Below are 50,813 nucleotides of genomic sequence, written 5' to 3'. Positions count from 1 at the left end.
TTATTTTGTTTGATTTCTATTGATAAACTTATATCCCAAAGCAGTGTGGGACTTGTAGTCCATGATTCTAGCCATTGAAATCAGTGCTGCAGGTCCCATAATGCACCAGGATGAGGTTAGCAGAAAAAGTCTCCCTCCTGGAATGGGTAACTTGACAGCTCTGAGACCCTGGGGAAGTAGGGTCATTATTCGAGTGCTTCAAATTGGACCAAGTTAGTGCAGTAAAGACAAAAAATATGTAGGCATTTGCCTGGAACCTAAGCATGATAAGGGGGCCTCTCCCCAAGGTAGAGTTTTGCCTTGGTAGGTCAGCTGCTGGCAGAGTCACTGTTGGCCATTGAGATCCAGAAGTAGCCCGAGCTGGAAGGACCCTGTACAATACAACGCTGGTGCTCCTACCCCACCCACCCCCTACATTGGGGCCAGTTTGGGAGGGCGGTGGAAGGCTGCTGAAGATACTTGGCCCTGGGTACGAGCCTACGCTCTGGAGGAAGGAAAGGGTGTGACCTCGAGCCTCTTTTTCATCAATAGGTTAACGCCTATTACATGCTGGATTCATGCCCTCCATTTATACTACAATTTTCATTTTTTTGCATTTCATAAGCAGTTAAATCTCTAGATTCACTCCTTTCTCAGGGCATGTTTCCTACTAGTCTTGGTAAATCAGAAGGAATGTAGTTTACAAAATATTAAACTATGGCCCAATAGCTTCACTTCCATTTTTTGTGACACTAATGATCTTGTTACATTACAGTGAGGGCAGTATTTGGACAGTCATCATATTTTACACCCCACGCAGGTGGGTTGTAGACTGATCAATATTTAGTACTATAAGTTTATAGGCTCATTACTCATCAGGTTGGACATGTCTTATTAAAGGGAAGAATGTCTTGGTTCTCCAGTTTGACCCATCCTCTGCCTTTGAGCAGCAGGACCATAAGATCTTAATCTAAGTTATGGAAAACAAGCAAAAAAAAAAAAAAAAAAGCCTGTTTTGCAAAAAATGAAACAGGCCCTAGTAAGGCTATCGTCTAATCGCCATTATGTTTCAAATTCTCTGCCTTTCCAAATCGGCGTTTCTTTTTCTACTGTTCCCTCTTTGCTCATCAGTCATATTCGCCACATTGGACCTTTTCCTTGCAGTGGCTTGTTCCCTTTCAAGGGCCTTGCATTTTGGTCTTTGCTCATAGCTTCGGCTCTTCATGTGCATCTCCTTCCTGTCTGACCTCTCCTCCATCCATGTCCTGCATTTCTCCTGCCCTCCCCTCCATTGATCCATGTTCAGCAATTCTGCTCTCTCCTCTGCCCTCCCCTCCATGTCCACTGATTTCTCCTTTGTCCCCTCTCCTTCCATCCATGTCCAGCGACTCTCCTCTGCCCTCCACGTCCAGCGATTTCTCCTCTCTGCTCTCCCCTCCATGTTCAGTGACTCACCCCGCCTCCACCTGCCCTTTTTTAAGCACCCAAGTTCCAGTTCAACCCCAGCCCTCATCTGCCCGCCCTCTTATCCCACAACAGCCCATAGAAGCCATAGAAGCCAGGCTGCAGTTTAAACTGGATTGTGTTATTTTGAAGTTATTACAAGGTTTAATACCTGTGTATTTTTATGATCACTTCCATTTTTCCATTCAGGTAAGAAACTGTAGGTCAAACAGTTCTATTTTCCTTCCATAAGGGGTAACCCCCCCCCCCCCCCCCCCCCCCAAAAAAAAAAAAACAGGTTGAGCTTTCTCTGGATTTCCAAGTGGCAAGATATTTGGAAAGATCTTTATTTTATCTATCAGATCTCCTGCTCAGATTTAAGGCCCTGTTTACTAAGCAGCGTTGTAGGCATGCTAAAGTTTTTAATGCACGTTAACCATGTACACGTCTACAATATCCCTACAGGCCCCTACACGGTTAATGCGCACACTAGGTGTAGGCGTGCTAAAAACACTAAAGCACCTTAGTAAACAGGGCCCTGAGAGTTTAGGAAAAAAAATGTTAAACATTTCAAAAACTTTTATTATAAAGTAATGGATAGTTGTTGGTTTTGTATAATTTCAAACCCTGATATGGTTAAGCATAGGTCCGACACCCTTTTTCTTTTCCCCATTTAAAACGAATTGTTCAGGTTGTTAATCAGCTGGTAAGTTCTTTAAACTTTCACTCCACTCAAGCTTAGCAGTCCTCTTTTTTCTCTCTCTCTCTCTCTCTTTTCCATTCCTCAGAGCTTCTTTTAGCAGCTGGTTTCATTTTGCTATCACAGCCCAAAAGCGTGGGGGGGTTATTTGGTAAGCTTTATTGAGTTACAGCACGGTATCTGTGTTACTTCACTCGTAGTCTCTTAATTTACAGTTATTATCAGCACTGCTGGCTTCACATTTAATTCAAATTCAATAAGCATTCACTAATGTATAGGACAGCTGCCTATCTTCACGTCTCAGCTTTTCAATCACCCATCTATTGTAAAATGGCTATTTTAAAATAGCCATTTTACATATTGCAGTTCAATAAAACATTTTTCCACTTTATCCATGGAAGCATATACCAATCAAACTCTCTACGCCCATGCTGTTTAAAAAGTGTTCACATTTCCCTGTTTGTTTGTGTCTGCCTTTATTGTAAAACCAATTATAATTGTGATATATTCAATTATTTTTTCCCAAAATAGATGGTGTTTATCTGTCTTTAAGCAGTACAAGGAATTTATAAGTCCAGATATCACCTTACTTTTTATTATCCATTGGGTGTTTGATGTGTTTTTTTTTTTATTAATCAATCATGTTAATTGCAGATTCCTGTTTTTATTGGTATGGTTTTAACTAACATTTTTATTAAATGTCTTTTACTAAGAATTCTTTAGCAGTGATGTATTCATTATTTCTTATTCACACAGTTCTAACAAATTTCATTCATGTATTTTTGCATTCATTTTTACATCTTCATGTTGCTACAGAAGTAGAGACTCCTGAGGCAGGTACAATGAACGCCGAAACGCAGGACTGTGTCGAGTCTTGATATTTTTATAAATCCCTAAGAATGGTATCTGTGACATTTTTTTGGGTGGCACTTCATTGGTTATCCCCCCCCCCCCTTTTCGTGTTTTTTTCCCCTCATTTAGTTTTGCAAAGGGGTTACTTTGGCTTTTTTGTTGTTATAAGAATGATGTTATTACTACTAGAGAAAATAGCATGTTCTATATTCTTAAAAATTCAGCAGCCTGGGTCCCGTTCTATATTACTACCATTATAGCAGCAAGTGCTGGCTAGACAACCACATTCTACTTTATAATCAGTGTGAGAGTGCGAGTGTAGTTGTGTGTGTGTGTGTGTGGGGGGGGGGGGGGGGGGGGGGGTTAGCCATCCCCTTGCATATTGATTAGGAAAAGGCACTACAAGAGGATTTACTAGAAAGGCTAAGTGATACTGCATACAGACAGCCTTTTCACCTTCAGTTCCCTCAGCCAGATCTACTACAAGTGTCATTCACTATGTGAAAATGTGCCAACAGAATATCAACAAGAATACCTTTATTTTGCATAATAGTGGCAGTCTCAGAAGAGGTGCATGTCAGAAACAGCATGGAAATAATCACCTTTTCATCCCTATAGTGAACTGAGGTTATATTGCAAAGATAAATTGATAGATGAGGGAATGCTCACGCTGAAGTTGCTTATAGAATACCCTTATATAAAGAAAGTTCCTTAATAAAACATTTTTTGGAATTTCTCTACTTTAAACTTTTTTTTTTTTTTTTTTTAATATAAATATATAAAGCTCTGTTAGGAAAAGCAAATGCCAAAAGGAGGAAAGGTAGAGAAGCACATCCAAGTTTGCAGATGAATCTCTGCAGGTAAGATGGTTAGAGATGTTGTACAAGGCTGGCAGTGCACAGTTACGAAGGCATTGAGAATGAAAGAACACACTTGCTACGCCGAAAAGAAAAACAGGAAGCAGGGAAGAGGGAGGTCATCTGTCCTATTACATGTGTACAATGATATATATCCAGGAATGACAACAGTAGGATTAAATATTTTGATTTTACCAAAGATAAACACGCAAAGAATACTGCTGGGACCAACTGCCATATATTCTCAAAAGACAGTCTAAGAGAGAGACTAGATTTAAACAAATCCTTCTATAGACCCAAGAAGGGTTTTTCGTTTTAGATAAAATGTTAGAAGTGCAACCGCATTTTTTTTTAATCCAAATTTTACCAAGCATCAAACATGTTGGGCTGCCAGTATCTCCTGATCAGGACCAGTGCTGGCCAAGAAATGGAGATATCCCCCTCCAAAAAGTCACAGCATTCTTCAGGGGAAGAGAAGAGGGAAGCTCCGATGTTCTTGCCTGCCACCCTTTAATTTGATGCTTCGATAAAAAAGACTGGCCTTCTGGTTCAATCTTCGGAGTTCTTTTGGATGATTCATTGTACTACTCTGTTCTTTCCTCTATCTTTCACTGATGACCTACCCGCTTGCTCATCCCCATAAGATGCTATAGCAACACTTTTTTTGCACCTCCCAGCCTAGCCCCTGGTTGGCTGCTTGCCTGCCCCTCCCAATCTAGCCAAGGGTAAGATAAATGATTTCACTTTCGTCAGAGGTTGGCAGTGCCTTTCAAAAAAGGTTTATGGCATTTTCACCACCTTCCTCTTATGTTTAAATAGGAGCTGGAATTAGTATGTTCATAATACCCTGGAATCCACCTGTATTCTGAACATCCTCAGCCACAGTGATTTTCTCTGCACAAGTCCTCTGTCTTTGGTTTATTACAATATCTCTGTTAATACTTGCAAGGATAATCTGAAACCATTTGTTGACTGTGGGCTGGAGGACAGTAAGGATGAAATAGCAGTGGACAGGAGGCAGGCCCGAGGAACAAGTGAAAGCAGATGACAGCTGGGAGACAGCCTTAGCAACACTGCACAGACAGGGTCAACTGGGCAGACTGCCCAAAGTTAAATGGTCATCTTCCAACATCTACTATATTATGCTAGTCACCCATTTATATTACTTTATAACAAAGTGTCATTATATCCAGTATGGAATATAAAGAGACTATCATTCATAATATCTCTTAGAGGGGATTTCCAATCCCCTCTCTCTCTCAAGAAGGTGAACAGACTGACATCCATTGCGGTTTGGCATATATACAAACTTTTAAAAACAAACCTTCCAGTATAAGAAGTACAGCAAAGGATACCAAATGTTAAAGCATGAAGTTTTAGACTGACTGTAGGAGCAAAGGAAATCCAGAAATCTGAGTGAGCTACTCGGTGTTCCATGCTAGCTCCTTGGAAATAATCCACACAAGATCTTAACAGTTACTTTGCTTTGGTAAAAAAAAGTGCTAGACCCGCATAAACAGATACGACTGTGAAGAAATGATATCTTGACAAAAGGGCTTGTACTGCATGTTTATTTATATCCAAAGGCAAAAGAAAAAATTACCACACAATATACAACACATACAGCTGTACAGGTAAGGTGGAGCGCTTCATTAAGCAGGGTCTCTAGGAGGCAGCCTTATTCGGAATGCTTGTCTTCTGAAACTGGCTCGTACTCAGCAAGCTGAAGAGTTTAAGAATACAGAGAACTTGTTAATTAAAAAAAAAATTAAAACCACAACAAAAGAAAAGAACAAAAAAAAAATAAGCAACACTTATAAAGCAAGTTCATAGTGGAATGAAAGCCAATTTCACTGTATTGGAATGGCTAGAAAAAGGAATCCATTTTTGGTCCACATTCTGAAAGCAAGACAGCTAAGACGACAAAAGGTGGGTGGGTCAATACTTCAGATGGTCCAAGGATATGATGGGGTTTGGTTTTGGTTCCAGATATATGCACAGTTGCAAGCATGAACCAGAAAGTATGTGCCAGTTCTATGTGGATCAAAAACCATAAGCAAGTTGTGGCCCACTAAAAGAGCTTGTCCAACAAACTCCTGCTCTTACTAGTTACCAATCCATTACTATTGGTAACTTCTAAACTGCTCAAAAAAAGCTGCCATGACTGAAAAGTGTCCTACACAGCAAAAGACAGGACAGAAGCTTAGCCGGTGGTGGGAGGCAGGGCTGGTGGTTGGGAGGCGGGGATAGTGCTGGGTAGACTTATACGGTCTGTGCCAGAGCCGGTGGTTGGGAGGCGGGTAGTGCTGGGCAGACTTATACAGTCTGTGCCCTGAAAAACAAAGGTACAAATCAAGGTAAGGTATACACAAAAAATGGCACATGTGAGTTTATCTTGTTGGGCAGACTGGGTGGACCGTGCGGGTCTTTTTCTGCCGTCATCTACTATGTTACTATGACAATCACAGATACACATGGCAAAGGCAGGTGGACACTTGAGTCTCCAGCTAGGGCTACGGTTATTTTTAACTGTACACTGCCTTGTTGTTTAAACATACATGCTGGGGCTCAGGGCAGAAATTTGGGAGGAGGCCCCAAAACCCACCAGCCAGATGTATGTCTTCCAACTTCAGGCAAGCTTGAGGTTCCATACAGCATAGAAGACAACTGCCCTGGTTGCACCCAACTAATGCCACTCTGCCTCCAACCCCATGAATAACATTAAGAAAATACAGCAGACAAGTGTACTTCTTTTAACATGCCTGCAGCTACTTTTGGATGTGTTATATAAAACAATAGCTGTGCACAGTTACCTTTGCCTTAAGTTCTCGGTTTTCTTCCAATGTAAGTTCATATTTCTGTTTGAGTTCTGCCAGCTCCAGCCGAAGAACCTCCACATCTGGCGTCTCTGGACCAGAAGCTCCCAAATGATGTTTCAGGAAGCTAACAGCTAAAGTTAAGAATCCGTGATCTGAAAAGCTATGGTTTGTTTCAGTGCTTTGCACTATCATCTCTCTTGACCAAAGTCACCAAAAGATGGACTAAAGCAAAAGCTTTAAAAAAAAAAAAAAATACCCACATCTTTCAGTGACATGACTACAATGAAAGTCTCCAAACACTAAGATTAAACAAGAACACAATTCTCACTCTTCACCTTAAAACAGTGTCAAATCGTATTTCTCCAAAGAATCTTGAGAACTAGGTTCAAAGACTTCTCTGAATTACAACTACTACTTTTGTGTAAATACTCTCTACACGCTGAACACAGAACAAAACCCGCAGATGAGCAGACGATAAAGGCTAGCAGGTCAAACACAGAATCAGCCTCTCTTTTAAATGCTGGTTGTGATGTTTGAAACACAAACCTGAATATTCAGTGCCAGCCGATATAGACACTGAATCTGGGTATGGAAACCACCACCACCGCTGCTATCCAAATAGCAACTTGGAAAAACTTAGGACTGCATACTGGCTGCCTTTAGGTATTCAGACAGTGGTGCTGAATAATCGCTATCTGGAAAATGCGTTTGTTCTCTCTAGGATCACCCCAGAAAATCTGGATAGGAAAAGAGCTGCCTACAATGATTTTGAGAGCTGCTGCTGCTGAAAAATCACCCATTGGTCCCACTGAGCAGCACCTGCTACTTGGATATTAGGTCCTAGAAACTTATTATATATATATATATATATATATTTTTTTTTTTTTAAGGCGCTTCTTTTCTCATTAGATAAGTAAATGAACCAGATCTGTCCTAAGATACTAAAACCCCTTCTATAACTGTGTGTAAACATAACATGACATGTGAGCCATCGAGCTATATAGCATCACACATCTAGGTGTTAGGAAGGGGGGGCACTACACTGCAATAAAAAAAGTGGATAGTAGTGGAAAAAAAAAAAAAACACACACACACAGTTTTATTACCCATACAGGGTAATGGAAAGAAAAGGATACTCCAGCGCATTGTTTGGTTTTTCTGGCTCTTCATACAGGGCTACCAACACTGCAAATAAAAAGTCACACATTAAAAGTCCACTGCGGATCAGTTCTAATACTCACATTCTCAGGCATTAGTTTTCAGTGCTATAGATAACAAAAAAGGCAAAAGGAACAAGTTTGCTGCGTTGGCAGTCACTGAGCCACACAGTATCCTCTGGTGTAGGGACAGTGGAAGACATGAGAAAAAAATGGTAGTGTCCACTCCTGCTTTAATGGGAACCGCTGAAAGTTGGTCCACACCAACGACTGTATTTACTGCAATACAGCTTCCACTGACTTACAGGCAAGAGTGTGGCTTGAGCTCTATAGTTTTAATGCAGGTAGGAAAAAAATAAAGTTATAAGCGCCCATATTTCCAACTATTTACCAATAGTGTCTTTAAAATACACAAAAGAATTTGATCAAAAGCTATACATGGTGAGAGATTACAGGCTTCATTTACAGTAATATTAGGAACAATCCATAGGTATCCTCCTTTAATTATCACCATCAAATTTTTCATCACCACAGCGCTGCCCTAAGCAGATGCACTGGACTTGCCAGTTAGTACATTACATACATGTGACTATGTATTGATGGCTGGACCTCATTTTGTGCAAACTGAAAACACAAGTTAAATGTAATAAAATGAAATGGGGGGGGGGGGGAGGGGGGAGTTCTTAAGGTGGCACAGTCCTACTTTGGCCCCTTAACAAATCTGATGCGGCAAGAGCAGGGCTTGCTGTTCCTGGGGTTTGCACTTTCCCTCCCTTGTTCTGCCATCTCTGGTTTCTATTTTTAAAAAAAAGCCCCACCACTGAACCTCTATAAGCCACAGCAGCACTGAAGAGTAGTCCTATGCTTCACTGGATTTCTATGGAAACCAAAGACATGCAACCAGCATGAGCACAAAGGGGAGAGGGGAATCAGAAGGGCGCTACATCATTCAGTGGCCAACTGCGCAAGTGCATGGGTGCTGGAATATCAATGCACCCTTCATGATGTTCTGCCAGACCTCTTGTCACCAATTTACGGTAAAGGCACAATAATAAAAGTGCATAAGTGAGCACCCCCCCCCCCCCCCCCATTACTATACGACAAAGTTTTGTATTCATAGAGTCATTTTTTGATGTGTGCTGGTCTCTTTTGTCGAGTAACCTTGGATATATCTCACTTGAAATACATTTTTTTTTTTTTTAAATAAGGAAACAGAATTTTAATCCTTTTTAAAGCATACTTTTCTCCTTTCCCATTTTCTTGGGGGGAGATTAAGTTAATAAATCAGACTCAAAGATCATTTTCACAGCTTTTACATTTTTGAAGTGTTAGGATCATTCTCAGTAGCAGTTTATGAAAAAAAAAAGTCATGCCCAGATTTGCATACATGAAATGTTCTGGCCTGAGAGCTCATCGGGGGACAACACACCAAAGCTCCATCAACAGGTAAGGATGGTGGGCATTAACTGGGTAAATGAACCAGGCAGAGGGAGGACATAAAATTGGGTTAAAATCCCTAGGAAATTCTGAATTTCTATTTCTGTTCTTTTATATTCCACCCTTCCCCAAAAGGATTCAAAGCAGCTAGTAGCATGGTGGCCATAGGGTCAGTTCGGACCCAGTTGTAAAAAAAAAATAAATATATATATATATATATATATATATATATATATATATATGAAGAGGAGCAGGAGACAGCTCACAATCAAACTTTTTCTCTCTTGTAGCTAATTGGGAAGCAGATTTTTAAGTACATGTTAGCTTCATTTTTCTATAATTTTATTGCCTTTAACTGTGTGCTTCTAATTGGACTGCTGACCACCAGCTTTAAAATAAAAACTCAGAGCAGCATCTCACGTTTTGTGATGTCAGCACTCTGGTCAGGAAAACATAGCCAAATGCCAGTGATATACTGAACATAAGCATCACAATGTAACACAAGAGGAAACAATTTAAAAAAAAGCCTCTTCCACCAGAAAAAGTACAGTTAATGACTAATCATCTCTTTTACCTTTGGTCAGGGTATCAAGCACACCTGCCTTTTCCAAGTATCTTCTGAACTGTTCCCTTTTTGAATCAGCAGCCTGAAGAGACAAAACACACACACACAACATTATTTTGGAATGAAATATACAGATTTCCAAAAAAGGGAGTTTAAAGCAACTAGTTCACAGAATGTAATCAAGAAACCTTGGTCTTTGCAAGGAAACCCTCCCCCCTCATTCACACTAAGTACTAAAGGCATACGTAGATTTTAGGATAAAGTGAAGAATTGAACTTCACCCTCATTAAAATATGAACTAATTGCATATAATTCCTATTCATCGTAGATACCCTAAGATTCAGATCCAGAAAATGTTACTCAGATTAAAAAGCTACAAGCAGAAAATGCTGAGAATCTGGAAAATACTACTAGATTATATAACTTTAGAGTAACAAATTTTCCCAAACTACCTTTGATTTCACCTAGATATGTGTTTGAAAGATACATGAAAGAGATTCTACGGGTGCCAGAGGAATCCATGCCCCAATATTTCGTATTTATTTGCCTTCTATGAAACAAAAGAGACACTTGCACCTCAAGGGCAGCAAGTTTCTAAGCTGACGTTTTGAATATTTCTGAAATACTACAGACCTCTGGAACTGAAAGAGTATCCTTGGCTATATTGGTATTAACTTGGGCGTGACTGGCTACATCATATATTCTTTAAAAAAAAAAAAATAAATAAAAGAGATACAGAACTCCTTTCCTGGGTTCACGGATCATGATTTTTCCTGACCTGTGTAAAGGAGACCCAGAGGAGGAGGAAAATGTTGCCTTTTGTTGAAGCCTGGAGTTCTCTAAATTGGGGCACTCTTTTTCCATAAGTACCCATGTAAATGTATAATTAATTTTCAGTCAAATATGTATTTTTTTAAATAACTTATTTATAAACTAGTAAAAAAGCCCCGTTTCTGATGGAAATGAAACGGGGGCTAGCAATGTTTTCTTCTGTGTGCATGTGGGAGCGTGTGTGTCCCTGCCCTCTGGCCTCTCTCCCCTCCCCCCTCTGAGTCCTTCACTGTTACAGAGCCAGCGATTTGATTTCGTGCTCTGCTGTTTTCCTTCACTGACTGTGTTACAGAGAGGGCGGGGCAGACACTCATAGGGAAACCGGATATCTCGCCCCCTTCACACTTCCGGCTGGAGGCTTCATAGAACGTTGGCGTTGCCTTTTATATATAGAGAGATTTTTGAACAGTGAACAAATAGTTAACTGCTGTTATCAGTAGCAGGCGAGTTATATCCAGTTCATCGAATACAGCTGTAGTTTGATGTCTGTGAAAGATTAATAGTTGCAGTTTCTAAGCTGTTTTTTGCTTAAATTGACTAAGTTACTTTTTGTGCTAGTTTCTTTCACAGTTTTCTTGTAACTCTCCCCTCACAGTGCCATGGACTTTATAGTTTAGGGATGTTTTCTTCATATTTCCCTAAGGCATTTCTTTGTTTCTGTACAAGATTTTTGTCTTGGATGTAATTTGAAAGTTATAATTAAAAAAAAAACCCCACAAACTTAATCTAGGGAAAATAATTTCAAAGGGCTGAAGTAAATATAACTTAGGAGAGGCCTGCTAGTTATGTGAAGGGCAACTAACTGGATGCCCACATGTACACATCTCTCACATTGTGTAAATGTACAGAATACCTTTACTTTTACTGGTAAGTGTACATTTACACATAAGTGGCAGCAACAACTCAGTGTTATTCTGTAAGAGCATGCATAAGTGTCATAGCGTGTAGATACAAAGGGGAATTTACTTAGGCGGAATGTGGGAGGGGCACTGGTGGTGCTGCCACATATACACACCTTACAGATTACCGCAAGTCACATGCATTCTTGCCACATTTAGGCACAGCAGCCATAGGTCAGCATAACTGCAAGCACATACATGTAAGGACCGCCCACACTGGGTTCCACTAGTGTTCTAACACAGAATCTAGGTACCCAGATACCGTTATAGGGTAGGCTCCCACCACCTAAATGGCAGTGCCCAGTTGTAGAACTGCCCCAATGATGACCCTATTGTAACCCTTTTCACCTGAGTATAGAAAATCCTACAAAGTAGCAACAGCTGGAGCAGATTAAGAGTGAATGTGATCCAGCAGATTCTAGCAAGGCTCTCATACAACTGAAAACCGCTGGTCCAGTTTAACTTGAAGTAACACTAGTACTCCAAACTGAAAGTCAGAAGATTTTCACCACATAGCATGGAATTAACATAACCTGAAACCCATTTGCTTGCACTATGGAGTAAAGAGTTCCTACAGAAGACATGGCCCCACCCTTTATCAGGGAAAAATAAGTCTGGTTACTATGTTTATGAACATAGAGAAAAAAAATAACGATAACACCTTTTATTGGGCTAATATAGATAAATAACTTCAGAAGTTAATAAGTCACAAGAAAATGAGCAAGAGATATTTTATCAGGACAGTTATATGCTGGTTTTTCTTCAGACCCAAATATGCAGATTGTTACTCTCAACTTTTAAGATACAGATGCAGAGTTTGAATCTGAAGCAGTCCCCCTCTTGGCCTCTTCACCCAGTAAGAAACTATACAAGCGGAGGTTTAAAGCCCTGTCTTACAATCCCACCAAAATGGGGGGGGGGGGGGGGGGCATCATGCTCACTACCAGAGTGTAGGCCCAGCTTCTGGAGAACAAACATTTCTTTTCCTAAATGGCACACTTCAAATACAGTTGTTTGAATTCATTATTGTAAACAGATTATCTTGAAGGGTGTAAGAACAACATATTTAATTTGGACTGTAGCCAGAATTATGAATAGAGGAAAGGCAAATCAAATCATATGCCTTAGTTACAACATTTTTTAGTGAGCATGTTTTATTAAAGATGTGCATAGAACAGCCGGGACTTGAAGCCCCTACAAAAAAAAAAAAAAAAAGCATTTCTCAGCCTTATATTTCAAAATCATATTTCCATTCATTCAACTCAAACAATACCACATATTTTATTTATTTTTGAGAAGGAAGAGTGCCAATGGTCCTATTTCAAACTAAGATGGGGAAACTTATATCACACCTCAGCAGGGCTGCTGGACAGGATTTTTCCTTCTAAGTTACACCTGCTGAACAACGAACGACACACTTTCCAATCATCAAGAAAAGATTAACTACAGTTTTTCTTGCTTTTGGAACACAGGAGTTTGCAACATTAATGTTTCTGGATCCATTTCTACAGAGGCACAAAAAGAAAGAAAACCCACGACTGTTTAGTTTTAGCCTAGTGGTTAATGCAGTGGACGTTGATCCTGGGGAACTGAGTTCAATTCCCACTGCTGCTGCTCTTTGTGACTCTGGGCAAGTCACTTAACCCTCCATTGCCCCTGGTACAAAATAAGTACCTGAATATATGTAAACCGCTTTGAACCTAGTTGCAAAAAAACTCAGAAAGGTGGTAAGGTGGTATATCAAGTCCCATTTCCCTTTCCCTTATGACATCACAATATCAGAAGTGAGCCAAGTATCGGGCAATCAAGCCATTGTGACATCACTGATGAGGTTGGCTTTTATTGGTGGAATGAGTGTAGGAGTAGCCTAGTGGTCAGTGCAGTGGACTTTCATCCTGGGGAACTGAGTTGGATTCCCACTGCAGCTCCTTGTGACTCTGGGCAAGTCACTTAACCCTCCATTGCCCCTGGTACAAAATAAGTACCTGAATATATGTAAACCGCTTTGAACCTAGTTGCAAAAAACCTCAGAAAGGCGGTATGTCAAGTCCCAGTTCCCTTTTCCCCTCCTCTTTCCCTTATGACATCACAATATCAGAAGTGAGCCAAGTATCAGGCAATCAAGCCATTGTGACATCACTGATGAGGTTGGCTCTTATTGGTGGAATGAGTGGAGGAGTAGCCTAGTGGTTAGTGCAGTAGACTTTGATCCTGGGGAACTGGGTTCAATTCCCATTGCAGCTCCTTGTGACTCTGGGCAAGTCACTTAACCCTCCATTGCCCCTGGTACAAAATAATTACCTGAATATATGTAAACCGCTTTGAATGTAGTTGCAAAAACCTCAGAAAGGCAGTATATCAAGTCCCAGTCCCCTCCCCCCTCTAATTAAACACACGTTTCCTGCTCTCTTTCTCTCTAAGTCACCTACAACCTCTCCCCCCAGAAAAGGGCATTATCCCCTGAGCTCTGCCCCCCCCCCCCCCCCGTGACCTCGCGGCTAGGTCACAGCTGCATTATTACATCCGTAACAGACGGGGTCGCTCATGTTCAGGTTACCTAGAAACAAACATGGTAAACAAACGGGGGCAGCAGCGCACATCAAGGTTTTGTGACTTTTAACGTCTAGAAAATAAACTAAAGCTAAACAGAAACTGTCCCCAATTTAGGAGGGGGGAGAAGCACACATCAGATTTAGTCATTTTTTTTTATGTTTAGGAACTTAAAGCTGAACAGCCCCTGGCTCGGCTCTGGGGAGCTTCACAGTGAACAGCCCCTCCCCCCTCCCTTTCCCCGCGTGCAAACGAAGCCAACCGAACACACTCCACTCACGCGAGTATTACCGCATCTTTCAAACGCTGCTCACTCGTTTTGTCCCTCCGCTTCCGCTTTGGGCTAGAAGAAGTAAGGCGGGGGGAGGGAAGAACGCAACCGGGGCCTCCCTGTTGGCCGGGTCGGGGGAGGAGGGACGGGAAGACGCTCCCTCACCTTGTAATGCGCCATTGCTGGGCCCCGCTTCACGGCTCCGCTGCTCCGGCCGACGCTCGCGCTCTCACACCCTCCGCTCCCCGACCTTTTTCTTTCTCTGCGCCTGCGCGCAGTACCGCCGCGGCAGTGTCGCCGGCCAATCACGGGCCCGCCAGTCCCGTCGCCATGGAAACAAACGACAACAAACTACCGCGCGCGCGCGCGCGCGGCGCCGTCGTCGTTGATTTTGGAATTCAAGAGGGTTTGGGGGGGGGGGGGGGGGGGGGGGACAAACGTTGAACACGGAGAATGACCTTTTTGTTAAAGTATAAAAAGGAACAAGATGCTGTGAAACTACAAATAGAAAACAATAATAACCTCCCCACCACCCTCTGCTCTTCCAACCCCAACAATTACTACTACTACTATTTAGCATTTCTATAGCGCTACAAAGCGTACGCAGCGCTGCACAAACATAGAAAAAAGACAGTCCCTGCTCAAAGAGCTTACAATCTAGTAGACAAAAAATAAAGCAAACAAAATCAATTAATGTGTAGAGGAAAGAGGAGAGGAGGGTAGGTGGAGGCGAGTGGTTACAAGTCAAAAGCAATGTTAAAGAGGTGGGCTTTCAATCTAGATTTAAAGATGGTCAAGGATGGGGCAAGACGTAGGGGCTCAGGAAGTCTATTCCAGGTGTAGGGCGCAGCGAGACAGAAGGAGCGAAGTCTGGAGTAGGCAGTAGCGGAGAAGGGAACAGATAAGAAGGATTTATCCAGGGAACGGAGTGCACGGGAAGGGGTGTCAATAACTGACTTCTACTACCCCAACTGGAATCCTAATCCACCCTGTTAAAATGTCCAGGCAGGGGCGTAGCCAGACTTCGGTGGGACGGGGGGTCCAGAGCCCGAGGTGAGGGGGCACATTTTAGGCCCCCCACCATTGCAGACCCCCCCCCCCCCGCCACCACCACCAACCTTGCCCCCCTGCCGACTACCCTCTCGACCCCCCCCCCTACCACCGCCAACCCGCCGTCGCCTACCTTTGCTGGTGGGGGACCCCAACCCCTGCCATCCGAGGTCCTGTTCTTCTTCCACAAGCAGGGGCGTAGCCAGACGGGCGGGAACTTTGTAAGCCTAAGTGCTTTGAAAGTGAGCCCCTATGTGTCTTTCAATTCAGGCTAAAACTTTGTGCTTTGTCCCATTTGTCCCCCAAAGCAAGAGTTGCACCTTCTCCTGGAACCCCCCCCCCCCCCCCCCCCCCGTAAGACTCCCTGGGCCATCTTACAATCCCTAAGGGTGTAGTTGAGGCAGGAATGAACCTCCCCCCCTTACTCTTGCCCATTCCAGCTCTGCTTTCAAAACGGCTGCCATGCCTGGGGCATCGCTCCTCCTGTGCCCTGACTACACCAGTAGACCACCAGGGATTGCAAGGTCGTCCTGGGGAGAGGGGAGCCTACTCTTTGTTTTACAATATGCAGTAGTTATGATCTTGCACACTAGTTTATTTGGTAAATAGAGTGCTCCAAATAAATGCTTAGGTCACACAATCAAACTTAAGGTTTCTGTTTTGGCCGAAACTGAAAAAAGCAGTTTTGGTCGACCTCCACATAAAAGTTTTGCCTAATTTGAAGAGGAGGGGATGAGGATGGTCTGTGAAAAGAACCAGCGTTTGTTCATTTACTCCCCTCATTTTGTAATCTTGCCTGCACAAGTTATAGAATAGTGCTAGTTACATGCAAAACTTAGTGCCAATTAATGCCTAATTTATCAATTATCTTCCAATAATTGACTATAATTGGAGTTAATTGGTGCTAATTGGCAGTAATTTGCAGTTACATGACTGTACACTACAGCAATCCTTTAGCATGTAACTACTATGGGGGTGTGGATGTGGGAGGGGCATAAGTAGGTCAGGGGTGTGTCCAGCATTTACTCACTAGGGTAATAGTATACTGCCAGTTACATGTGACTGCTATGGGGGTGTGGCTATGGGAGGGGCATGGATGGGTCAGGGGCGTGCCCAGCACTTACCTGCTAAGATTCTAGAACACTGTCAGTTATGCCTGACATGACATGGTGTAAGCAGCTGTGCCTAGATGGAAGTGTGTGTAGATACCAACTTATTCTAGTATTCTATAATGGCAATTATGCACTTAGTACCCAGCACCTAACTTTAGGCAACCTGTACTGAATTACTCCTTTAGTGGCAAAATTCAAATAAGGGGCAACAACAACTCTGCTTAAAAACCAACAATATTGGTTGCTGCTGCTGCACTGAATATCAAGGCCCTTGTCTGTATTTTTTTGCCTCTGTTTGAACAGGGAAAGTTCTATGCAGATATAGAATATCTCTCTTGTAGAGCAGGGGTTTCTCAACCCAGTCCTAGGGACACATCAAGCCAGTCAGGTTTTCAGGATACCCGCAATGAATATGCAAAAGATAGATCTGCATACATTGGAGACAGTGCATGCAAATTTATCTCATGCATATTCATTAATCCCTCTATTATAACCTATACTTACACAATCAAATTAATACAATCATATTATACCAAAAAGCATAACTTTATTCAATTTAAACATAAATTCCTACTAATTAGTGGAGATTAAACAAACCACTGGTGCAAGGTATTTAACAACTATGACACTCTACAATTCTTTTCAATTCACATTTCCCATGACTTTGTATAACATACACATAGTCAATTGACTTATCTTATTTCTCATTCCATATGAAAAGATGTTCACGTATCTAATCCATAAGCGAGTGTCAGTTATATGTCCGTTGATAAGAGAAATTATCAATGTCCTCGTAGTGAGTCAGTATCCTCTGAAACCATTGACTCCACTCCCGAACCAGATCTTCTATCAAGTTCTTCTCACAACAGTGTTAGAATCTCACACATATCCACAATTGTCCACAGATCTCAACACAGGCCGTGTTTCATTGCTACTTCTTCAGGAGATCCAGCTACATTCCAGCACTAGGCACAAAAACAGGAACTTCCGTTCTGATAATATGCATCATCATGTTAGATTGAATGCATGTAGAGTGTCATAGTTGTTAAATACCTTGCACCAGTGGTTTGTTTAATCTCCACTAATTAGCAGGAATTTATGTTTAAATTGAATAAAGTTATGCTTTTTGGTATAATATGATTGTATTAATTTGATTGTGTAAGTATAGGTTATAATAGAGGGATTAATTAAAATTAACCGATAATTAAAGGATTGAAGACCTGGATTGTTAGTTTATGCATATTCATTATGGACATCCTTACCTCTCCACCCTCATCTCCCCCTACATTCCTACCCGGCAGTGGCGTAGGAAGGGGGGGGCTGTGGGGCGGTCCGCCCCGGATGCATGCCGCTGGAGGGTGTCGGCGCCTCGCTGGTTCCTTGCTCTCTCTGCCCCGGAACAGGTTCTGTTCCGGGGCAGAGAGAGCAAGGAACCAGCGAGGCGCTGACACCCCCCAGCGGCGTGCACTCGGCGGATTGGCTCTCCCGCCCGCCCCTCACCCCCTTCCAGGTACGTTCTCACGGAGGGGGGGGTTGCGCTACAGAGGGGGGAGGGTGCGTCGCGCTGCACCCAGGGGGGTGCGCAGCGGCGATCCCGCCCCGGGTGTCAGCTGCCCTCGCGATGCCACTGCTACCGGAACCTCCGCTCACTGGACAAATCCCTCCTTTCTGCTCCCTGCTCCACCTCCACTAACTCCAGACTCCGCCCTTTCTGCCTCGCTTCACCCTTTGCCTGGAATAGACTTCCCGAACTGATACGTCAGGCCCCATCCCTACCCATCTTCAAATCCTTGCTCAAAGCCCATCTTTTCGACTCTGCTTTTGGCACTTAACCTAACCATTACTCCTCTATTCAATACCGCTACCAATCTGTCTGTATCATGCATTTGCATACCTTAATTGTCTTTAGCTGTTTAGATCTATTAGTCTGTCCCTATGAACTATTGTGTAATCAGATGTACTATGCTGTCCTAATTTTGATTGTCTCTGTTGTTATGTCCTTTAGATTGTAAGCTCTTTTGAGCAGGGACTGTCTCTCTTCATGTTTGACCGTACAGCGCTGCGTAAGTCTGGTAGCGCTTTAGAAATGTTGAGTAGTAGTAGTAGTACATCTTGAAAACTAGACTGGCTTGATGTGTCCTGCGGACTGGGTTGAGAACCCCTGCTCTAGAACCTGGTTAATGTGCATCTGGAGTTCAGCCTGTAGGTGGTGTTGTTGAGCAAAGGCCTAGACTGTCCTACCAGCAGCTGTCAGTGCTGTGTCCAACGCATTGCCTGCCCAGTTAGCCTGAACCCAGGATCTCCAAACAGCAGGGCACAGCACCTGCACTGAGCCATCAGGCAGGCTTGGGATGAAACGATAAACAGGACAAACTCCTTAGAGATTCCAAATTGTTTATTCAGTTTACATAGAAAGAATCAATAGTAAAAAACAGTTAGGACCAGATTCTCATGAAAGAAGCTGAAAAATGTGTATTTTTTGGAAGGAAATAAATTCAGTAATTAAAAAAACCGAATTCCCTAATATCGAGTTGTGGCAGTCAGCATTTTTATGTCTTTTTTTTTTAAAGCACCAGCAGCTGGGCGAAAAAAAATTCTGGATATTCATCAGAAGTATCCGAATAGTGACTGTCACTGAACATCTAGAAGTGCTATCCGGAGAGTAGGGATATCCAGATAGACGTACGAGAAGTGGGACTGAAAACTGGCGCTACCCTGATAACTCAGGTCTCTATCCCGGACCATCTTGGCATGATCCGGATAGGGCAGAGGCAGTCTGTAAAGATACTCAGCGGCATGATCCAGATAATGCTGAGTATGCTGAGCAAATACTCTGTACAGTGCTGTGTAATATCTGTCTCAGTGAGACTTAGGGTAGCAGATAAGTCATTTTAAAATACTGATCGCCAAATTTCTAAATTTGATCTACACGCACTATTAGGAATAGCAATTTGCTACAAAAATTTCTAGAAGACTTGTTGATTATAAATGCATGGTACGGGGTTTGGGTTCTGAATAGTGGTCCATAACCGCGCAATGTACCCTCCGCAGGTGAATATTCAACAGTGAAAAACATTTTTGGTCTTTTTTTATTGCAAACAGCCCATGCACTGTTCATGACTAGTCTGTAATACTTACAACACTGTTGCTATAATTAGCCTTATTAGTCTTAGAGAAAAGTGGAGTCCGAGAGACCTCAAAGATCCATTCCTCATCTTCCATTTGGTTGGTCCAATAAAATATATTGCAAACTGCAGAGATTCAAGAACTTAAGCTCCAGACTTACTAAAGGGTTCCGTCAAAACCATATAACACGAGAGCACCAGAAGCTCTTAAGGCCAGAAGTGCCAAAAAAATTTCCCAGGAAGTCCAGGGGTCTCCACAAAACAGCAGTCAAAGCACAGAAAAAGTTCTGGAGTCACAACTGAGCCACAGAATACAGTCATATGCAGTACCATTGTAAGGGGTTGTGGTTCCTAAAGAAAAACCCAACATCTACATTTGTTTTGGTTGGGGGTTAGGGTAATCTCTTCTCCCTTGTTTTTGGCGCCTAACCACCTTCCCCATTCATGATACCTATACTGACTACATAACTTGTTACCTTTAGATTGTAAGCTCTCTTGAGCAGGGACTGTCCTTCCCCATGTTTAAACTTGTACAGCGCTGCGTAACCCTGGCAGCGCTATAGAAATGCTAAGTAGTAGTAGTAGTAATAATTTAGAAGGTGGAAATCATGAGGACAATCCTTGTAGCCCTATATAAGTTTTTCAAGGTCTCTTTGTCAGCGTTAGTCTCTTCTCCAGCCTGCTGTGCTTCTTTAGGTCTCTTCCCATCTCGGAATCAGCTCATGAAGCAGGTGAGAGGAAGATGTTGAAGAATATGGCAAAGAGCACACAGACGAAGTAAGCTGCAATACAGATCCAGAACCGGGGGTCTTTGATCAAGTTTTTGTCAAAGCTGCTGAAGACCACATAACCAATGGTCATTCCAGCCAGACCACCAGCAATGTGGGCCACAAAGGAGACCTTCAGGAAAAGAAAGGTTGTTATACAAAGTATGTGAGATGATAAAACAGTAAACCAGACTAAATTTTGCAATAGCAGGAACTGCAAGTACCTATGACTGATCGAATGCCAGGCACTTCATTCTGGTCACCACTGGTTTACTCAGAGTGTTGGTGGAGGTGGTTACCTGGATACAGCTACCAGCAGCAGACATGGTGGCAGGAACCACACCAATGACAGTATTCAAGCATGCTTGGGGTTGTGATGACAAGAGGGCCAGTAGAGTCATGGCAGAGGAAAAAGGGTGAGCCTAGAGGCCTTTATCTCCCCAAAGCCATTGGGTTACTTAAGCAGGAGTGGCCTAGTGGTTAGAGTGGTGGACTTTGGTCCTGGGGAACTGGGTTCGATTCCCACTGCAGGCACAGGCAGCTCCTTATGACTCTGGGCAAGTCACTTAACCCTCCATTGCCCCATGTAAGCCGCATTGAGCCTGCCATGAGTGGGAAAGCGCGGGGTACAAATGTAACAAAAATAAGATAGATACTATTGGAGATTCTACGTGGAATGTTGCTATTCCACTAGCAACATTCCATGTAGAAGGCTGCGCAGGCTTCTGTTTCTGTGAGTCTGACGTCCTGCGCAGCCACATTGGTGATCTGCAAGGGCCGACTTCTACATGGAATGTTGCTAGTGGAATAGCAACATTCCAAGTAGAATCTCAAATAGTAGCAACAGTGGAGGAGTGGCCTAGTGGTTAGGGTGGCGGACTTTGGTCCTGGGGAACAGAGGAACTGAGTTCGATTCCCACTTCAGGCACAGGCAGCTCCTTGTGACTCTGGGCAAGTCACTTAAACCTCCATTGCCCCATGTAAGCCGCATTGAGCCTGCCATGAGTGGGAAAGCGCAGGGTACAAATGTAACAAAAATAAAATAGATACTATTGGAGATTCTACATGGAATGTTGCTATTATTGGAGATTCTACATGGAATGTTGCTAGCAACATTCCATGTAGAAGGCTGCGCAAGCTTCTGTGTCTGTGAGTCTGACGTCCTGCACATATGTGCAGGACGTCAGACTCACAGAAGCAGAAGCCTGCGCGGCCACATTGGTGATCTGCAAGGGCCGACTTCTACATGGAATGTTGCTAGTGGAATAGCAACATTCCAAGTAGAATCTCAAATAGTAGCAACAAGTGGAGGAGTGGCCTAGTGGTTAGGGTGGTGGACTTTGGTCCTGGGGAACTGAGTTCAATTCCCACTACAGCTCCTTGTGACTCTGGGCAAGTCACTTAACCCTCCATTGCCCCAGGTACAAATAAGTACCTAAGCCACGTTGAGCCTGGCATGAGTGGGAAAGCGCGGTGTACATATAAAACAAAATACAGCGGGGAGATTGCAGGCCTATGGATATACTTTGAACCCACAACCCTGCAGGCTAATTTTCAAAGGGAATTTTCAAACCTAGCATTTCCATTTTAAAAAGATTTGGGCCAGCAGCACCTGCACTGAAGCAGATATCAAAATACACACATGAAACTGAGCATGCCAGATTCCCCGCATGACTTTCCTATGCCCACCCTGCCACCGCTTATGCTTATTCTGTTGATTCATTTTCTTTCATTTTTAAAATCATAGACACACCTAGCCAGTCAGGTTGTCAGGATACCCGTAATGAATATGCATGAGATACATTTGCATAGGATGAAGTAGTGCTTGCAGATGTATCTCTCATTGTGGATATCCTAAAAACCTGACTGGCTAGATGTGTCCCGAGGACAGGGTTGAGAACCCCTGACCTAGAGAGAAACACAAAGTATGCATGCAATCATTCAGTGTATGCACTCTTAGCCGCATTCACAGAGTGAAAGGCAGCTTTCATGGGTAAGCATGCTTTTACCAAGGTAAAAACTTTGGATTTTTTTCTAGCAAGGAAAAATAAAAGTGATGGTTCAAAGTTAATGTTTTTTTTAAGTATCACAACTAGGACAATAAAATTACCTATATTTCAATTTTCAGCTTCTTCAAAGTGCTTAAAAACAGTCGATAAAGACGAGGGCTGCAGAGTCGGAGTCTGTAACAATGTACCGGCTCCAACTCCAGCTTCAAAATAAAAAAAACATTATAATATATGGTAAATTTATCATTTTATGCTTATATATATACATATCTCTTTGTCCTGGATCTAAAGTTATAGTTGCCGGTACTTTAGATACAGGACAAAAAAAAATGTAAAACTTAATACCAGTAGGAGTCGGAGTCGAAGGTTTGGTGTGCCAACTCCACAGCCCTGATAAAGACAACCCACACCGTGCGAACCCAACAGCTCCAAATGATATCCTCAGAATCAACTTTCTCAGCATATCACAGCTATAAACTTACTGCTGGCCCAGTGGTTTGTGCTATAAATCTTCTGTACAGAGCAAACCCCATGTCTGTTCCAACTAGAAGAAAGGAGAGACATGGAGAAGTCAATAGCCAGCAAAATTGTAGGTTCTTGTAGATACTGCTAAATATCTTCGCCCTGATATTCGGCTGTTATCCTGATCACAGCATCTGTTATCTGGCAGTGCCCAACCAGCTTCTCATCTGTGGATTTTCAGCAGCATTGTACAAATAGGTGTTAATTCTCTAGAACAGTGATGGAGTGGAGGAGTGGCCTAGTGGTTAGGGTGGTGGACTTTGGTCTTGGGGAACTGAGGAACTGAGTTTGATTCCCACTTCAGGCACAGGCAGCTCCTTGTGACTCTGGGCAAGTCACTTAACCCTCCATTGCCCCATGTAAGCCGCATTGAGCCTGCCATGAGTGGGAAAGCGCAGGGTACAAATGTAACAAAAATAAAATAGATACTATTGGAGATTCTACATGGAATGTTGCTATTCCACTAGCAACATTCCATGTAGAAGGCTGTGCAGGCTTCTGTTTCTGTGAGTCTGATGTCCTGCACGTTCACAGAAGCAGAAGCCTGCGCGGCCACATTGGTGATCTACAAGGGCCGACTTCTACATGGAATGTTGCTAGTGGAATAGCAACATTCCATGCAGAATCTCAAATAGTAGCAACAGTGGAGGAGTGGCCTAGTGGTTAGGGTGGTGGACTTTGGTCCTGAGGAACTGAGTTTGATTCCCACTTCAGGCACAGGCAGCTCCTTGTGACTCTGGGCAAGTCACTTAACCCTCCATTGCCCCATGTAAGCCGCATTGAGCCTGCCATGAGTGGGAAAGCGCGGGGTACAAATGTAATAAAAAATTTTCAGCCAGAGTGTTACCAAAAGATAGGAGCAAGTCTATACCGCGTAAGCTGGGAAGAGAAGAGATCCAGAGAATCAGGCAGTTGAAAACCCTAAAACTGCCCCCATTTCTGCTTCCCCACTACCCCCAGCAATAACTGCTGCCTCCAGCCTCAATTAGAGGTGATGTGGGTCTGCTGTCCACAGGTTCCGATTGCTACATAGTTTCCGAGTAGCGTATTTGCATGGCTTTGTCTGACTTTGCAGGATCTGATAGTGGAGGAATTTTGTGTTGTCGTTACTGAAGTGACACCAGAATTTGAATATCAGATTGTTTTGTCTGACAACCCGTAAGAGGAAACATTCTAGCTGTATGCTATAGGATGGATAAAGATTTCTTGATGTTGACAATAAGCTTAGTGTGAATTTGCCTACAATTAAACCCCATATCGAGAAACAGTACGCAACACCACCATACAGCACCTATACTCTCCTTTGAAGGTAACCTCCCAGTAGCCAGGCTTCTCCAGAGCCTTCAGAATGCTGATGTCAGAACAGCATGCATACACCTGGAACCCTCTTCAGCACCATCAAGCACCTTAAAAGAGGGTACGGGGGTCTATGTTGGTGCTGAGGAGGGTTTATGATGAGCCAGGAAGACTGAAGATGGTGCGGGGGGGGGGGGGGGGGGGGGAGGAGTTCTCTTGATGGGTGAAGGTTGGGTAGGATGATATTTCCTCTAACCACTCCTTTCACATGGGGGATTTTTAAGGCAGGTACCAATATTTTTTGTATTGACATGCATTCTAAAACAGTACATGCGCTCATGAGGGTGATTGGTAGCATGCATTTGGGACATCCTGGGCTACGCACTAAATTCTACTATTTTAGCATGCACAGAAAATCTTTACTGACATGACAGCTAAACTTTTTTTTAGAAGTGTGACCCACTGTCATGCAAGGGCATTCATCTAGTACAATGCATTCTAGACGGGATCTAAGTCATACCCATCGTGTCGTGCACTCATGCCCACATTGCCCTTACAAGAGAGAGTTTGGAAGTTGTCCTTCATGTCTTTCAGGTTGGAGGAGAGGGGGGTGGATTGGCGGAACAGCAGATTCATGAGACACCCAGTGCATAAGTGAAGATGATTTTCCAAAGAGAGTATTTCCAAACCACAAGGTGAATTTTTATTCAAATCTAGACCTGAACCTTGGTGAACTCACCTATGAGAACAATGAAAAGCAATCGAAAGACTCCAAACAAGGGCACCATTTCCTTAAAATTCTTGAAGACAAGAGGGGGGAAAACATATTAAATAAACAATCCTGAGACCTCCATCTCAAGAAACATAAAACATGCAATACAAGTTATTAAATACATTGATTATCCATATTGTAAGCCACCTTGGTTGATTTTCAGGAAGGTGGTATATACATTTTTTTTAATATATAAAATAAATATCCATAATACTGAGTCTTCTAGTCCTCGTGTGTCCTGATTTGCATGGAAAACAGGAGAACTTTGTAGATCTAAGGGAACCAGCATGAAGATACACCAAGCGCTGGGCCACATCACAGCTTTCAGACAATGCAGAATTAGAAAAGCTCCCTCAGGGGTCTCCTTACCACAATGACATTCATAAAGTACCCTCCCATTAGGGCGTAGACCCCTCCTGAAGCACCCACAAGACCCAGATGGGGATCAAAGATGGAACTGGCCAAAGAACCTGTGAATAAAGAACATTAAAGCCTGAGGAAGTTGTCAAATATTATTATTATTATAATTCATTGGCACCATTAAAGTGTCAGATCAAGCTTTACTTTACAAACATTTCTGATCACCACTGTCAAACCACACTGATCAGCTCACCGCCATAAAATGCACCAAACTGTGAGTGGACTTGGCCTAGTGGTTAGCGTGGTGGACTTTGGTCCTGGGGAACTGGGTTTGATTCCCACTGCAGCTCCTTGTGACTCTGGGCAAGTCACTTAACCCTCCATTGCCCCAGGCACAAATAAGTACCTGTATACAATACGTAAGCCACATTGAGCCTGCCTTGAGTGGGAAAGCTCGGGGTACAAATGTAACCAAAAAAAAGATTCTGCAATAAGCTGGGCTAGATTTTCCTGTGACCGCTGCTTCCAGGAAGTAATACTCATCTGCAACCGTGGAGGGCTCTGATTTTAAAAGATCTCAAATAATGGGCAGGATTAAGTCGGGCTCATCTTTGGATAAGAAAACTCCAAAGCAGCACTGGGTGTTTGTAGGAAATAATGCATAAGTACATAAGCACTGCCACGCTGGGAAAAGACCAAAGGTTCATCAAGCCCAGCACTCCGTCTACAACAGCGGTCAATCCAGACCCCAAGAACCTGGCAAACTCCCAAAATTTAATAACGATCAATTGACTTTTCCTTCAGGAATCTGTCCAGACCCCCTTTAAACTCAGCAAGGCCAGCTGCCGTCACTACCTTCTCCGGCAATGAGTTCCAGAGTCTAACCTCGCGCTGAGTAAAGAAAAACTTTCTCCAATTTGTTTTAAACCTACCACATTCTAATTTCATCTTGTGTCCCCTGGTTCTATTATTGTTAGAAAGTGTAAACAAATGCTTCACATCTGTCCGCTCTACCCCACTCATTATTTTGTAGACCTCTATCATATCACCCCTCAGTCGCCTTTTCTCCAGGCTAAAGAGTCCTAGCCATCTTAACCTCTCCTCGTAAGGTAGTCGTCCCATCCCTTTTATCATTTTCGTCACCCTTCTCTGCACCTTCTCCAATTCCTTTATATCTTTTTTGAGATGAGGCGACCAGAACTGAACACAATACTCCAGGTGCGGTCGCACCATGGAGCGATATAACGGCATTAATAGGGGGTGCTCTTCTCTGCTACTGAACCCACAGCACAGTATATGGGGGTGGGGCATTGGATGATGCCAACTTCCACATCAGACTGGAATTCTGTGGACATTGAAAGCTCGTGGCAAGAGAAGGGGCTCTCGTGGAGATGCCATGGATAGATTGTACAGGAGGAGTCGAAAGCAGCTACTGCTTTCGACTCCTAACCATGACTCTCTTACTCAACACCCTCACTTATCACCCCTACCACTGCAATTCCCCCACCCCTAGCTGTCTGTTCGTCTGTCCAATTTAGATTGTAAGCTCTGTTGAGCAGGGACTGTCTTTTCATGTTCATTTGTACAGCGCTGCGTAAGTCTAGTAGCGCTATAGAAATGTTTAATAGTAGTAGTAGTATTGTACAGGCTGACTTACTGATACTCTGTACACAGAAGATACTCTGCCCAGTTTCTAGCATTTCTTCCTTGCTACACTGTGCTCCCTTTGTTACTGTCATATAAAAGAGGCAAATAATCAGATTAAACACTACTTTATCTACAGAAATTTGTGCGAGTTCTTGTCCAGGGTGTACCAATGCATGGCAAAAAATGTGTGTACCATTTCTCTGATTATTACAGCGAACGCCACAGGTACATCGTACTCGTAGGGTGTGTACTCAGATCCAAGAGGGTGTTCTTTACCAAACCCAGGCTAAAAGAAAGCAGGATGAAACCGAAGGCAATAAAATGGAGCACAGAAAGGACTAGAAACTGTATTTATAAAAACACAACCGTCCAGTGAGCTCACAAACAAATACGCTCAAATATCTTTACATCTCAGTAACTACTAAGAGCTCCTTCAAACACTGATAACAGTATTCAAATGCTTCAGTTCTCTTTAGTAGAATGTAAACACTTTGACAGGAAGCATAACCAGGGATCACATGTTATAAGCCCTGATTACTCACTCCCTGAGGGTTGGTCCACCAGGCAGCAAAGGCAGAGGTCTATTTTATTGAGTAGCTTAGTGGTTAGAGAAGCAAATTGTGAGCCAGAATTCAAACCCAGCTTCTCCTGCCACTGCTCTTTGTGACATTTTGCAAGTTGCTTTACTATTCTACCGCCTCGGGTACAAACTAAGGGGTGCTTTTGCTAAGCCGCGTAGGCGCTTATGCACGCCCAACATGCGTCAATTTGGAGTTACTGCCCGGCTACCACGTGGCCCTTGCGGCCATTTAATTTTTGACACGTGTCCGCTGCGCACGCCGGAAAATACTTTTTTTTAATTTTCTGGTGCGCGGCAGAAACTGGGAGGTGATCGTCGTTCCACGTGCATGGACAATTGCCGCACGGTTAATGCGAGAGACCTTACTGCTAGGTCAATGGCTGGCGGTAAGGTCTCAGACCCAAAATGGACGCGCGCGCCAATTTCTATTTTGCCGCTCGTCCATTTTCGGCAAAAATGTTTACGCTGCTACTAATGAAAGTTACGCAACACGCACTACCACTTTATTTCGCATACCGGAAATGAACTTTCTATAGTTGATTGTCTTAACTTATTCAATAATTCACTTTACCATTTATGCACCTTAATGCAATACCACTTGTATTTCTCTATCCGGAAATGGCGATCGCCATTACAGCATAATGTAAGCCACATTGAGCCTGCAAATTGGTGGGAAAATGTGGGATACAAATGCAACAAATAAATAAATTAAATAAATAAATAAAAAGCCTTTTTTTACAGGCGCACTGAAAAATGGATCTGCGCGTGCCCAAAACACGCGCCTACACTAGCATAGCCCATTTTTTGGCGCACCATAGTAAAAGGCCCCCTCAGATGATAAATCTGCTTGTGCGGGAGAATAACTTGTGAATCTGTATGTAATTTACCTCGATCCAGTGGTGTGCTGGAGCAGGCTCTCACAGGCTCGCAAGAGCCGGTTGTTAAGTTTTTAAGAATTTTGGGAGCCGGTTATTAAAGTAGGGCCCTCCATGGCTACTTTAACAACTGGCTCCCAAAATGTGGGCTTGGGCCCCCTGCTGAATTCTCTTTTACTTTGCTGGGGGATGCTGAGCCCTGCCAGCCAAGTAAATAGACTACTGCTGCTCCCTGCTCCTTGTTTCCAGCTCTGAGCAGCAGGCTGGGACTTCTCAAGCATGTGTGAGAAGTTCCAGCATGCTGCTCAGAGCAAGACATTGGGAGTGGTGGCAGTCCATTTATTGGCTGCCAGCAAAGGTATGCCTAGCGTGCTGGCATGAAGGGAGGGAGGAGAGAGAGGCAAGTGTTGCTCCCCCCCTCCCCCCCCCGGCCACCCCTGGCCCTTCCAACTGCAGAGCTGGCTAGGTCCGGAGAAAGAGCCTGTTGTTAAAAATTTACCAGCACACCCCTGCCTCGATCTCTAATCTGGAAAAGGTGAGAAATAAATCTAGTATCCTCCCCCATTTGTAAAATAACATTAACCGTTCAGAAACAAGTGTCTGCAGATCGCTTTCTAAAGGCTCAGATGGGCAGATAAGGATATCCTTGCCCGCTTCACTGATAAATTGCTTGGAAGTCCAGGTCAAGAGCTCCTGTTAGGCAAAAGGTACTGGAAAGAAAAAGCATACAAACCTCCGATGACCCCTGCAAGGTACACCAGCCCAATCCGATGGCCCTTATGAACCAGCTCCAAGGGGATGCCCAGCAGGAGCTGCAGGAACAGGTTTCCCAGTATGTGCTGAACTCTGTAAGAGAGCAGACCCCCCCCCCCAGGAATTAAAGCACACCCCCAGAAATTAGGAGTCTTCACAGTCGCAGGGAGCACGCCAGTACCTGTCCTGCTGAAAGAGATGTACAACTATGGAGAATATACTGCTTCTTTTTCAACTAAAGCCTTCACTGAAGACCATTCTGCAGCAAAAAAAAAAAGTATTAACAGTGAGTAATTAAAAACAAGGTAAGTGTCCGGCCCAGAAAGAATGGTTCTGCCACATGTAATAATCTGGCTTTAGGTAGCAGCTCAAATCTGGGTTTGTGCAGCACCTCAAGTGAATTCCCAGAATTGTACAGAGACTTGCGACTATCCATTCTCCGGTCTATGGGTGGCCGTGATTGTGACTTGTAACAAACAAGCACTCCCTCCAAAGAAGGTGTAAATGCAGGGCTTTTTTCGAGGGGGTACTTGGGGGTACTGAGTAATGCCACCTTTTCCAGTGTCTGCTAAAATTGACCCATGGTCCCCAAGTTTTAATGAAAGATCTCAGGTTCTACACACCAATTCTGCCTTGTCATAGATTCTGTGTCTGCTTACAGGGGGGTCTGGCTATTATGGGGGTGGGTCCCTCAGTGATCACCCCACTCCTGAAAGGTGGCCTAGCAGTTGAGCACAGCACCTTTTTTGCTAAAAAAAAAAAAAAAAAACACAACACACTGGGTAAATGTCTGTGTGTATTCCACAAAGAGATAAAATGCCTCTTATGAAAATAATGGGGTTATTTTAGTGTGCCAAGAGCATTGGCCTCGAAGTTGTGGCCTGATGCCAGGCTGGAGATTGAAGGCTCAGTGCCATTCCCCCCACCACCTGATCAAGCCCCCTACCCCCTACAGTTATTTCCCCACCCCAGATCAAGTCGCCCTTCTTCACCTTTTAAGGTTTGCCTACCATCAGTATCTCTTGTGGTCCGGTGGACTTGAGGCAGGAGTGATAGTCAGTCAATCCTGCTCCAAAAAAGTGGACATGGCCACGGGCGTGGACTTGGTATCTCTAAAAAGTATGCCCATTGATATAGAATACACCTTATCTGCGCCTAACTTAGGAGCAGGTAGTTAGGCCTGGTTTTAGGTGGCCTAAAGTTAAGGTGCAAGAACAGCCACTAAGCATATTCTATAAACTAAGCCGAACTTTATGCACATTTTATAGAATCACGGTTTTATAGAAGCATGGTTTTTCGGTACCGATTTTTGAGATGCCATACATAGAATTTGGACCTAAGTGCGCCCCCTTGTGGCACCCATTTATAGACCTGCCACCATAACTCCCACTGGCCAACAAAGTTGGGCGCCACCCTGGATGACATATAAATTGAAAATGTAATGCAATTTATTTAATATAATTCTTCTAGACCACTCTCCTGGTTTACAATAAAGAACATACAAATAACACGAGAAGCAACAGACAGATGAACTGAAATAGAAACAAAGATGTGATTGGCCAAAGAAATTCAGTTAGTCTTTGGTTTAACCAATGTTTTAGCAAATTTCCTGTGCTTTTCTCGTGTTTTTGCAACTGCTGCATATCTGCCTGGAGCCACTTAAGCTCCAGCAACACTGCTGCCCCGGCATGACCTGGCACTGGATATCCAGGGCTAATTATGCCCACGGAAGTCAGCATTTTAAAAAGTGATGACTGCCATGGGCTGAATATCGACCCACACATATCTGTGATTTGTAGATGTACTGCATGACTGCAAGAACATTTTTATTCAAATCGATTGTATGTATATTAATTTGTAGGCATTCACATACATAAGCAATTTGCTCCATGTGGATTTTTAGACACCCATTCAAATCAAATCATACTCAATGGTGTGCCGAGGGCGGTGGGGACGGTCGATCCTAGATGCACGCTGCAAGGTGCAGGGAGCATCCAAGTGGCTGTCGGCTCCGCCGGTTCCCTGCTCCCTGTGCTGTTACTTCCTGTTCCGGGGCAGAGGGAGCAGGGAACCGGTGGAGCCAACAGCCACGCGGCTGCTCTCAGCACCCCAGCAGGTAAGAAGAATGCACCCGGGGGAGGGCTTGGAGGTGATGCGCGGGGGGGGGGGGGGGACGGTGTTGCACTGGGGGAGGACACGCTGTACCCGAGGGAGGGTGTCGTGCTGCACCTGGGGGGGGGGGACGGACGGACCAGGGGCGTAGCCACAGGTGGGCCAGGACGGACCCAGGCCCAGCCACTTTTGCTCCAGGCCCACCCAGCCTCTTCTGCCCGCTTTCCCCGTCTGAGTGGTCTGCTCACTTTCACTGCTCTGAAGCGCCATTCTCCCTCCAGCACCGGCGATTCCCATAGCCAGCCTTCTGCCAGCGCGCGTCGTCAGGGCCTCTTCTCAGGCACGTCCCGCCTACTCTGCAACTTCCTGCGTCCCACGTTTGCGGAAAACAGGAAGCTGCAGAATAGGCGGGACGCACCTGAGAAGAGGCTCCGAAGACGCGCACTGGCAGAAGGCTGGCTATGGGAATCGCCAGTGCTGGAGGGAGAACGGCGCTTCAGGTCAGTAAAAATGACCAGAACTGACCATGTGCAGTGGGCTGTCGCGGGGGGGGGGGGGGGGGGTTGCGGATGGAGAGGAAATGCGGTAGCGGCGGCGGGCGGGTGGGGGGTAGCGGGTGGAGAGGAAATGCGAGGCCCATGCCCACCCAGTCCACCTCCAGGTCCATCTAAAAATTAAACTCTGGCTACGCTACTGGGACGGACGATGCTGCACCCAACAGGGGGTGCGCAGCAGCGATCCGCCCCGGGTGGCAGCCGACCAAGGAACGCCACTGATCATACTCACAAAAGCAGACCATCAAGCTCATTTCCTCAAATGCAGATGCCTAGGGAAATGATCCATAGGCAAAATGTTCCTTCCGGCCAATCCATACGCTTACCCCGCATGAACCAACATGTATGAGATGAACCTCCATGCTTCCTCTCTCTTATCCGGTCGGTAAGTAAAAGGGCTGTTCCAGACCCCCTCGTCCAGAGTAATCCACTGCTTCTGTGGCATCCAGACAGCATAGTAGATAAATACAGCAAGCTATAATGATAGAGCGTGAGAGAGACAAATCAATAAACTCAATGAGCCAGTGGAAATGACTAAGAAGCCAATATCACGGTTTTTAAACAAACACTGTGCATGAAATAAGAACTTAGTGGGTAATTTTCAATGCCTTTTCCATGGATAAAACTGAGCTTTACCCCCTCCCCCTCATGTAACCAACTGAAACTTGGCCACGATGGGTCTTTTATGAGATTCACTAGCTGTTGAGCCCGTGAAAATGGGCTACTTTTGGAATGGGGGGGTTCCGAGCCCCCCCCCCCGGAGTCGCTGCCGCCGCCCCTCCACCTGGCCCGAGCAGCACTGTGAACTTACATCAGCACGCAGCAGCAGGCACATCAGCACAGCTGCCGTCGGGGCGGGCTTCCTTCTCTGCCTGTGTCCCGCCCTCGTGTGACGTAACGTCGGCGAGGGCGGGACAAAGGCAGAGAAGGAAGCCCGACGGCAGTTTTGCTGATGTGCCTGCTGCTGCGTGCTGATGTAAGTTCACAGTGCTCGGGCCAGATGGAGGGGCGGCGGCGACTCCGGGGGAGGGGGGAGGGGGAGCGGTTCCGACGTCTGCAGCATGCCAGTAGAGACTTCCCTCTCTGTCCCGCCCCCATCATCACGTATTGAAGCGGGGGCGTGGCAAAGAGGGAAGTGTCTACTGCGCATTTGCGAGTGAGTACGGTCACTCGCTGTTTATACGTTTGATATTTTAATAAAGCTTTTAAATACAGTTGTATTTATTCTTTATTTCTTCTTGATACATCCCATGGTCCTTCGCATTTTCTGTTATTTCAAATTAAAAACAATGAATGTTGTCAGTGTTTTCAATGTTATGTTACATGACTCAGACGGACCCTCAGCAATGGGAGAAACAGGGAAGTGGGGGGGGGGGGGAGGGGCTCCGAGAAGCAGAACCTTCGCTGTACCTCAGCTATGCTGATAGAAATGATGAAGATGGGGGGAGGAATGCAATTAGCTCTTTCCAGATAAGTATCTCGGGCATCTTCAGGAAGCATCCACTTGGAGATGGACCTGTGGACCTTGTCACACCAAGCACAGGCTTGGCTTGGTCTTTCTTCCTCAGGGACATCCTCATCTTCTTCCTTCTCATCAGAACCTCTGTTCATTCTTTCCTCCTCCATGGCGTGGCTGCCGTGCTGGAAGACTATGACCTGCCTGGCAAGAGATGAAAGGGTTCGTTTCTTGTAAAACAAATACAGGTTATCAGACAGAATCAGGAAGTTTTAAGGGTGCTGAACACTAGCATTGCACCTCAGAGGCGCAAATGAAACCGTGGAGGCCGACACCAGACCGACCTCCCAATGGATATTTCTGTGCATCACAGAACCACAGCACAGTCATTGTTCAAGTATAGCCCTCACGACACGGGGACAAAGTTTGTGCCCGTGGGCTCTGTCCCCATCCCTGCCCCGTGGGTTCTGTCCCCGCCCCTTCCCCATCTCCATCCCCGCCCCGTGGGTTCTGTCCCCGCCCCTTCCCCCGCAAGCTCTGTCCCCATCTCCATCCCCGCGGGTACTGTGGGTCCCTGTCCCCATGTATTGTCTAATGTCAGCCCTCACTGCCTGTCAGCCATGAAATACGGAGCACTGCACTATGTTTGATGTAATCCATGTGCCCTGAAGAACTGGCCATTGTCGGCTGTGGAATTTCAACTGTGCAGCGGTTGAGGAGTGCATGACTTCTCCTCGAAGATTGCAAAAATGATTAAATATTTTGACACCCACCAGACAGGTTTTGTAGCCGGTTATAAACCATGAAATTCCAGTGCTTTGCCACCCTCTGATCACCATGCATATCTCCCTGTCCTTTATCCTCTCAGCCCTCCCTGTCTCTCACCTAACCCACCCCTCCCTCATCCTTTCAGACTCACTGAAATACTTTGATGTTTCATTTATATATGCCGTTACTTATTTCTGATCTGACGAAGGGCCATCTTCGAAAACTAATAAAAAAAAATGTATTGTTAGTCCAATAAAAAAAGGTATCTTATTTTCTTTTCTATGTTTTATTTTATTCTGTTTCTATTGATTACCTTTAAAAGTGGACCAACATGGCTACCACATCTACTCAAAAAATTTTTTAAAAGAGAGATAAAATGTATGCTGCTGCATATTTTTTTAAGGAGGATTTTTTTGAGCCAATGATGAAGAGTTTTTAGCTCCTGAAGACATTTGTTTTGTCTCGAGCTCTTTGAGACTTTTATGTGGTTTATTTTATTTATTTATTAGGATTTATTTATTGCCTTTTTGAAGGAATTCACTCAAGGCGGTGTACAGTAAGAATAAATCAAACATGAGCAATAGGCAATTACAGCAGCAAAAATATTCAAGTAACAATACAAAGTATGGCATGGTAGACTACTTGCAATGACTACACAATACGTAATAGAATATTATAATTGTGCTCTTTATGTGCAAGATTTAAGAGAATTGTATTTTGATCTGCACGATCATACCTAAACCTCCACTACCCAAGCAGCAAAGGACTCAAATTCAAATCCACCTACGCAACCAGCTTTTCCTACCTAAGCGCACAACTATGGAACGCATTGCCAAAAGCAGTAAAAACTACGCTCGACCACCTAAATTTTCGGAAACCACTAAAGACAGACCTGTTCAGAAGAGCCAACATAAAAATACCGGTCACTTGCGACACAACATAACCAAAGACTGCAACGGACATTACCTGACTCTTCTTCCCCCCTTCCCTCTCTAAGTTCCCCCCAACTGTTTCCTACCATACATATATCTCATTATACCTCAATATCACTTTGCATTCATTCATACTATGTATTTGTTCAAACCGTAATCGGCTAACGGTTATATATAAGCCACATTGAGCCTGCAAAAGGTGGGAAAATGTGGGATACAAATGTAACAAATACAAATGTAACAAATGTTAACTAATAATAATAACAAATGTAACAAATAATAATAATCTTTAACTGCACCCATTTGGCATAATGCAAAGTTACTGACAGAAAATAAGGGCTGCTTTTACTAAGCCCAAAGTGGGTTTACCACTCACTGTACAGAAAAGTACTGCCAGGCTGCTGCCCTCAGCTTCAGTGCCAGCAGAAAGCCTGCACCGTACCAGCCTGGAGAAAAGTTATTTATGTATGTATGTATGTATTTATTTTTAGATTAACCTCACTCCTTTACAGTGGCAGCTCAAGGCAAATGACATTCAGGTTCAGTGGGTAATTTTCCTGTTCCCAGATGCTTACAGTAAAGGGGAAGAAATCCCAGAGGCATTCCATAAAAAAGAAGCTTTTGAACTGAACCCAAAGACGGAACTGGGTAGAGCTGGTAAGAAAAACAGAAACGATTATGGCTGTTACAAAGTAACTCTTGTTTGGTGCTTGAATGAGCAACTTTGTGGGAATGTAGCAAAACCACCGAGGCCTCTTGGGAAAGATTTTGTTAGCTTCCTATCCGGCAGCTTCTTTTAGTGCTGCCTTTATTTCTAGTGGTTGAAACGGTAAAATTAAGACGTGTTCACTCAACTAGGAGGGGTGTTAACTGTTGGTACTTCCGCTCACTCTTCAGTAAAGTTAAATAGACACAAAAATATGGGAAGGATGGTCTTAACATTAATATTTTACACAGAAAGTATGTTGATAAATATATAAACGATATACATGAGTAAGGGGTCCCTTTAACTAAGGTGTACCGAAAAGTGGCCTGTGTTGATGTAGACGCATGTATTACATAAGTATTGCCATACTGGGAAAGACCAAAGGTCCATCAAGCCCAGCATCCTGTTTCCAACAGTGACCAATCCAGGTCGCAAATATCCGGCAAAATTCCAAAAAAGTACAAAACATTTTCTACTGCTTATCCCAGAAATAGTGGATTTTTCCCCACGTCCAATTTAATAATGGTCTATGGACTTTTCCTTTAGGAAGCCATCCAGACATTTTTTTAAACTCCGCTATGCTAACCGCCTTTACCACATTCTCTGGCAACGAATTCCAGAGTTTAATTACACGTTGAGTGAAGATAAATTTTCTCTGATTCCTTTTAAATTTACTACATTGTAGCTTCATCGCATGCCCCCTAGTCCTAGTATTTTTGGAATGCGTGAACAGACGCTTCACATCTACCCGTTCAACTCCACTCATTATTTTATAGAGTTTGTTGGGTCTAAAATATCGATTGAACTATGGCCCCCACCAATTCCGCTGCCTATGCAAACCGTTGACCATTACCAAGTTCCTGATGACTCAGTAGTGGTGCAGCAGGCTGAAGAGAAACAGACACCGAGAGTCACACAAATAGCCTCAGATTAAATGTGGGTAAATGAAAATGTAGCTCAGCTGAAGCTAAGCACATTGGCCTTGTCGTGTCTGTACTGCTCAACAGACTGGCCCCAAAAACGTCAGCAGCACAAGACAAGCACCAGCCAGCAAGAAAGAATGGAGGACTGTGGTAAATGTGGTTTCCATCCCTAGCCTCTGCCCAGAGTCACTCCCATTTTACTCAACAATTTCCAGAAGGTTCTTGCCTTTTCCAATCAGCAAAGAGCAACTCCACCCATTCTCCCGCTGTTCCTCACCAGCAGCCACAACTACACTGGGAGAGGCATGCCGAGTTCTAAATATGGCATGCAGGTGCTATTTTCATGCCACCAGAATAGGTCAAATGTCATCCACATTGCCCAGTGTGGCCCCACCCTGCTAAGCCAATTAGGGAAGGAAGAAGGATTATATAACATCTGTGCACCCAGCTCTGAACAAGACACTCATTTGTCTCTTCCCCCAGGACTTTAAAGCCTCAGGGCTAATTTATTTATTAAAATCTTTGAATATGAAGAGACTCCCAGCAAGATAGACTAGACATGCTTTATAAAACACCAACTGGAAACCAAAAAGAGCATCCAGTGAATTTTTTCTAGCGAAAAAAGTGCCCGTACTCAAATGCCAGGCCATCCTTCAGAGGTGGGGTGATCACTGAGGGACCCACCCCACAATAGCCAGGCCCCCTGCAGCCAGTCACAGAATCTATGACAAGGCTGAATTGGTGTGCAGAGCCTGAGCTCTTTCATTAAAACTTGGGGGTCCATGGGTCAATTTTAGCAGACAATGGAAAAGATGCCGGTACTCAGTGCCCCCAAGTACCCCCTCAAAAAAAAAAAGCCCTGAGTGTATTTAACCCTGAATTAATGTTGTTAAAGTCAAATATTAGGTGGTAGATGGGTGGGGGGAGGGTTGGGGTCTCATGGCTTGCACTTCAAGGTTTGACCAGAGTAGTTTTTCCCTGGAGGGAATTACGTGGAAATACCTTTAGAGGAAATATTTGATCATTCAGGGGGTCTTTTACACAGGCGTGCCAGCGTTTTTAGTACACGCTAATCATTCGCATTTGCTAAACGCTAGAGACACCCAGAGGAACATATAGGATATGGGCTTTTGTAAAAGGGGACCTCAATGAATAGTTAAACTATGGAACTCATTGCAGAGGATGTGGTAATAGTGGTTAGTGTATCTGGGTTTTAAAAGGTTTGGACAAGTTCTTGGAGGAAAAGTCCATAGTCTGTTATTGCTTGTACTGAGATTGGTAGCATGGAATGTTGTTACTCTATAACATTCCAGAATCATGCTATTATTTGAGATTCTACATGGAATCTTGCTACTGTTTGGGATTCCAGAATCTTGCTATTGTCTGGGATTCTATATGGAATGTTGCTTCTATTTCGGTTTCTGCCAGATACTTGTGACCTGAATTGGCCGCTGTTGGAAACAGGATACTGGGCTATATGAACCATTAGTCTGACCCAGTATGGCTATTCTTATGTTTCAATGTTGGCCACCAGAAATGGCCCAGCATTGAATATCTGAGTTGAATATCTGGGGGGGTTTAGTCTTTCAAGTTATTCATAAACACTTTCTTCTATGAATGATGTACCTTTATCAATTATTATTATTTATTGCATTTGTATCCCACATTATCCCACCTCTTTGCAGGCTCAATGTGACTTACAATTCATAATGGATACTGGATACATCAGGGGCGTAGCCAGACAGCAGATTTTGGGTGGGCCTAGGCAAGAATTGGGTGGGCACCAAGTGTTCTCCCCACCACCACCACCACCAAAACAGCTGGCGGAAAAACGCTTCTTTCCACCTTGGCAGTCTGCAGCGCACATACGCTGAAAACTGAGCATGCACAGGTGCCAGTATTGTGGAGAGTAACGTTTTTGTTACCATCAGGGGGGACGTCTTCAGCTGGCAGAGCTTGGGATCCCCACCAGCTACTGCTAAATGTCTGCTACTGTTGGGTGGGCCTGAGCCCTAAGTGGGTGGGCCCAGGCCCACTCAGGCCCACCTGTGGCTACGCCACTGGGATACATGGATCAATCACCTACAGTCCTTCAGTATAATGTTATTTCTTTGTAAATCATAAAATGGGCTAGAATAATTCATGCAAAAGTCCTACACAACCTCACAAACGTTGCAAAAATATGTTCTTTAGATAGTATTTTGGGACAAAGTTTGGGAATTAATATCATGTCAACCATAGGAGCCAACTTTTCAAAATGATTGGTGGTACTCAACCCAATGGAAATTACCCGTCCCTGGACACAGTAAGAGAGTTTGCTCAATACTGGGTCCTACTGCCAACACAATACCATGGCTACGATTATCTGATCCTAGCCATAAGTGCTTCCTCCTTCTCCAGTACCCCAACCCACCCCTGAAAAAAATTGAAATAAAAAGTCAGGGACTTTCCTATATGCCCAGAAGAGGAAGAAACGTTAGATAGAACCACTCTCAAAAATCAGAATCTGTAATTAAATGGATTTATAAACTTGTCCCTAGTTTCTTGAACTTTGTCCATACCCGAGTCCATTCGGAGACTGAACTAACAGCTGGAGTTCTAATGTGCACAACCGCACTAGCACCCCCTAATGTTGTTAATGGGCATTACTAGTAACGAGATCTTGCTACATAAAATAGGACACGCGAAATAATAACATGTTATCACAATTACCCCCTCATTCATAATCTTGTGCGTGCACATTTATTTTTTTTTATTTTTCTTACATTTGTACCCCGCGCTTTCCCACTCATAGCAGGTTCAATGCGGCTTACATATTTTCAAGCTTAAGTGTACAAAGTTGCACAGGTTACATAAGAACATAAGAATAGCCATACTGGGTCAGACCAATGGTCCATCTAGCCCGGTATCCTGTTTCCAAAAGTGGCCAAGCTAGATCACAAGTGCCTGGCAGAAACTCAGATCATGGCAACATTCCATGTAGAACCCTAAAGAATAGTAAGATTCTGGAATCCTAAAGAGTAACAAGATTCCATGCAGAATCTCAAAGAGTTGCAACATTCCATGTAGAACCCCAATCCCCAACCCTAACCCTTATCCCTTACTTGTCCTGTCTGTCTGTCATAATTAGATTGTAAGCTCTATCCATGGACTGTCTTTCCATGTTGAAGTGTGAAGTGCTGCGTACGTCCAGTAGCGCTATAGAAATGATAAGTAGTAGTAGAATGGCAAGATTCTGGAATCCCAGAATCTTGCAACATTCAATGCTACCAATCCCAAACTGTTTTAAAACCCAGATACGCTAAGCGCTGTTACCACATCCTCCAGTAACAAGTTCCAGAGTTTACCTATTCTTTGAGTGAAAAAATATTTCCTCTGTATTTTTTTTAAAGTATTTCCATGTAATTTCATTGAGTGTCTTCTGGTCTTTGTACTTTTTGAAAGAGTGAAAAGCAATTCACTTCTACCTGTTCTACACCACTCAGGATTTTGTAGACCTCAATCATATCCCCCCTCAGCTGTCTTTTTTCCAAGCTGAAGAGCCCTAATCACTTTAGCCTTTCCTCGTATGGGAGCAGTTCCATCCCTTTTGTCATTTTGGTCGCTCTTGTTTGAACCTTTTCTAATTCTAATTGTACCATGTCTGCACCTTTTCTAATTCTAATTGTACCGTGTCTGGAAAAAAGGGATTATTTTAATGGGCCGGAAAATGGACATGCGGCAAAATGAAAACCAGCATGCATCCGTTTTCGGCCTGAGACCTTACCACCACTCATTGATTTAGTGGTAAGGTCTCATGCGCCATTTACCATCGTGTAGGCACTCCACAGTAGAAAATATAAAATATTTTCTTCCATATGTTTTCGGCACTTACCAAATTCAGAATTATCACGCAGTAGATGGGCGGTAATGCCGATTTGGCACAAATAGGCCCCTACGCACCTTTCTAAAAGGGCCCCTTAGGGTTTCCTTTACAAAGCCACGTTAGCGATTCCCCTGGCAAATGAGAGGAAGCCCATAGAAATTGAATGGACTTCTCATTTGCCGCACCGAGAATCGGCAGCTCGGCTTTGTAAAAGAGGCCCTTAAGCACCTGAAAGAAGGTAAATAAAAGAAACAGATTTAAAAGTTATACACTAATTTGACATGGTTACTGAACTTTTAACACAGAGGGCTCGATAGTCGAAACTCTGGCGCTAGACAGAAGAGCGCACATCCCAGTGGCGTACCGAGAGTGGGGCGGTCCGCCCCAGGTGTACACCGCGGAGGGGTGTGGAAAGCAGCCGCGCGGCTGTTGGCTTCGCTGGTTCCCTGCTCCCTCTGCCCTGGAAACAGAGGGAGCAGGGAACCAGCGGAACTGAAAGACACGCGGCTGCTCCCAGCAGGGAAGAATGCACTGGAGGGGGGGGGGGAGCAGACGCTGCTGCACCTGGTGGGGGGGTTTGCGCTGTGGCGATCCGCCCTGGGTAGCAGCCAACCAAGGATCACTACTGGCACATCCCATAGCGCAAGAACAGCGCTGAAAATTAGCTCCCCAATGCATACTAGTAAAGCGAAAGCAAGGGGGGAGGAACGCGACTGATGAATGCGTCCAGGAGCTCTGCACATGTGCCAGGCACAACAGGAACTGCAAGAGCACATCGGCACCTCTCCCCTGCGCTATGAAATATAAGCCCCCCGAGGCAGGAGCCAATTGCCCACTCTCACCTCCGGCTTTGCTCAGACTTGCAGACATATTTTTTTGCTCGCTATCAGCGCTACAGGCTACACAGACTTTTTTCTCCTTCAAAACAATCCAAAAACTGATAATTTAATGTGAAAAATGCAGGGAAAAAACCTCTCCTCATAAAAACTTGCCACCATCCCCAACCTGGTGGTGTATTTTGGCTTTAAGGTCAGCGCTAGTTTCTGCGCCGTCTTCTGAGCTTTGGAGTGAATATATAATCAGCACATTTGAATCAGTTCAATGTCTTTAAGTACAATTTGAGCTGATCTTCAGCGCACGTGCGGGTGTTGTACATGTGCGCAGTTCCGACGCTAATTGTTCCTAGCGTCGCCTCAGGTTTTGAACATCTGGGCCAGAATTTGGACAGATTCAGACAATGAGTCCTGATGTAGGATTTGCTTTTAATCAAAGTGTTAAACTATCTTCCTACATGACCATCTTAATACCGGTTAATGGCCAACCCGCCCGGCTACCGCGTGGCTCTTGCGGTAATTTCATTTTTGGCGTGTGTCCGATATGCTCGACTGAAAAGTAATTTTTATTTTCGGACACGCGTATTGGATGCGCGCCAAGTGGCATTTGACGCGCGTAGGTCATTACCGCCTGGTTACCGCGTGAGACTTTACCGCTAGGTCAATGGCTGGCAGTAAGGTTCCAAAATGGACACGTGGCAATTTTGATTTTGCCGCACATCCATTGTCGGAAATTTTTTTTAAAAAGGCCTTTTTTTACAGGCGTGCTGAAAAATGGATCGGCGCGTGCCCAAAACCTGCGCCTACACTACCAGAAGCCATTTTTCAGTGCACCTTAGTAAAAGGACCCCTTAAATACACAGAGTACTGTCCAGCGTTCAAATCGTCTTTATTGTGGCTCCCTCTTACTTTTCAAAAACTCTTTGATTTTTTCCCTGGTTCTCGTACTTGAACTTGTTATGAGATGGAAGAGTCTGACCATAAAACAAACTTCTCTCTCTCTTCCATAATATAAAAAGCTTTTCCACTCCAGAAAAGCAGCTAATATGTCAGTTTTGTATCCAGCTAAAAATAAAAGCTTAGGTTTCCTGTTTGCATTCTTCCAGCCCCACAAGTGTCCTGTATCACTTCGCTCTCACCTCTTTCCCCAGTGAAACTGCAAATTGTCTCTAACCCCAGGTGAATAAATTCAGACTTACCCCCTGCCTTCTCAGTTCTTCTTAGGACCTGCCAAAAACCCCACACTTGAGATAAATGGGGAAGAGCAGGGCCAAGAGATTTTGGGAAGTTCCGCTGGCCTGCTCCCTCCTTCCTGCTGCATCCCTACCAACTAAGCACAGACTTTCCTGCTCCAGTCTTGGTTCCTCCTCTTGGGTGAGGCTAGAGCCGGGAGCAGTTAAGCAAGCCTGGTGGGAGTGACCGTATAGTTCAGCTTTTAGTTTAGAGCAGTGCTTCCCAAAACTGGTCCAGGAGGCACCTCGGCCAGTCAGGTTTTCAGTATATCCACAATAAATATTTATGAGATAGCTTTGCCGTGCAGTGGAGGCAGTGCATGCAAATCTCTCTCATGAATAATCATGGTGGGTATCCTGAAAACCTGACTGGCTGAGGTGCCTCCTGGACCAGGTTTGGGAAGCACTGGTTTACAGGTACTTCATTGCTGGTAGTTTACGAATAGCCACCTTGTCTATCTGGAAAAAAAACCCCTAAAGAAATTATGTTGTTTTTGTTTATTGTTTGTATTAGACTTGTTTGTGCTTGCTGTTACGTGTGAATTTAATATCATTTAATTAGTGTATTCTCAGGGCTGGATTAAAATAAGGAGGAAAGTAAGGTAAAGGACCATGGATATGATATAACCTTTCTCTGGTTACAACCAAAGCTGTTTACATTTATAATAGGCAGGAACTTTCTCTGTCCCTAGTGCTCACAATCTTGTTAGGAGATTTGCCCTACAGGGTTGATCCAGTCCAGGTTTTACCCCACAGCATGAAGGAGCTTGTAGGCTTGCTTTTCAAAAGGGAATCCAGTTTGGACTTCTGAACTACATGTCCCAGCATGCCACTGAGTAAAACGTGGATTGGATCAGCCCAGTTGGGTGAATCTGGAGCTAGTTCACGCACTATCAGAAACGTGGATGTAGCCCCCATTCCTTCTTCAGCTTCAGGCAGTTTTGGGGCTCTCTGTAAATTGAGGTCCCAGGGCTTTTTTTCTGGTCATTACCTGCTAATGGCAGTTCCAGGCTGGAGATTTTGGAGCAGTCCTGGATTTTGGACCATTCTATCCAGGTGCATTATGGGACCTGCAACACTGATTTCAATGGGCAGGATCAGGCACTACAAATCCCCACACTGCTGTAAGGAAGGAAGTTCAAAACCAGGAGTGGCCGAATATCTCCTGCCTGGAACTGGGTATCTTGGCAGCTCTCTAATGGCAGGGTCTGCTGTCAGTTCCAGGGCCAGCAAGTCTCCCGGCTGAGAACAGTAAAACATTTGTAGATGTGGGATGGCTTGGTACCAGGGTAGAACTGACAAGCAGATTCTTTACTTAAGGGAGGCTAGTGGCTATTAACCATATAATTGCTGGTTATCTGCATACCTAACAGTAGCCATCTGACTGAAGTCCCTCCCCAGGATCTTTCATTCTACATCTTCTTTCACTGCCCCGTCTTTATTCCAGGGGCGTAGCTGCTATGGGGCCACGGGGGCATGGGCCCCATAAATTTGGCCCTGGACCCCCCTGCTGACTCCCTTCTCAACCCCCCTCCCCCCGCCAACCCGCCATCGCCGTCTGTACCTTTGCTGGCGGGGGACCCCCCCCAACCCCCGCCAGCCGGTCTTCTTCCTGCGTTTGGTTTCTTCTGAGTCTGACGTCAGACTCACAGAAACAGAACGAAGCCTTGCGCCGGAAGAAGAGGACCTCGGCTGGCGGGGATTGGAGTCCCCTGCCAGCAAAGGTAGCCGACGGTGGCGGCGGGGGAGGGTTGGCAGCAGGAGGGGGGGGTCGAGAGGGTTGACGGCGGGGGGGGGTCAAAGTTGTTGTTGGTGGTGGCGGCGCCGGGGGGGGGGTCGGTGGCACCGGGGGGGGGGGCTAAAATGTGCCCCCTCACCGCAGGCTCTGGACCCCCCCCTCCTGCCGAAGTCTGGCTACGCCCCTGGTTTTAACTATTAGAAGACGTGTGTTCTGCTAATAGTGGACTGTACTACTCATTTTTTTTATATGGGTTTTTATATTGTGATTCTCTTTGATCTCAAAAAGGGAAGCGAGATATTAAGTTTTTAAATAAACATAAACATCCACAAAACCAGAACATCGGCCATTTCACTGCTGCGGTAAAAATGGCCTTAGCACGTAGGAAAAACCCATCCAAGGGCAGGCGAAGGTCAACTTTTGCCGCAGCTGAGTAAAAGGACCTTTATGTGCATTAAGGGGTCCTTTACTCAAGGTTAGCACATGCGAACAGAATTAGCAACCGCTGGCCCCGGGATTCTCTATATGGCATCTTAATTTTCACGTGGAAATCGAAGCGCATTCTATAACAATGTGCATAACTTAATTGTTTAACTAGCTAATCAGCGCTGTTAAGTGGACATGAACAAAGCAATTATCAGCACTAATTGGCATTAATTAAGATTTATACACACAACTCGCTAAGCATACTCTGTAATGTGGTGCAAGTAAATTCTAAGTCACATATTTGAAAAGTGGGCATAGTTATAGGAGTAGAATGGATGGGTCATGGGCGTTTCTAAAATCTATGCGTGATGTTGTAGAATACACCCGCTCCGTGCCCAATTTAAGCGTCGGGATTTACACTAGGTTTTAGTTGGCGTAATTGACTACCTGCAAATTTAGTTGCATGGAGCAGCATTCCGTGTATTCTGTAACACACACCTAAATTAAAGCGTATTTTATTTCCGCGAGGAAATCGAGGCGCGATATATAGAATCTAGCCCTAAATGCTAAGAAGCCCGTTTCATGGCATGCACTAATTCCATTAGCACACATCAAGCTTTAGTAAAAGGGCCCCTTTGAGAGCTGCCATGCTCTGCTCATGTGTATGTCTATCTGTTGAATATGACCAACTTACGATACGTATACGATATGCGCTTAGGTGCATTTTTGCCATTTACATATGTATCAATCCACAAATATGCCATTATTGTAATCACTTAAGGGGAAGGGAAGGGAACTGCCTTTCTGAGGTTTTTTCCAACTACATTCAAAGCGGTTTACATAGTATATTCAGGTATGGAATGTTGCTACTATTCAAGATTCTACATGGAATGTTGCTAGTGGAGGAGTAGCCTAATGGTTAGTGAGGCAGACCCTGATCCTGGAGAACCGGGTTCAATTCCCACTGCAGCTCCTTGTGACTCTGGGCAAGTCACTTAACCCTCCATTGCCCCTGGTACAAAATAAGTACTTGAATAAGAAGCCTGCGTGGCTGCGTTGCTGATCTGCAAGGGTAGGCTTGTACATTCCATGTAGAATCTCCAATAGTAGCAACAGAATCTCAATAGTAGCAACATTCCTTCTAGAATCTCCAATAGTAGCAACAATCCATGTAGAATCCCAAATAGTAGCAACAGAATCTCAATAGTAGCAACATTCCTTCTAGAATCTCAACTAAGGAAAGGGAAATGGGACTTGATATACTGCCTTTCTGAAGTTTTTGCAACTGCATTCAAAGCGGCAATGGAGGGTTAAGTGACTTGCCCAGAGTCACAAGGAGCTGCAGTGGGAATTGAACCCGGTTCTCCAGGATCAGGGTCTGCCTCACTAACCATTAGGCTACTCCTCCACTAGCAACATTCCATGTAGAATCTTGAATAGTAGCAACATTCCATAAAGAATCTCCAATAGTAGCAACATTCCATGTAGAATCTCAACTAAGGAAAGGGAAATGGGACTTGATATGCACTGCCTTTCTGAGGTTTTTGCAACTACATTCAAAGCGGTTTACATATATTCAGGTACTTATTTTGTACCAGGGGCAATGGAGGGTTAAGTGATTTGCCCAGAGTCACAAGGAGCTGCAGTGGGAATCGAACCCAGTTCCCCAGGATCAGAGTCTGCTGCACTAACCACTAGGCTACTCCTTCACTCCTACTCCGCATTTAAACACATGCGGCTAGATTCTGTATATGGCGCCTGAAAAATCTGTGTCAAAAAATACACCTAGGCGTATTCTATAAAGTACACCTGAATTTAGGCATACTTTATAGAATAAACCTAAATTTCCACCTGGATTATAGAATACCCCAAGTGCTCATCCATGCGACTAAATGTAGTCACTGGCAGTTACACAAAGTGAAACTTGGTAAATCCCAATGCCTAAATTAAGCACAGACCGGGTGTATGCTATAGATTTTAGAAACGCCCATGAACCATCTATTCCACGCCCATGATAATGGCCCCTTTTCAACTAGGTTACTGAAGCACAGTGTCCCGTAATCTACTTGATGGTGGTAACAATGTGCTGTTTCTCTGCTTGTCACAAGATGGCGCTAGGCACCCACTTTTCAGGAGCAAATAATAGTGGGTGCCAGGTTAATTCAGCCAAGTCCTCATAGGAGCCGACTCTGTGGATGTTGTGGGTGCTTGAGCACCCCCAATATTGAAAACATTCCTTATATGTTTTCAGGGAGGGGTTATTTTCATTAGGCCTAGCACCCCCAATAATTTTGAAAAGTTGGCTCCTATGCTCTTGATTATGTAGAAATATTAATAATCAACCAGAGATATCTGTTATCTGTTTTAAGTAGGTTTTAGAGAATTCATTTTGCTCTCAGGTTACGAAGATTTGCAATGATCTATCCTTAAATGTTAGATTACAATCTTCTTATTTTTCTTTTTGTATACAGCTAAAAATATTTTTATTTCATAAATATTAATGTGAAAACAGATGCAACGTATTTTGATGATTGGGGATTTTTAGTTTTGTAACTGTATAGAACTTTTAATAACTGGGAGGCCCTTTTATTAAAGGGTGTTAAGCCCTTAATGCAGTTGGCCATGTGCAAATAGGCTGCTGTAGAAATGCATTAAAGCATTTTGCAATAATTTGCTTGTTTGCACATGCTAACCGCCATGTTACCAATTTTTTTACAAATATTTTTGGAGGGGGCATGTTCTGGACAGAGAGCGGGAATGGAAGCATTAACTAGCTAGTGCCTTATACGTAAAGGGCTCCTTTTTTCCAAGCTGCGGCAAAAGGGGGCCTGCGCTGGCTTCAGCGTGTGTTTTTCACACGTGCAGAGGCCCCATTTTACCACAGCAAGTAAAAGGGAAGTCTCTCTTTCCTGCATCAAATGGCCATGTGGTAAGTAAAGCACTTGCGGCATGGCCATTTCGGGGGGGGGGGGGGGGGGGGAGCCCTTGCTGCCACTCATTGAGGTAGTGGTAAAGGCTCCTGTCCTAACCTGGTGGTAAAAGGACCCCTAAGGGGACTAATTTAAGAAAGTTACACACGTGTGTGTGTGTGTGTGTGTGTGTGTGTGTGTGTGTGTGTGTGACTAACAAGTTAGTTACTGTAATGGAAGTGAATTTTAAAGATTGTTTTTCAACCCTGTCTGGACCGACCAGTGCACTCGGGGTCTGTATTGTTGATTAGAAGTAATTCTGTTTAAAAATGATTGTTTAAGTGTTACCTTAAAGGATTGATTTTTCACCCTGCTTTTGTCCGATAATACACTCTGAAATCTTGTCTTTGACCGAAAGTAACTTTTCTAACTAATTTGGTATGCAAAGGGGAGGATGGCACTTGTTCCCCAGGCCAGCTTGGCCACCTGGACTTGGGAGAGCATGTGACCACGTCCCCACAGACCTCTGTAACTTTCCTTAGCTCTGGACATGAGCTAAGAGCTTAATAAAAAGGGGCCCTCTTTGCAGTGAAACCTGGGGTTCATCTGTGGGCAGACGTGTTGTGCAGAAGGTTTGTTCCTGGTCAATGAGACTCTGAGCTTTCGCTGCAACGGACCTTCTGACTGATGAGATAAAAGTCTGAGCTTCCTGACCAGTGATGTTGTATGTATAGTGTATTATTGCTTCATTTCCTGGTCTAATAACTCTTTGCATTGCTTAGATGCAGAGACCAGTGATGTAATGATTGTTTCTCATTATTGTGTATATATAGCTAATCATTGTATATACCTTAATCATTGTAGAATTTAACTCCTCTAATAAAGGTTTCATTTACTTGTTACGAATCCAAAAGAATCCATGGTAGCTATTGAGCAGTCTGTTTTAGTGAGACAGGCTATAAATCCATAGCATTACAGTTACTTCTTCCATTTAAAAGACCTGGTTGAAAAGCCAAACTTTCACCTGCTTCCTGAAGTAGAGATAGTCTTGTGTTAAGCAAGTGAGAATGCACTGGCTGGTTAACACTTCCAAACCCATTCTCTGGCCATGACAGATGCCTTCTCTAAAAAAATTATTTTTGAAAAAATGTTCACGTGTGCTCACTGCACACAAAAAGCTTTAACACCCATTTTTCACGGGCTAAACATGCCTTAGGACTTAAGGTCCTTTAGTAAAAGGACCCTAAAGCTAGGAGCATAAATGTTTGAATATTGGGCCCCGTGTTCACACTGAGTTACCAAAATGCCTCCAGGTGAAGCTTCTCTCTTCAATCTTCATTTTTACATCTAAAATTCATAGAAAACTTAACCCTTGACTGCAACATTCCTGCAAACCAGTCTGTAAGGCTGATCCGACAAGTAGGACTAAGGGGCAAGGGCTGTCTGGTGGCCCTCTATCCACATTCTTTCCCCCTGGCTAGCAGATCATTTAAAATTGAGAAATAGCTAATTAATTCCAGCTGCGACTGTGATGGTTGACCTCAGCAGTGTTAATTGGAGGTTGACCATAATGCACTGGAAGATGATTACATAAGGGCCCCCAGAGAGCTGCTAAATTAAAGACTTAATGCAATGCCTGAGGGCAGTAGCCAGTGAAACAGGAATTCAAAGTTGCTTAATGAAGAGGAGGGAACATGGCAACAATATTTCCTAAGATGACAGATTTGCAACTGTTGTAAGCATGCTTTTTGCAGAATTAGACATTTTCAAAATACTAAATTAGGTTTTGCCTTTTCTCTGGAAGACTGGGTATCTGTGATCTGCTTTGTCAGCCTGTGCCTGGAGACCCAAAGTAGGTCATGGACGATTTGCAACTGGGTCATAGGCTGAAGCGTCAGTGATGAGCTTGGCCAAAGAGTCAAGCCCCGATGCTCAGAAGCAAATGGGAACGCTGAGCTCATTTGCTTGCGCTGAAGGCTCAGAGGACTCCAATGTGGGGAACAATGAGTGCAGAGAAGAAGAGCACAATGAGCGTGCTAATGTATGCAAATGAGCTGTTTTCCTATTCTTCTCCCATGCTCAAAAAAGCACGCTGAACAATGGCATTTCTACCACTGTAAACCCTACACCAGCTCAGAATTCGCATTAGGGTATGAAGTAGTCCAGCTGACCTTTGCCCCCAATATAGCTCACCGCCGCATACCTATTTCTCCCTGCTGCAGCTAAACTGGAAAAGCATATTTTATCAAATCAGAGTCTAACATGCATTTAAAAAGTCCAATATTTAAGTACATAAGTATTGCCATACTGGGAAAGACCAAAGGTCCATGAAGCCCAGCATCCTGTTTCCAACAGTGGCCAATCCAGGTCACAAATACCTGGCAAGATCGCAGAAAAGCTCAATATATTTTATGATGCTTAAATAAGCAGTGGATTTTCCCAAATCAATTTAATAATGGTCTATGGACTTTTCCTTTAGGAAGGCGTCCAGACCTTTTAAAACCCCGCTAAGCTAACCGCCTTTACCACATTCTCTGGCAATGAATTCCAGAGTTTAATTGCATGTTGAGTGATGAAACATTTTCTCCGATTCGTTTTAAATTTACAACTTTGTAGCTTCATCGCGTGCCCCCTAGTCCTAGTATTTTTGGAAAGCGTGAACAGACGCTTCACATCTACTCGTTCAACTCCACTCATTATTTTATAGACCTCTAGCATATCTCCCCTCAGACGCCTTTTCTCCAAGCTGAAGAGCCCGAGCCGCTTTAGCCTTTCCTCATAGGGAAGTCGTCCCATCCCCTTTATCATTTTTATCGCCCTTCTCTGCACCTTTTTAATTCCACTATATCTTTTTTGAGATGCGGTGACCAGACTTGCACACAATATTTGAGGTGTGTTCGCACCATGGAGTGATACAAAGGCATTACAATATCCTCATTTTTGTTTTCCATTCCCATTCTGGGACACTTGCACCCAAAAGTATGTTAGAGCTGTACATTGCACATTTTAATTTAATTTTGTTTATTACATTTTATAACAGTCATAATATACATCTTATGAGTGATAATACACAAATTTGGAAAATAAATCTAAAGAAATATAAATCATTTAGCTGAACTTTTCGTCAAATA

General features: G+C 44.0%; 2 protein-coding genes across 3 annotated transcripts; both read right to left on the bottom strand.

Moving 5' to 3' along the window:
• Positions 1 to 5,388: 5,388 nt before the first annotated feature.
• Positions 5,389 to 14,628, bottom strand: MYCBP (MYC binding protein). Its single transcript, XM_030218621.1, has 5 exons — positions 14,526 to 14,628; positions 9,819 to 9,891; positions 7,787 to 7,835; positions 6,645 to 6,774; positions 5,389 to 5,554 (listed from the first exon to the last, which is right to left on the bottom strand). The coding sequence occupies exons 1-5, from the start codon at positions 14,538 to 14,540 to the stop codon at positions 5,510 to 5,512; spliced, it is 312 nt and encodes a 103-aa protein (XP_030074481.1). The 5' UTR covers positions 14,541 to 14,628; the 3' UTR covers positions 5,389 to 5,509.
• A 5,608-nt stretch (positions 14,629 to 20,236) lies between these two features.
• On the bottom strand, positions 20,237 to 42,731 carry RHBDL2 (rhomboid like 2). 2 transcript variants are annotated; one of them, XM_030219072.1, is made up of 8 exons: positions 42,577 to 42,731; positions 33,305 to 33,554; positions 32,221 to 32,369; positions 29,209 to 29,321; positions 25,383 to 25,483; positions 24,981 to 25,041; positions 22,906 to 22,967; positions 20,237 to 20,547 (listed from the first exon to the last, which is right to left on the bottom strand). In XM_030219072.1, exons 2-8 carry the CDS (start codon positions 33,518 to 33,520, stop codon positions 20,368 to 20,370), a joined length of 882 nt encoding a protein of 293 aa, XP_030074932.1. In that variant the 5' UTR covers positions 33,521 to 33,554; positions 42,577 to 42,731; the 3' UTR covers positions 20,237 to 20,367. The 2 variants fall into 2 exon arrangements, with proteins under 2 accessions (XP_030074932.1, XP_030074934.1); XM_030219074.1 differs by having other exon boundaries at positions 33,305 to 33,550.
• Positions 42,732 to 50,813: the final 8,082 nt, after the last annotated feature.

The sequence above is a fragment of the Microcaecilia unicolor genome, chromosome 11, assembly GCF_901765095.1.
Source record: "Microcaecilia unicolor chromosome 11, aMicUni1.1, whole genome shotgun sequence".
NCBI classification, from domain to species: domain Eukaryota; kingdom Metazoa; phylum Chordata; class Amphibia; order Gymnophiona; family Siphonopidae; genus Microcaecilia; species Microcaecilia unicolor.
The sequence above is the reverse complement of the archived record's forward strand: the minus strand, read 5'-3'. Positions and strand labels throughout refer to the sequence as shown.

Excerpts from the sequence above, each read along its gene's own strand:
- MYCBP (XM_030218621.1), bottom strand. Across the intron at positions 6,775-7,786 it reads AAACCAAACAATGCGCTGGA|CTTCCTGAAACATCATTTGG; the intron begins GTATCCTTTTCT and ends TTTAGCTGTTAG. Across the intron at positions 5,555-6,644 it reads ACCGAGAACTTAAGGCAAAG|CTTGCTGAGTACGAGCCAGT; the intron begins GTAACTGTGCAC and ends TAAACTCTTCAG.
- RHBDL2 (XM_030219072.1), bottom strand. The coding sequence starts at position 33,520 with ATGGAGGAGGAAAGAATGAACAGAGGTTCTGATGAGAAGGAAGAAGAT. Across the intron at positions 25,484-29,208 it reads CCTTGCAGGGGTCATCGGAG|GTTCTTTGGCCAGTTCCATC; the intron begins GTTTGTATGCTT and ends CTTTATTCACAG. Across the intron at positions 22,968-24,980 it reads GCTTTTCATTGTTCTCATAG|TTGGAACAGACATGGGGTTT; the intron begins GTGAGTTCACCA and ends CCTTTCTTCTAG.